The sequence below is a fragment of the Phoenix dactylifera genome, chromosome 4 (genome assembly GCF_009389715.1).
Source record: "Phoenix dactylifera cultivar Barhee BC4 chromosome 4, palm_55x_up_171113_PBpolish2nd_filt_p, whole genome shotgun sequence".
Taxonomy (NCBI): domain Eukaryota; kingdom Viridiplantae; phylum Streptophyta; class Magnoliopsida; order Arecales; family Arecaceae; genus Phoenix; species Phoenix dactylifera.
The window spans coordinates 25,660,586-25,732,674 of NC_052395.1; the positions used below are offsets into that span (position 1 = coordinate 25,660,586).

At 37.5% G+C, this 72,089-nt stretch overlaps 3 protein-coding genes across 3 annotated transcripts in view; 1 reads left to right on the forward strand and 2 right to left on the reverse strand.

The window, feature by feature from the left end:
- The first annotated feature begins 19,956 nt into the window (after positions 1 to 19,956).
- Positions 19,957 to 27,964, forward strand: LOC103711638 (DEAD-box ATP-dependent RNA helicase 32). The gene is made up of 8 exons (XM_008797874.4): positions 19,957 to 20,461; positions 21,332 to 21,607; positions 21,694 to 22,017; positions 25,219 to 25,407; positions 25,478 to 25,639; positions 26,158 to 26,552; positions 26,674 to 26,831; positions 27,036 to 27,964. Exons 1-8 carry the CDS (start codon positions 20,093 to 20,095, stop codon positions 27,368 to 27,370), a joined length of 2,208 nt encoding a protein of 735 aa, XP_008796096.2. The 5' UTR covers positions 19,957 to 20,092; the 3' UTR covers positions 27,371 to 27,964.
- A 9,437-nt stretch (positions 27,965 to 37,401) lies between these two features.
- On the reverse strand, positions 37,402 to 46,132 carry LOC103711639 (polyadenylate-binding protein RBP45). Its single transcript, XM_008797875.4, has 7 exons — positions 45,606 to 46,132; positions 43,242 to 43,713; positions 39,346 to 39,401; positions 39,137 to 39,267; positions 38,952 to 39,048; positions 38,670 to 38,840; positions 37,402 to 37,810 (listed from the first exon to the last, which is right to left on the reverse strand). The coding sequence occupies exons 1-7, from the start codon at positions 45,930 to 45,932 to the stop codon at positions 37,808 to 37,810; spliced, it is 1,257 nt and encodes a 418-aa protein (XP_008796097.2). The 5' UTR covers positions 45,933 to 46,132; the 3' UTR covers positions 37,402 to 37,807.
- Positions 46,133 to 67,993: 21,861 nt separating this feature from the next.
- The window catches only part of LOC103723490 (protein DETOXIFICATION 40), a 6,233-nt gene continuing 2,137 nt past the window's right edge, over positions 67,994 to 72,089 (reverse strand). Inside the window, exons 3-7 of the mRNA XM_008814417.4 lie at positions 71,795 to 71,851; positions 70,756 to 70,994; positions 69,391 to 69,509; positions 68,970 to 69,056; positions 67,994 to 68,302 (exon numbers count right to left, since the gene is read on the reverse strand). Coding sequence (XP_008812639.1) covers positions 68,231 to 68,302; positions 68,970 to 69,056; positions 69,391 to 69,509; positions 70,756 to 70,994; positions 71,795 to 71,851 — 574 coding nt within the window. The 3' untranslated portion in view covers positions 67,994 to 68,230. The remainder of the gene's footprint in view (positions 68,303 to 68,969; positions 69,057 to 69,390; positions 69,510 to 70,755; positions 70,995 to 71,794; positions 71,852 to 72,089) is intronic.

The window sequence follows — 72,089 nt, forward strand, 5'->3', positions numbered from 1 at the left end:
GAACACATAGGAAAGAGATTTCAAAGAGATTTTAAGAGAAACCTCCCAAAAGCACAAAAGGGCCATTCAAAGCAAAAGAGAGAGAAGAAGAGCATCTGAGTGAATCCCAAGGCTTCCTCTCCAACTGTGTGCTGCCTCAGTGATCCTCTACCTCGTGCGAAATCAGAAGAGGGTCAAGTAAAGAAGAAGCCGAGTTCCTTCATCTACAAATCTTGTTTGAGGGCTTCTTCTTTTTACTCTATTTATTTATATTTGTTATATCTGCCTGTTTGAGAAGCTTGTATTTGTTTTGAACTCCTATTCTGACATCTTGTAACTTGATTCAATCAAGGAATTGAATCAAGGGGCTAAGGGTTGTTGGTGAGCCAGTGAAAACCAACGTTGTAGGTTGTAGTTGGTAATCCGGAAAAAACCAACTGGGTTGGATTGTGAACCCGTAAAAACAGTCGGATCGGTTTTAGTCGGTGAGCCTGTGAAAACCGATCGAGTTCGTTGTGATCTTATGAAAACAACAAGTTAGGTTGTGAGCTTGTAAAACAACCGGCTATAATCTGAGGGATTATAGTGAAATTCTCAGGAGATCTTGGAAAGTGGATGTAGGTGCTGGGGTGCACCGAACCACTATACATCTTTGTGTTTGTGATGCCTTATCTCTTGTGTTTAATGCTTTACATTTATACTTGATTGTGTAATATCTTTAGCTTTGTTTCCTATTGATTTATAAGGAATTGTTTAGAACTTGTTTAGCTTCCACTCCATTTCTACCATTCACATAGATTAAAATTGATCATACAACTATAAGTTAATTTTAGATTAATTGCACCCTAAAGCCATAGTATAATTGCTCTAGCTTAATTTTCCACTGCTTTACTTGTAATTGCCTAGAGCTTAAGTAAATAATATCTTATCATTCCGCTGCATTCAATTCAAAGTAAATTAGGGAACATAATTTTTAGAAAACCCAATTCACCCCCCTCTTGGGTTGTCACCTTGGGCAACAAGTGTTATCAGAGCAGGTGCTCTAAGGTTAATTATTGATCTCACGATCAAGAGCCAAAGATCATGACAACTCAAATAGATAGTTTTCTAGGAGAGGAGCAATTAATTAATAAACCTCCACTATTTAATGGTATAAAATACATACATTAGAAAATATGCATGCGCATTTTCATTCAAGCACATGATTATGATTTATGGAGTATCATAGTCAATGGTCCGCACACAAACACTAATTATGATAAGAAAATGACTCAGCAAAATTCAAAAGCCATGAATATACTATATTGTGCATTAGATGATAGTGAACTTAATAGCATATCTTTTTGCATAATTGCTAAGGAAATCTACAATATGCTTGAAGTTAAATATGAATGCACTAACATTTTTAGTTAATCTGAAACTAGCTCTGAAGAAGAAAAACAGCAAACTGAAATTGAAAATCTTTGCTTTGTGGGATATGAAGATGAGGTATGTACTAGAACACAAAGTGATTTCTTATTCAAAGATGAAGTACAGGCCGAAACTCAATCTGATTTTACATTTGATGAACTTCATGATGCCTTTTCTGATTTGTATTTAGAATATAAGAAACTTATTTGTAAGAACAAGAACTTGAAGAATGAAAATCAAATCCTAATAGATGAAAAACTGAAACTAACTAATAAAACTGAAATCTTAATTGAGAAAAATAAAGAACTAAATCAGAAAAGCCAACTTCTCATTGAAAGCCATGATAAACTTAAAAAAAACAATGAATTGCTTTCAGAAGATAACAGAAGATTAACTAAAGAAGTTGACAAATTAAAACTTGTTGTTGAAAGATTTACTTTGAGCTATGAAAAGTTGAACCTAATGATAAATAATCAAAGAGCTGAATTTGATAAAGTTAGACTGGGATATCAACCTTGGTACACCCAAAAATCCTTCAACAATATGTTTGTTAAAACAGTTTCTAATTATTTTAAAATAGATTCTTATAATACTGATAAACAGGAATAAAAGCTAAGTAAAATCTCTTCTGTTGTTCCTAAATCTGTACATTACAAATTTGATGAACCTAAAAAGCAAAAACAGAAAACTGAAAGTTTATCTACTACTTATGTTAAATCTATGTTTATTAAATTCAACAAGAGGATGCAGAAATATATTCATTGTAATCCTAAATTCTGCAAATTTATGGACAAAATATCTATTAAGAAAATATGGGTTCCAAAAAGAACAATTATAGCTAACCTACAAGGACCCAAAAGAGCTTGGGTTCCTAGGTTGAAAATCTAAAATATTTTTTGTAGGAGTGTCTAGCACTCAAGGCTCTAACAAAAGATGTTAATTTGGACAGTGGGTGCTCTAGATACATATTAAAGAATGAAACTTAAAATATACTTAAGAAAAGTAATTAAAAAATAATAATAATAAAATTAGTAATTCTTGCATCTCATTATTCTCTTTGTTTTAGTATTTGATTAAAACATGAATTGCAGGTATTAATCAATTTAGTGATATAGAAAATATTTTTATAAATATATTCAAAACACTTCATTTTATAGTATGCTTTACTTACTGTTGGATAAGTTGCTAAATGATTAATCAATTTTATAAGAATAACTCTATGAATTCTCCATATGCTTGATTGAGAGTTTTTATATCCATGGCATTATCTTTTATTGATCTTAGGCATAAGAATGTGTACTTGGTATATTTTTAAATATATGCATTATGAATATCAAGATTAAAGAAACTAGTTTTAGCATATAAAATCAACTCATACTAGTATGAACTTAATCTCAAAAGACCTTGTCCTTGGTTTACTTAGATTAATTTCTGCAAGGTCAAAGTTTCTATGCATGTCATCTAGAAAAACAAACTAGAATCATTTCTAAATTTGAAAACATTGTTTCCACCTCATAGTCCTTGAAAATTCTCCACAAGAACTTATTTGGATCTCTAGAATTGTGAACCTAGGAGATAAGTTTCTTGATTTTGTAATTGTGGATGATTTTTCAAAGCTAACGTTGGTTTTGTTCTTGGCACTTAAATTGAAATATTTTCTGCTTTGGCGCAAACTTACAAAAGGTTTCAAATGAAAAAGGTTTGCAAATTGTGAAAATTTATGGCACAGCTTTGAAAACCAATTTGTTGATAAGTTTTGTACATAAAATGGTATTGAATACAATTATTCTTGCACCAAGAACACTATTGCATATAGGGGTTATAAAAACATAAAAATAGAACCCTTAAAAAAATTTTATGTAATAACAATGCTTTGTGATAGTAACTTGCTTAATTGATTTTAATTAATGCTATCATCATAGCTTGTCATATTATAAGGTTTCTATTAGATCTATTTTTGAAGAAAACCTCTTGTGAACTCAAAAAAAGGGAAAATTAAATGTTGCACACTTTTATGTTTTTCAGTTGTACATATTATGTTCTCAACAATGAAAGATATGCCAAATCTGATAAAACAAGTGTTTCTTTGGATATTACTCTTCAAACAATGCATATAGAATATTCAATGAAAAGATACTAGTTGTAGAAATATCAATTCATACTATTCTTATTAAAACTAGATCTTTTATTGAGAATATAGTTTATCATTTCGATTCTATATAACAATCTGAATTTTGATAGAAACAACTGTTTAAGATAATTTGATTAAAACTTAGCTAGCATGTTTTATTGATAATTATCTTAAGCAAATAGAATCTAAGCTAAATTGATTTTGAAAACAAGAAATTGATTTGACCTTGATTAATCTTCCTATTGCCTCACATGCTTGTCCTTGAACCATCTTGGTTAATGAAACTATCTCTTTAGTTCAAGTGACATGTACCTGCTTATATTTAGGCAATCTCTTGAGTAAAGTGACTCAATATTCAATTATTGTCATATCTTATATTGAGTCATCTAGTTAAGAAATATGTTGTATGAATGTTTTGTATCTTGAAGAAACTAATGACTTTCCTTCAAGAAAGAAAAAGATTTTGTTAATAATGCAGGATCCTTAAGCAAGAAAATGAGAGATTTCAACTTGAAGGACACCTCCACGTAAGATACAATAAACATTCACATGCAAATAAGAAAGAGAACCTTCTTCAGCCAAAAGTTTATACATAAGAAATCTAGTAGGTATTTGACTTGAAGAATACAGAATGAATCGGTAATTTTAGATACCTCTCTCATAAATTAGCCGAGCAAAGTCAATAACTTAAATCTCATTGTGGCATGATTAAAGTCTTTAATTATTAATTTCTTGATATCATGTCTATATATGTATTGATTGACTTATGCTTGTAGAAATTGTTTCATGGTTTGCCCAAACTAAAATATATCTTTGCCTATGTCATAACCATGAAATACACAAGTTTATGCTTAAAATTTTGATTTAAAATAACTTGTGAGAAGCTATGAATCCTTGAGCATAATGAAAATGTCGTTTGCATGATATACATCTATATGATATATTAGATTATTTCTTTATTCTGCTCTTTCATGTAAATTACTTGAGAATAACAAAAAGAGAGAGAGACAAAGAAAAGAAAATGAATATTATTCAAGGAAAGTAAAATCTAAGTAAAGGCAAATACTCTAATCTTAAGGAAAAGCAAAACAAGCATAATATATTCGGCACATTTGTGAGACTTGTGTGAGCATTCTTTTGTAAGAGATAAAATCCGTAATTAATTACACTTAAACAGGGGAGTTTGAAGTGAACATTTTAACCTTTCTATATTGCTCATCATAGGGATGGTGCCAATGGGGAGGCTAGTGGTGGTACCCGGCACTATTTGACCCAACTATTCGGTGTAGGGTATATTAGGGACGGCACAAGAGGGAGGCTAGTGGTAATACCTCGTGCCCCTTCCAACTCTATCGGATATGGAGCAAATAGAGTATAGAGCATAAGAAAGTAAAAACGAAAAACAAAATCAAAATGTTCATTAATTGGTTAAGGAAAGAAATTCAAAAAAAAAAAAGAGGAAATGAATGACAAAGTAAATGAAAATATATAAGAAGAATTAAGTCAAGTTTTAATCACTTGAAAACACACCTTAAGGATGAAATCAGTGCATAATTATATAAGAAAAGTTTATTTGAAAAGAATTAATTTTGATCCATGACATGCTTGTTATGTTTTGCATACTTTGAATTATATGTTTTCAATATTCAGTTTGAAATGCTCCATGCTTGAATAATTTGATTGAAATATGTTTCTACTAATAGCAAATTTATTTTTCTTTTTATGATACTCATAATTTGAAATAGGCTTTAACTTTGTACACAAGTCTTTGCTTCACCTTTGATTTCGAAATAACTTGTGTTCCAAAGCCTAATGAAAATTGTTTTTACTTGCATTCCATACTCATCAATGATATTTTGGATTTCTCTTGTACTCTTTTGATCAAAATTTTTTTTCTTATTAAATCAGTTCCAATGCTTGAATATTTGAAAAATTACATAAGAATTTTTCTAAAAATATTTTTGAAAGAAATTTTAGAATGTCATTCATGATCACCTTTGAAATCTGAAAGTTGAATATATTTACAAAAAAAAGAAGAAAAGGATACTTCTATTTTAATGAATATCTTCTGAAAAAATAAAAGAAAAGGATAATCTGAATTTGCAAATTAGGCAGAATAAATTGATTATAATTTATCTTTCAACTTGCCTAATATTGGCATATAATGTCCTAATACTTGTTAAAATATCCTTCATTTTATACTGAAACTCAATATTAAATACAAAGATTCTGAATGTGCTCTAATATGTTTGAAATATGTGTTTTCAATCTTAATAACTTAAGATGAGCTGCAATGTAGAAGATGCATATCTCAAATTATAATCCTGAAAGCTTCCTTGAAAATTCTTTATGAAGTTCAGAATCCGATTTTGTATAAAAGCTTAAACTTAATTTAAAAATGCTTATATCGTTACATCTTTGTAACCTTAGTTATATGCTTCAAAGATCGCATCATTCAGGAGAATAACTCAATATGATGGAACTACCACTCAAACTAGATCGGATGGCAATCAAAGGCACTAATGTAAAGACTTGAAAATGAACTTGCTTTTGTTAAGGGGCCTGATGGATTGGCCTTTTGAGTATGAATTGGGTTTCCGATCTGCGAGCACCCTGCACACTGGATCGTAGGCAGCAGTGGCCGACTAGTAGGTCTTTTGGGCATTCGGATTCGGAAGTTAGAGACTCAAGGGGTTGCGATTCCTAAATAAAAATTTTAACTTAAAAAAAATAGAATTAATTTTGATGCCTTGGTTGATTGCTCCGATACACATCTAAAACATATCATTTCTTATCTTTAAAGTGTACTAAAATTAGTCTAAATAATGTATTTTTCAATGATCTTGATTGCGAATAAATGTTTATAAATATATGATTTTATTTTGATATTAAAAAGATTCATTGTGTTTCATGTATACATTGCTGTGAATCTATGAGTAAGAAATTAAATTCTATAACGATTCACTTGAATGATCTTCTATATCGCTTTCTGCATGATTGTTGCTTCCATCACTAAAAGAAAAAGCTATTTTTAAAAGAGAGTGAATGCTCCTAAAGCTAGAAATATTTTAACTCACTCAAATAATTTTTAAAAGAAAGAAAATATAATTGCTTTTGAAAGAAATTGAGCTTGAAAAGAATTATTTTCTAATTAATATTTCAGTACATTTTCTCAAAGATTAAGAGGAAGCATAACTTGTTCTTGAAAGATGAAAAAGATTGATTGCTATAAATTTTGAAAAACTTTAGATCACTTTACATTCTTGATATCATAGAATTTCAGTTTTATTCACGCTTATCGTTAAAATCTGAAATTCAACAAAAAGAAAAAAATGATTAAAGAAGAATGCATCTTTTGAGGGGGAGCTTTAGACATATCAATCTCTCTAGATTTTGCATCTTATTCAAAAGTCACCATCATATCATGCATACCTTGAATATTTTATGAATTGATTTTGATGAACCTCCTTGTGTTGCCATTACTTGTCTTAGTTATATATAGCCTGAGTTTAATTCTATAGAACGTTTATTATCTCAAATGAATATGATTTGATACTTGCAAATATGCTCTCAATGGGTTAAGATTGAAAATATGCTGAAATTTGTAAAAAACATATTTTCAAGATTAACAATTTGAATGTTTTATTGAAAATTATCTTCAAATTCTAAACTCTTAAATGGAATGCTCAATTAAGGGAAAGAAAGAAAATTTCAGGGGGAGAGATCATATGGAACTTAATCGCATAAATTCATAACTAAAGGAGAGAGAAAGAATACTAAATGAGAAGTGATCCTAATACTCTCCAATATGTATCATCTGAAATTTAAATCTGAAAATCTTTATGATACACCTTGAGGCTTGTTATTTAGTTAGTATATCTTATGCATCAATCATGAACCAAATTGCAATTCAAACAATTGATCTTAAGAGCCTCTAGTTTAATGAAAGAGGGGGAGAATAATGTGTTGAGCTAAATTTTCTTCAGTATCTCTTATGAACACAAATTTAAAATAACTACTACATGTGATAGATTTATATATTTTAAAATGCACCTAATTGGCAAATCAGCTGTTTTGAAAATTATTTAAAAAATGAATTCCATCTGTCTCTATTAGAAAATCTATTTTGGAATTCACTAATGAGTTCTTATTGGCTTGCACTTTAGAGTTTCTATCCTGTGCCAATTCTTTTTAATTGATTTTGATGTTATTCTCTTTAACGGAGCAAAAGAAAGTCTTTAAAAGAGCTCTAAAAGAACTTTTGAAGCTTTGCATTTTATGTATGCTCTAAGATATATCATAAATTGCATGAATTCATGTTTTGGTATTTGTGCCACAATGTTTTTATATCATAAAAGAACTTTGAAGTCATTAAGAATTAATGATCCAACATGATGTTATATTTTTCGAGTATATAAGTTTTGATATTATATTCTAAAAAATTGATTAGATTGCTCTCATATTGCTATATATTTAATATATTGGGCAAAAGATTTTAAATGAATAAGCCTTCATAATTGTTATTAAAGATCTTTCAAAAAAAGAGGAAGGTTGGATTTCCATTCGTGCTTTCTTTGAATATCATTCTTGACACTCCTTGAATTAACTTGAGAAAGATTTCACCTGCATTTGATTTGAAATCTATCTTTGGAATCTATATTTAAAGGTCTCTTTTGGTTCGTATCTCAGATGTATTATTCTCAAAGCCAAACTTTTCATTCTTGATTCTGATGACATTCTTAAAGCCAAATAATTGAGTTTATTCTTTTTGAAAGAGGGGTAAAAGAACTTTAAAAAAGAATGTTAAAATTATCAAATTCAATGTGATCTCATTTAAATTTGCTCTGAAATCATTTTAATTGGCTCTGATACATGCTCATTAATCTTGTTCTGACATTATTGCCTTGAGTTATATCATTCATATTCCTGCAATAATTTGATATGCATTGACTGAAAATCAGAGTACAATAAGGGAGAGAAATATCTAAGTTTAGTTTATTACTCTGCGCTTAATGTTTCATTATTTTGCAACCTTTTTGATGTTGTCAAAAAGGGGAAGAAATATCTGAGTATATGCTCATAATGTTTTATGTGTTGATTATGTTAAGTTGATTAAATCTAAAACATTATTATGAAGTATGTTTTAAATATGCATGTTTTCTACTTTATGCAACTTAGCCATGCATTAGTTCTAGAACACAATCTATTTTATATTGCATATACTCCAAGTTTTGTCATCATCAAAAAGGGGAAGATTGCTGATCCAAAGATTGATTTTGATGATCACAAAACTTTGAAGTATAATTACTAATGTTTGCATTGCAAGAAGAAAAATAATTTGTTTTGCAAGGAACATAGCAAGTTGGAAAAATACAAGAAGGCCTCAAAAGCTCTCAAGAAAAGTTGGAAGAAAGCCACACTTCATTAGCCCAAGGTTCAAGTTCAAAGGATTCAAGTTGGAAGAGCAAACTCCAAAAAAATTTCAAAAGAACAGTCCTCGAGTCGACTCCTGAAAGTTCAGAGTCGACTCTGGCACTCTAGAGTTTCAAGGAACAGTGCTCGAGTCGACTTTTACTGTTCACGAGCCGACTCTCGCAGAAAAAGACAGAGTTGATTTTCAGCGCTACAGTACTCGAGCCAACTCCTATTATTCACGAGCCGACTCCAGCTACAGTGCCGAGTCGACTCCTACTTCATTCGAGCCGTCTCTCTCAGTCAGGACAGAAAGTAGTTTTCAGCGCTACAGTTCTCGAGTCGACTCCAGCTACAGTCGAGTCAACTCCCAGCTACAGTGCCGGGCACACTCCTATTCACGAGTCGACTCCTGCTTCAGCCGACTCGAGCATGCTGGGAGGCATAACGGCTAGTTTTTTCTCAACTTCAATGGCTCTATTCTTGTCTCTAATGGCTAGATCTTTGCTCCCACGCCATCCAAAGCTATAAAATCAAGAGGAGAGCAAGGGGAGAAGGTCGCAAGAGGGAGAGAATACATAGGGAAGAGATTTCAAAGAGATTTTAAGAGAAACCTCCCAAAAGCACAAAAGGGCCATTCAAAGCAAAAGAGAGAGAAGAAGAGCATCTGAGTGAATCCCAAGGCTTCCTCTCCAACTGTGTGCTGCCTCAGTGATCCTCTACCTCGTGCGAAATCAGAAGAGGGTCAAGTAAAGAAGAAGCCGAGTTTCTTCATCTACAAATCTTGTTTGAGGGCTTCTTCTTTTTACTCTATTTGTTTATATTTGTTATATCTGCTTGTTTGAGAAGCTTGTATTTGTTTTAAACTCCTATTCTGACATCTTGTAACTTGATTCAATCAAGGAATTGAATCAAGGGGTTAAGGATTGTTGGTGAGCCAGCGAAAACCAACGTTGTAGGTTGTAGTTGGTAATCCGGGAAAAACCAACTGGGTTGGATTGTGAACCCGTGAAAACAGTCGGATTGGTTTTAGTCGGTGAGCCCATGAAAACCGACCGAGTTCGTTGTGATCTCGTGAAAACAACAAGTTAGGTTGTGAGCTTGTAAAACAATCGGCTGTAATCTGAGGGATTATAGTAAAATTCCCAAGAGGTCTTGAGGAGTGGATGTAGGTGCTGGGGTGCACCGAACCACTATACATCTTTGTGTTTGTGATGCCTTTCTCTTGTGTTTCATGCCTTACATTCATACTTGATTGTGTAATATCTCTAGCTTTGTTTTCTATTGATTTATAAGGAATTATTTAGAACTTGTTTAGCTTCCACTCCATTTCTACCATTCACATAGATTAAAATTGATCATACAACTACAAGTTAATTTTAGATCAATTGCACCCTAAAGCCATAGTATAATTGCTCTAGCTTAATTTTCCACTGCTTTACTTGTAATTGCCTAGAGCTTAAGTAAATAACATCTTATCATTCCGCTGCATTCAATTCAAAGTAAATTAGGGAACATAATTTTTAGAAAACCCAATTCACCCCCCTCTTGGGTTGTCACCTTGGGCAACAGAAGAGCATATGGAATGCGACATCTCGGTCCACGCATCAGAAAATATGGACCGCAGCATCGCGGTCCAGGCTCAAGGGTGGACCAACTCCCTCCTCGTTTGATCTCGCGGTCCATGGTGGACTTTTGAGATCAATTGTGTTACAGAGAGAGAATCTATTTGTTTTAGAGAGAGGATCTCTCTCCGTTACAGAGAGAGGGTTTTCTCTCCGTTACACTTTGTAACACAGAGACAGAGAGCGTTCTCTCTCGGTTACAGAGAGGGTCTCTCTGTAACACAGAGATAGAGAGAGGATATGGCCATGCCCTACTTTGTCGGCTCTATAGTATTTACTAGTAAAATTATTCAGTTATTAGGAAACAATCAATATACATGTCGAATCAAGATATTATTTATTTCTGTTTATGCATGGATTGCATTGCTAGATTTTTCTTATTATCATACTTGATTAAGAAAAAATTGGAGCTTGGTTATTGACCGTAGTCATACAACTATTTGACATATAATATGTGTTTTGTGAATTAAACAATAACATCTTATTTATAGGTGTAGATTCTTGGTTCATCCACAAGGAGTAATATGACTAATATATGAATATATAGGATTCTAGGGGTCTATATGTTAAAAAGAGTTTAAACGAAAATGAAAAGTAAGTTATATATGTACGTAATCTATATGTATGTAAGTTGTATGTATTTAGATATGCTTTACAAGGTGATTTATGATTATAGATGAAATCATGACTTATGATTGACAAAATGTTTCATGTCTTTTTTGTTGTATTGTAAGAAGAACAGATGTTTAAGAAGAGCCAACATACTCTTGCTGGTCCATCAACCCAAGATGAGAAGAAGAGGAAGGCCATTTGGAATGACAAATTGATGGAGGAGTTTATCAATATATGTGTTGGTAAAGTTGAAGCTAGTAATCGCCCAGGAACACATTTCAATAGGGTAGGGTGACCCAATATAATTAAAAAAATCAGTGAGAAGATTGGAATCCCACCTAGAAGATATCCTCACATGTCACGATATATGGGCCCTTACAAAGGAGAGAGGTATATTTTCTAGATTTTTGACTTGGAAGTCAACCAAGGGGTATGCATGAAATCTTTAATCATGCACATTCCTCCATGAGATGCACTATTTAGAGGATATTCGGATGCTGAAAAAGTAGATGAAGAATGCTGAGTACCATGCCCAACTTTTCTTATCATAAATAAGTCCAAATTGTGGTGGCTTCCGTGGCTATTCATAATTTTATTAGAAATCAAGCAATCAAAGATTTGGAGTTTCAGCCTTATAATGATAATAAGGACTTTTTCCTTCTGATTGTTTAGAGATTAATGAACCACAGGAAGAACTGAGTGTAGAGCAAAGCCAAATATTGGATAACTGTGAGATGGATATTCTATGTGATCATATTACTTTTCAACTTATAGCTTGTTGACTTCTTTTTTTTTATGAAATTGTTAAGGAGCTGGTTGTTTTATTTTGTAATTTAGCAAACATGAATGTTGCTTCTGGTATTTTTGTTGCTACTGCATCAATAATGTAAAAAAGTATGAACAAGGTAAAGTTTAGGTAGGATATTAACTGTGTGCAAGCCTTGATTAATGTGTATCAAGATATATTATGTGTACTAGGCTAGATTAACTATGTTCAATCCTTATTTAACTGTGTACCAAGCTTACTTAACTGTCTATCAGAAAAACTTAACTATGTGTCAGAAAGACTAAACTGTATGCCAGGCTATATGAAGTGTATTCCAAGCTTTATTAAATTGTGTATATAGAACATGCTAAACAGTTTCTCACTTGTGTGATTCTCATCTGAAAATTTAGTAATTATTTAATCAATTTTATCACCTAGCTAGAAAATTTGTTAGAGAGATAAATGGTCATCCGAAGGGTGAAAAATTAATTTACACTAATAATTATAATATTTTATACCTTTATTATTATATTATACTATAAATATAATATTATATTACATTATATCATAATACATTAATGTTATGTTAAATAATTTAATATTATGTTATATTATGGAAAATTAATTTATGCAAATAATTATAATATTTTATACCTTTATTATTATATTATACTATAAATATAATATTATATTACATTATAATAATATATTGATATATTATATTAAATAATTTAATATTATATTAAATTATTATCCTATAATATACAATGTATAGTGCTATATTATAATAATATTATATTACATTACAGTAATATTATACTATATGATATATTTATGTATTAATATATATTATATTTTATTATGCTCTATTGTATAATACTATGCAATATCTTTTATAGTTATTTTGTCATACCAAAAGTATTTTCTCAGTTTGTTTACCAATCACATATTAAAGTGCAACAATACTTTAAAAATATAGTTATCAAACAGCAAACAGCTTTTATAAAAGCTTTACTTCAGAAAGCTTTACTTTCTACAGCTCTACTTCCAAAAGCTCTACTGCCAATAGCTCCCCCAAACAGGGTCGGCCCAATTTGGGGGAGTTTTTGGAGGGTCAAAAAGTCCTCCAAAAATACTTTAGATGAAATAATACTTTCTCACTTGTTTGGTAAAAATTTTGGAAAGCTGTTTTAGTTTTTCTAGAAAGTTAAAAACAGCTCTATTTTAGAGCTCTTCGAAAAAGCACTTTCAGGCTCCGTCGGAGAGCTGTTTTTGACCAAAATATCCGTGATAAAATATAACAATTACACAAAATATTTCTTGATAATTCTGAAAATCTGTAGGAGGGTTGAAAATTAATTTACACTAATAATTATAATATTTTATATCTTAATTATTATATTGTACTATAAATGTAATGTTATATATCATTATATCATTATACATTAATATGTTATGTTAAAGAATTTAATATTATGTTATACTATGAAAAATTAATTTACGTCAATAACTATAATATTTTATATCTTTGTTATTATATTATACTATAAATATAATATTATATTACATTATAGTAATATTATACTATATTATATATTTATGTATTAATATATATTATATTTTATTACGCTTTATTGTATAATACTTTGCAATGCCCTTCATGGTCATTTTGTCATACCAAAAGTACTTTCTCAATTAGTTTATCAAACACATGTTAAAGTTCCACATCATTTTAAAAATGTAGTTACCAAATAGCAAACAGCTTTTTATAAAAGCTCTACTTCTAAGACCCGTTTGGGGGAGCTTTTGGAGGGTCAAAAAGTACTTTCTGGCCCTCCAAAAGTACTTTTGGATGAAAAAAGGTGTTTGGTAAAAATTTCGGAAAGCTGTTTTAGCTTTTCCAGAAAGCTGAAAATAGCTTTTCGGAAGAAGCTCCATTTTGGAGCTTTCCGAAAACGCTGTTTTCAGGTTTGTCGGAAAGTTATTTTTTTGACCAAAATATTCCTATTTAAAAGATCCTTTTTTCTTCCAAAACCCTCCATCCCACTGCCTCTTCCTCTCTCACGCTTCCCTCTCTCTCCCCCTCTTTATCTCCTCTTCTTCTCAACGCCGCAACCCCCTGTTACTTTTTTTTCTTTGTTTTGCAGCCACCACGCCGGCCACCACCCATGGCCGGCGACCCCTTCGCTGGTGTGCTAGCCTGTGGAGTGGCCGGGCTCGGCCGTGGGGTGGCCGGGCCTCTGCCAGCCGTGGGACCGCGGCGTCCCAACCACGGATCGGGGAGCTGTGGGGCGAGCCGCTTCAGCTCCCTTCCGTCGAGCCCGGCCGCAGCGTCCCAGCTGTAGGAAGCCCCCATGGCAGTGGAGGTGTGGGGCGGTGATGTCCGCCTGTGGTGGCGGCGGCAGGCGAGCCGCCTCCGCTCCCTTCCGCCGGGCCCCCTCCCACGGCCGCGGTGGCCCGGCCCCCTTCCAGCGCCGCCGGCCTCGTTGGAGGAGACGAAATGAGAAGAAGGGAAGAGAGGAAGGAACGAGAAGAAGAGAAGAAAAAAGAAAAGAAAAAGAAAAGAAAAGAAAAGGAAGAAAAGAAAAGAAAAAAAGAAAATAAATAAATAAATAAATACATAAATAAATATGTATATAAATGAATGAATAAATAAATACATAAATAAGATAATAAATATATATATTTCAATAAAATAAAATAATAAATAAATAAATAAACAAATAAATAAAATAAAAAGGAAAATAATGAGTGAGTGGCAAATAATCTGATCTAAATAAATAAGTAAATAAAAATAAATATTAGTAATTATTTAATTAATTTTATCACTTAGCTAGAAAATTTGTTAGAGAGATAAATGGTCATCAAAAAAGTGAAAAATTAATTTGCACTAATAATTAAAATATTTTATATATTTATTATTGTATTATACTATAAATATAACATTATATTACATTATATCATAATACATTGATATGTTATATTAAATTACCCTTTAGTATACAATGTTATAGTACTATATTATAATAATATTATATTACATTACATTAATATTATACTATATCATATATTTATGTATTAATATATATTATATTTTATTATGCTCTATTGTATAATACTAGTAATGTCTTTTATGATCATTTTGTCACACAAAAGTACTTTCTCAGTTTGTTTACCAAACATATGTTAAAGTGCCACGGCACTTTAGAAATGTAGTTACCAAATAGCAAACAGCTTTTTATAAAAGCTCTACTTCAGACAATTCTACTTCGGTCCTGTTTGGGGGAGCTGTTAGTAGTAGAGCTTTTAGAAGTGGAGTTGTTGGAAGTAAAGTTGTTTGAAGCAGAACATTTATAAAAAGCTGTTTGCTGTTTGATAACTATATTTTTAAAGTGCTGTGGCACTTTAACATGTGTTTGGTAAACAAACTGAGAAATTACTTTTGTGTGACAAAATGACTATAAAGGACATTACCAGTATTATATAATAGAGCATAATAAAATATAATATGTATTAATACATAAATATATGATATAGTATAATATTAATGTAATGTAATATAATATTATTATAATATAGTACTATAACATTATGTATTATAGAATAATAATTTAATATAATATTAAATTATTTAACATAACATATCAATGTATTATGATATAATATTATATTATATTATATTTATAGTATAATACAATAATAAATATATAAAATATTATAATTATTAATGTAAATTAATTTTTTATCATTCTAATGACCATTTATCTCTCTAACAAATAGAGAGAAAGGAAGAAGAAGATTGAGAGGAAAAGGGAGAAAAGAAGAGGCTTCGAATAAGGATTTTGGAGGAAAAAAGTATGATTTAAATAGAGGTATTTTGGTCCAAAAAATAGCTTCCCGACAAAGCTGAAAACAACATTTTCGGAAAGCTCCAAATTGGAGCTTCTCCCCAAAAGCTGTTTTCAGCTTTCCGTAAAAGCTGAAACAGCTTTCCAAAAATTTTACCAAACACCATTTTTTATCTAAAAGTACTTTTGGAGGGCCAGAAAGTACTTTTTGGCCCTCTAAACAGGGCCAGGGCCAAAAAGCTTTACTTCCAATAGCTATACTTCCAAAAGCTCTACTGCTAACAGCTCCCTCAAACAGGGCCTAAAAGCTTTACTTCAAAAAGCTCTACTGCCAACAATTCCTCCAAATGGAGCATGAAAGTCGATTGTTAGTAGTAGTTAAAAACATTATTTGATTGTTATATTTGTGTATGACATGTTAGAGTATTATCAATCGTGATTGTTTTCTTCTTGATATAAGAGACTTGTAAGCAATGAGTAACAACAAAATAGGCTTTATACCGGCACCATACTATTGCTTGGATCATACATTTTTTAAAAAAAATGCTTGAAAAATCCTTTGTATTAATGAAATAAATCTGATCTAACCAACACAAATAGGAAATACATTCCATTTTTCGACTAAAGTGATGCGTGGAGATGTATGTGATTCGTTGCCATTTTTGTTTTCATTTCCTAATGCTTCCCTATCGCCCCCCCAACTCCCAGGTTGTTGGCTCCCAACCATTTCGATCCCCGTCGCCAATCCACCAACTTCCTCTCCACTGATGAAAAGAGTTGCACCACCTTCTTGTGGGCAGGGGCGGTCGAATGCATTTGAGAGCCTAAGGCGAACTCACTAAAGAAGACCTTTTTTTTTAAATGATAATTTTTTTAATAAGTATAAAATATTTTAAAAATTTATTTAAGAATAATTTGTCTAGCTTTTTGAGATGTAAAATTACTAATTAAACTTTTGTACTCAAAGTTTTCAACACAAAGTTTTTCTTCACTATCACGAAGAAATGAATATTTTCTCCAAACTATTTTTATAAAAAAAACCCTAACAAAACTATTTTTTCTTAAAAAGAAAATCTATTTTTTTTAAAAAAAGAATTATTAAATCCCTAACTTCTCCAAACTAGATAAAGAATAAACAAGAAGAAAAGTCGAACTAGTGACTCTAAATTGAAAGATTCATACAACTCCAATCAAATTTCTTAGTTTTTCCTCTTATTCGCCTCCAAAAGACTTAAAACCCCAGGAACAGATACTCATGAGTCCTCTTAGGACTCAAAAGCCAAGCAAACCCTTCAAAATCTCTCTTTTGTCCAATAAAATGGTAACTTTAGATTTTAGAAGGGGAGGAAAAAAAAGGCAACCTACAAACTGCTCTGTTCTTACTAAAATTCCACAAAAAAATTGACATATGGCTTTATAAAACTAACAGAAAAAGAAAAGAAAAGAAAGAACAGAATTATTAAAATTAAAAAGAGGCAAAGTTCTTCGCTTTCTAAAATGAATTTTCTTGGCAAAGATCCCCCCAGGAGGATCTGGTGGGATCACTTCTTGAGAGCCTTAAGAGAGACGTGGTGGCAGCGCTTCTGGTACTCGCGGAGGTTGCCAGGGTTGCAGACCTCGGTGATGAAGTTGAGGGTGCTGCGCTCGGAGTCCATCCACGCTCAATACAATGCAATGATGTTTTCGTACCGGAGCTCTCGGAGGAGCTGGAACTCGGCGAAGAGCCAGTCCAGCATCTCTTGATCCTCGCTGAAGCTCTGGAACCACACCTGGTTCCACGACACATGATCCCCTCTTCCTCGTCAAACACCTTGTACACTTTCTTCACCGCCCCGACATCAAGAAGGTTGTTGTACCGCCCATCCCTCCCCATCGGGTCCACCTCTAGGAACGACTCCGCATCCTTGTCCGCCGTCGTCGAATCCGTCGCGGCGTCGCCTCCACGCACAGCATCCTCACTATCGATCTGATTCTCCAACTGATGAAATCAAATCAAAATCCTAGTTTTTTTCCCTAATAAAGAACATCGGATCAGAAAACTCGAGCTTGGAGCGCCAATCTTGAGATCGGGGAAGCAAGATAGGGCGAAGAATACCTCGAAATCTGGTAGAGATCTTGTAGAAACCCTAGATCGATCCACCAAACTCTATAAAACAAAAGAAGGTGATGAAAAACAAGAAAAAAAAGCAAAAATAAACAAGAAAATGACCGCTGCCTCCAATAAGAAAACGAACTACGGTGCGCGTGGGCCTTTCTTTAGGCCAAGAACTTAGGCGACCGCCTAGGTCGCCAAAGGGTTGGGCTGGCCCTGCTTATGGGTTTCTCCAATGGATCGCTCATCACCGTCAACTGGTTCGCAAACATCCACCTCCGAACGCGCTCACTGGCGCGGAATTCCAACTCCCTTCGATCACTACCTTCCCCATTGTCAAGCCTGTCATCATCGATGCCCAGAACCTCGGCCGCATCGCTGGCCTCTACCACCTTTTTAACATGCATTCGGAGTGTTTGGGTTGTATCTTTCGTGCGAAAGAATGATTTTGTGACGTCCTTCGGATCTCACTCTGCACAAATGCCAAAGCTCTTCCCACAGCCACCTACGCAGATCTCAAAGGATTATTGTGCAATGTAACAGGGTTCGGATTGTATCTTTCGCACGAAAGAATGACTGTTCCTCTTTTGCAAAATCGATCATCGAATCACATCATGCAAAAATCCCAAGGCACCCGAAGTCAATAGTGGATTTTTGTGCATAGATCTCAAAGCGATTTTTGTGCGATTCAATAGTAGATTCGTTCGAAGAAAGATGGTCCTTCACATGAAAGCTACAATTTGTGCTCTTGTGTGAAAAGTACGATCCATATCCACATTTATATTTTTTTGCTAAACGTGCTACGTAACTTTTTCTTTCACGATGCCATAGTAGTTTTAGTGAATTCATTCGTTGCCTACCTTTAGCGGTTGTTATACTAATCACTGCCATCGTCATTATTGCTGCAACCTGGGCCATTGTTAAAATCAAGGACAACTACTGGACTATACTAACGATGTTGGAAAAGCTCTAGTTTTATGATGTCATCTACTACGATAATCTCCTATATGGCACAACCAACCATGGGATAGTTGCCATTTCCAAGATCTCCAAAGCCACCTCACGACCATCATTCCCGAGCTTGTTACATAGATAATGAACTATATCTAGTGGAGTCATCCACTAACCTGTTGCTGGTCTGGAGATGCATCTCGATCGAGACCTCCACGATGGATGGTGAAATATTCGATCTTTAGAATGGATCGACGTAAAATGACTTTGAGAAAGATGACTTGGGTGGCCTCTTGCTCTTCATAGGTCGCAATAAGTCAGTCTCTTTTTCTACACACGGTTTTTTGGAGTTGGAGGCGATTTCTGTTTATTTCAATAATGGCTTTTAAGGTGGCAATCATCAACTATCATTACAAAATTCATAGCAAAGAGGAACATGTTAACATTATTTTTCTTAAAAAACAAAACATATCAATGTTAGAGTGACATCTACTAATTTTACTGGCCTTCTGTGACACCGTATTTTACTTAGAAAAAGAAGCAGTATGTTTTGGTAAATAGTCGAAGTACTCACTACATTTAGAGGTTCATAACTAAATGAAAGCTGCATCACTATATATTTTTAATTTATTAGAAAAAAAACACCACTATTATAATAACCTAACTAGCATATAACCCATGCAGTGTATAGGGTGCAGTTTTTTCTTCTCATTTAACCAACTCTTGAAATACAATATATAATAATATAATAAAATAAATAATAGAATTAAAATTTATATTAATAGTACCTTTGAAGCTCATCACAAGGTGAGTCTCAATTATATATGTGTGTGTGTATATATATATATATATATATATATATATATATATATATATATATATATATATATATATATATATATATATAATAGGTATAAGAGCTCATTTATAATCTAAAATAAATGATCGATACGATGTCCTGGTGGTGAGGAGGCATTTCGGTGGAGCCCTATTTTAAGTTATATATAATAGATGAGAAAAAGAAAATACACGTCATCTAAGCACGTGCTAGGCACATGCCGAGAGTGGAGGCGAGCCGCCTTCCTAGTCGGCGACTCGATATAGCAGTCGAATTAGGTTTCGGGCCCCAGCCGGCTTCCGCGTTTCGCTACGCCTCGCGACTCTGTCCTTCCTCATCGGATCGTTCGCTAAAAACCCTAGCGATCCTTTCAAACCCTCTCGAGTTCGATTTCCGCTCCCCCCCACCATCGAAAACCCTAAACCCTAATGCAGCGCTCCAAATTTAAGAAATCGCTCCCCAGGAAGCAGCGGCGGCTCTCTGAGGCTCGCGAGATCGAGCTTTTGGACTCACGGATCGAGGCCATGAAACCCGACTCCGGCACCAACCCCCTCTCCATCCCTCCGCCGCCCCCCACCGCACCCGTCGGCCGGATCCCCGGCGGCTTCTCGCCGTACGCCGGGTGCAAGCTCTTCCGCCAGCTTCCTATCTCCCAGAAGACCAAGGACGGGCTGGCGCCCAAGTACACCGAGATGAGCGAGATCCAGCGCGCGTCGCTGCCCCACTCGCTGTGTGGTCGCGACATCCTCGGAGCCGCCAAGACCGGCTCTGGAAAAACACTAGCTTTCATCATCCCTGTACGTCATTTCAAATATTAAGCAGTCAAGATTTCTTATTTAGTGATACTTCAAGTTGGTGAAGGACATTTGATGATCTTCTATGTGTCTGAAGTGTTTTTTTAGTATTATAATGCATGATGATGACGAGATTGGTTCAAGCAGAGTAGTCGTGGACGTTTTGCTTGTATAATTTTTTGGATGGTATCAAGTTAATTTTAGCATAATTGTAGTGATTACTGTAATTTTTTTCCAATCAAACACAGGCTCTGTACATAATATGCAGGATTCTTTTTTCTTATTGGTTTGCGTTATTTTGGTCTGGAGTTCAGCTGGTATGGGTCTGAAAGCTGTTACAGTGATTTGTTTTGTTGGTTGATGGCATATTAGCTATTTGAGGCTTTATTTGAACATTTTGTTGCACGGTGATGGTGGTTTCTAGCTCATGTACTTTCAAGATGATATAATCTATTTTCCATTTAGTGGATCTTTTATCGTTTAATATAGAAGGTGGTCTCTCATTCTTGTCTGTTTGATGAATAATCTAGGGTTTGGTTATATGTTTTGATCATATGCTAATTTATATGCTAATATCAGTATGTTATGACAATTCCATCTTTTTAATCATGTGCTCTACCTCAAGTTCCTGTGAACTGTACATTGAAGCCTTCCAACCTTTTTCTGTATTTTAGCCTCAAAAAGTGCTAGTTTAATTCCCAATATAGTACTGTTTAAGTGATTTTCGCATTTGACGGATTCCTACTTTAGAGACTTATCCATGCTTTGCAACTTGCATCTGCATTTTTCAAGGGTGTTTCAATTCCTTTTTTCCAAGTATTTCTCAGTTCTCATCTCTGATTGAAATGAATAACAATATTATTTGTTGTACAGATTATAGAGAAGTTATACAGAGCAAGATGGGGTCCTGAAGATGGTGTTGGGAGCATCATAATATCACCTACAAAAGAATTGGCTGGACAACTTTTCGAGGAGTTGAAAACTGTAGGGAAACACCACGGTCTGAGTGCAGGTCTTTTAATTGGTGGCCGTAAAGATGTTGATGAAGAGAAACAACGTGTTAATAGTCTAAACATTTTGGTGTGTACCCCTGGTCGACTCCTCCAGCACATGGACGAGACCCCAAATTTTGAATGTTCGCAGCTCCAGGTCAATATATAAATAGTTCTTGTATTCATCATAAAGGATTAAAAAAAAATTGTAGATCATGTTTTATTTTCCTGGCCAGGAGACAGGTTTTGGTTCTTGATGAGGCAGATCGTATTCTTGATGCGGGTTTTAAGAAGGAACTTGATGCAATCATCTCTCAACTTCCCAAACAAAGGCAAACCTTGCTTTTCTCTGCAACCCAAACAAAGTCTGTTAAAGACTTGGCAAGGCTCAGTTTAAAAGACCCAGAGTATATCAGTGTGCATGCAGAATCCATGACAGCAACACCTGAGCGACTAAAACAGATAGCTATGATAGTTCCACTTGACCAGAAGTTAAATATGCTCTGGAGCTTCATCAAAGCAAATGTTCACTCAAAGATACTTGTCTTTCTTTCGAGCTGCAAGCAGGTAATACACTATGTTTATTTATACCTCTTATTTTAAAATGCATGTAAATTTGGTTCTCGAGCTGCAAGCAGGTAATACACTATGTTTATTTATACCCCTTATTTTAAAATGCATGTAAATTTGGTTTTCGTATTAATAATTATGCAAGTTTTGGTATGCTGCATCTTGCAATAGTGAAATGAATCTGCTATCTTCCTGGAACCTGTGCTTCCATGGTGTGGTATGCGCTATGCAGTTTTATTAAATCTCATGGGCCCTAATTCTTTTAACCCTTACCATGCTTAAAACTCATGGCAAAATATAAACCTAGAGTTTGAGACTTCCTATGTAGCTCATCAGATATGAAGCAAAGAGTATATACAGAATTGGCATATTTGTGTTGAGGATTGTCTACTTGAAAAACTTACATTTTTATGGAAAAATGGACCAAGAGAAGAAAGGACAACTTACAAATTCAGTAACAATGCTTGCCAGGCCCCATATTTGGTCTCTCAGAGGTAGAACAAAGTGCAATATCTTGCTTCTTGCCTTTGTAGATGAGCTAAATACTCAAGCTATAAGAGCAATTAGACTTTTTTTCAAAATAATGCACATAAGAATGGTTAATGGTAGTATTTTTTGGTTTTTTTCTTTTTTTATGAGATTTGCACTTCCATGGAGTGCATTATGCATTTTTACTGAATCATGCATACATCTTTTAATCCTTCCTATTCTTAACTCATGGCAAGTTATAAGCCCAGAGTTTGAGACTTCCTATGCAGCTCATTGATTCTGAACCAAAAGAGTGTATACAAAATTGACGTCATTATGTTGAACATTGTCGTCTATTTGAGCAGCACTTGCATTTTGATGGAACGATGGACCAAGAGAATGGAAACATGCAAACTCAATTACAATGTTTGCCAAGCCTCATATGTGGTCTCAAAGGTTGAACAAGGCACAATGTCTTGCTTCTTGACTTTGTAAGAGGAGCTAAATACTCAAAGAAGTTGTAAGAGCAATTAGTGGACCACCAGTTAATGTTTAACACTAGCTATTTAACTTGTCTTATGAAGTTAGAGTTCTAACAAGGAGGCAAAATAGAACAGATGGAATTTACTGATGATCCTTTGAAGGTATTGGTGATTGGAATGGGTGGAGAAGTAATGTGTACTAAATTATGAACATCGAGAAACAAATTGACCACATAAAGAGTGGTGTTGGATCAACAGATGTTTTAAGTAAACCCGACTTTTGCAACTAATTGTTGTAACACGGATCTTTGTGTTGGAAAGTATACACATTCGGAAACTCAAGCTGAATCATTGTAAAGAAATGGCTTTATCTGATTATTTGAAATTAGACTGGAACATGTAATGGACTTAGCCCAAGAACTTAAGCTGTTGGGAGGACCAGCCTAGACTAATAAACCCATGTAGCACCCCTATAATTAATCAATGTGGGACTATGACAGTCTCCTCCACCCAATCTTATGACTCTCTCATCATGGTTTGCTCCTACTGCGACCCTGATATCTCCAATGAGGGGCCTGCATGAATAATAAGAGTTATGCCACATATTGGGCCTGCCTTTGTTACCACCTGTCACGTGCTCACAGCTCAAAAACTTAAGTTGCTGGGGGGAGGACTGGCTAGGCTAATAAGCCCATGTGGAACTCCTTTAATTAGTCAATGTGGGACTATGGCCAGCTGCTGGTAATATAGATAGCAAAAGAAGAAATAAGAAAAAGGGAAGAAGCAGGATAAGAATATGGGGAGATTACTAATAAGCCCTTTTCTACTTTTTGTCCTAAGTCAATAATGTCAAAATCCCATCTCCTGTTAGATTACTAAGCTTATTTTTATACTTGGTGGGGGTGCTATGCTCGGCTCACCCTTGCCCTCTGCTCCTGTTAGTTATCAACAGTTGGTTTTGTCTCCATCCTAGGTTTGGATCCAAGATCAGATACAACCTAGTGATATCTTCCTGACATGACCTGCACTTGAACTGACTAGACTTGACCTCTCCTGACATGTTGATGGTTCAAAAGATGCTGATTCGGCTTCTTGTTGTTGAGTGGGAAGGTTCAGGAAAATTGCAACGTGTATCCAATAGAAAAGCACAAACTGCCTTAGTCTTCTATGGTGTTTTCTTGGGAGATGTGTCAAAGTAACATATCTTGCTTAGGAGCTTGGGGGAGTGTGTCCCTGCTGGCTAGACACAATTATAGCGAAGCCAATAGGGTGGTGGACTGGATTGCCTATTACGTTGCACAGCACTTTGGTGAAGTTTTGTGGACCGATGCGTCTTCCATCTTGCTACCACTTCATGATATTTTATTTTCCGATTTTGCTGGATGTATTCATACCAGATATGTATGATCCTTCTATCTCTTTAAAAAAAAGTGACATGTCTTGGGAACAATCACCATTTCCAAGACAAAGATTCTGATGGTTCTGCTCGGATTTTGTTGGTTATATTGTAGCTTGAAATGAACCATGCATCATATGCTAGGCATGCTTTTATGTAACAAGCACTTTTATAAAGAGAAGGCAACACTGGAGCGGAAAAAGAAAGTGGTGAAATGGTGCTCAGTTTAAAACTTTAAATTAATGCTAGGGTCGTTCCTTTGCTGTAGTTCTTATATCTTCTACATATGTGGCAGTGTGGCAATGTCGTAGTGAGCGTCAAATGAAGAGATGAAAGAGTCTCAGTGATGGTGGCGTCAAGAATTATCTACTGTAGTTCATTTTATCAACTGTGCAATATTGTCTACTTATCTAGTAGTATGGCGGTGTTGTGAGTGTCAAATGAAGAGATGGGGATAGAGTCTCAGTGATGGTAGTGTCAAGAGTTTTGTGATGGAATAGTTAAAGAGATGCATAATGCTTCATTGTTCCGTGATGATTCAATGTGACACAATATAGGTAGAAGTAAATACTAGGAGGGGTTACCTGTCAACTTGTTGGAGAACATCTATGGTGAAGCACTCCATATGAATAGAATGGCAACCATAACATGAACCACGTGAACCAAGGTTTTGTAGGCTATCCACTGATTGATCCATTTTAACGTATGATACTGCTTTGCTGGTGTTAACATATGCATAATTCTGATGATTCTGACTTACATGGCTAATGTATCTTTTTATAGTTATTGTTTCTTGAAAACTCCCTTTTATCAATTGACTTTCTCATGTGCTGCTTTGTTTGATCTCAATAGGTTAAATTTGTCTACGAAGCATTCAAGAAGCTTCGCCCTGGAATCCCTTTGAAATGTCTGCATGGACGGATGAAGCAAAATGTAAGGATGGCAATATATTTAGAGTTTTGTGAAAAAACCTCCGTTCTCTTTTCCACTGATGTGGCATCTAGAGGACTCGATTTCCCAGCAGTCAATTGGGTTGTCCAGGTGAGTAGCAAGATTTTTGGCTTTGTCTGCTATAAGAGAATTGTCTTGTAATTGCTTTATGTACTTTCAGGTTGACTGCCCGGAAGACATTCCAGCATACATTCACAGAGTTGGCCGCACTGCCCGCTTTACCAGTGAGGGAAAGTCAGTATTATTCCTCTTGCCATCAGAAAAGGAAATGTTCACAAAGTTACAAGCAGTTGAACCTAAAATACCAATTCAACTGAAAAAGGTTAATAGTCGTGTTCTAGTCAGTTTCAATTTTATTGGGCTAATATGCATTTTAGTGTCTGGAGTCTGAAGCATTGCATGATTGGTCTAAAAGGCTTTGCATTACCAAATTACGCACCAATATCCTAAACAACCATAGGCAACTTATGCAAGGATTTTACATTACAATTATTTTATATATGATGGAAAATACTTAAACCAATACCTCGAATGGCCATATCTCAACTACTTGCAGTTATTTACATGTTTCAGCTTACATGCTAAGCATTAATACATGAGAGATTCTTCAGTATAAATTCATTTACATGTTGGAAGATCAACATCCAGGATTTCTGGGTGGGGGAAGTACAAGTGATCCCTGGAGTCAGATCATGATACTCCTTATTAATTTGTTTACATGTTCTCTTGCAATCTTAAGTTTACTGCATTTACTATAGCTAATTCTTTAATAAAGAAAATGGAAAGGCTCATAACTTAAAAGGAGGGACTAAGTTTTTTTTTTTTTTTTGTCCTTTTCAGCCAAAAACAGAAAAATTACAATCAATATCTGAACTATTGTCATCATTGCTGGTTAAGTATCCTGATATGCAACATCTAGCAAAAAGGACATTTATCACATACCTGAAGTCTATACATTTGCAACGGGACAAAGAGGTCTTTGATGTGTCCAAATTGCCTATAGAAGAGTTTGCTGCATCTTTGGGTCTACCCATGACCCCAAAGATCCGCTTCATAAGTCAGAAACAGACAAAGCAAAAACCATCCGTAGAAACCATTCATGAACAAGAGAATGGATCCAAGGTTGTGAACAGAGAAATGCAAAGTATTGATAGATCAAATATGGAAATAGAAGATGATGTCCTTTTGCCAAAGGAAACCTCCTTGATAGATGCGGAGGGAAACAAACCAGCAGAGTATGTTGATCCCCCCCCCCCCCCCCCTCTTTCTTGATGCTGAAGCTTAATGATTTTCAATTTTGCATCTGGGTTTTGATGTAACTGTCACCAATGCTGATTGATTTGCTTCTTATTACAGTTTAGCCACCAGGGTCTTGAAAAAGAAGAAGCTGAAGATCAATGTGCATAGGCCACTTGGAACGAGGGTCAAATATGATGAGGAGGGAAATGTAATCCCCCCACTAGCTGTCTTGGCTGATATGGATAGTGGAGATGGGGCCCTTCACCCTGATAAAGGTGTGTTCACTTGCTTCATATTTTTAGAAGTCTCAAGCATTGTTTTTTAGATGCAATTGAGCACGAATTCTTATGTTCATAAGAATTTAAATGCTAAATCTAGTACTAGCTCGGTTTTCGATATACTGTAACACATAATTTGGTTGAGTGGGTCATGATTTATCACATGCGGCTAGTACTTAGAATTTTCATATGGGATTGCAGTTAAAGAGCGATACGCAAAGTTGAGAGAAGAAATGAAAGTGCGGGACAAAGAGGACAAACTTCTGCACCAGCAGCGTCTGCGTGATAGACGAACAAAGGAGAAGATAAAGCTGAAGAGATGGAGGGAAGGTGAAGAAGAGGACATGGAAGATGGTCAGTCAGAATCAGATGATACTGAAAAAAGAAAGCCCAAGAGATCAAAGATATATTTTGATAGTGATGATGATGGTGGTGGGAAGAAGGGAAAAGAGAATGTGGGTGTCGGTGCAGATTCTATATCGCTAGCAGAGCAGGAAGCCCTGGCACTCAAGCTGTTGAGTTCCATGCATTCCTAACCAAGTGTCACTTAAATCGAATCTGCTGCTTTGTAGCATTATCTACTTTTAAAATGATGAAGAGGACACAAAGGATGGTCAGTGAGGATCAGATGATACTGAAAAGGGAAAGCCCAAGAGATCAAAGATATATTTTGGTAGTGATGATGATGGTGGTGGGAAGGAGGGAAAAGAGAATATTGGTGTCACTGCAGATTCTATATCTATAGCAGAGCAGGAAGCCCTGGCACTCAAGCTGTTGAGTTCCATGCATTCCTAACCAAGTGTTACTTAAATCGAGTATGCTGCTTCGTAGCATTATTTTCTTTTAAATTGAGGAGTGGAATTCCATCTTTCTGCTGCTTGAAAATTTTCTGGTGATCATTATTTATTTGAGCTAGGTTTTTGAACTTTTGCTCACTTGCATGCTCACCAGCCGAAAGGAATTTCCTCGAAAAGTTGTTTTAAGGTACTTGAAACTACTTGCTTCAGTATAGGTTGGAGAGTGCGGCCATCAAAGCAGCTTTAAATGTTTTGCTTTTCAATGAAACATCAGCTCAATTGTGGATCTGTTCATATCTATGTGTATACCATAGGATGTGATTTGAACTTTTAGATTCGTAGCCTCTTTTTCATTAAGCTGGGTCATGAAAATGCTGCCTCTCAAGACATGGTTGCTGACCTCCAACCTCTAAATGGTAGTGTGCAGGTGGAGTATGTCTGTTGCAGTCCACCAAAGGAATTACATATGCTCTGCGTTGTAGGACTCTTGCTGAGGAATTTATATAGCCTTCACCAATCCAATATGTTTGAATGTTACAATTTCCTTGATGAATTGCTGTCTTGATGATATGGCATGTTCCGATCTCATTTGCAAACTTTCATACTTCATTGCATGAACAACTATATGGACATATGACCAGGGTTACTCGTACTATTTAAACGATTATATTGAAGGCGCTTGGGCGGGGATTTCCTTTTTAGGATTTGGAAGCTTGTCTAGAAACAAGACAAGGAATTTGAGGATAATTTGTTATTCCTAGCTCTAGCTGGTTCCGGAAGAAATTGGAATAAGTGGAATAATACAATATTCGTATTTAAAGTAGTAATTATATATATATATATATATATATATATATATATATATATATATATATATATATATATATATATATATATATATATATATATATATATATATATATATATATATATATATATATATATATATATATATATAGATTTGATTACTATCTAATGTTACCGTATAATGATAGCCTTTTATCGGTATATTAGAAGATCAAGTGGGTTTTATTTAAAAAAAAATCAAGTGGAGTTGAAATGCTAGAGAAACTCTGAAAGCCAAAGAAACTGCTGATTCCTGAATTAACGGAATTGTCGAAGATCAACAATTCTGCCATGCAATTTCATCTGCCTGATATTTATTCCGGAAACTAGGCAAAGACAAATGTCTCCTGTTTCCAAACTAGAATTTTGAAGCAGCCTTCTTTTGTAAATTGGCCTCAGAAGTGATGGCATACAGCAACACACCATTGTTCACTCTCAACACCCGCAGGTTAAATATTTCAAGTTCTTCCCAACTAGAATTTTAAAGCAGCCTTCCAACTCGAGGAACTAACTACATTGCCTTGAACAATCTAATGGGTTTAAATATTTGAAATTCTTCCATGAGCTGGTGGTGTCTTAAAGTTACAGGATATTCCAATTTCTTGTGCAAAGTGCATACTTTCTTGTGTATTTTCATCTATAAACATGTACAACGACATGCACAGTCCCCGGCGCGGAGCTGAGGGTTGCCTAGGCGGGCTTTTGACATACACGGCGAGTGCTACAAGCCAGCTTAGTCATTTTGGAGGGTGACTCGGCCATGGTGATTAGTTAGATCCAAGAGGGCTCGAGGAGTGTTGGCATGGACCGCTCCTTACTTCGGAATATTTGGGTGATGGTTAGAGATAAAGGGGCCTTTCAGGTCAGGCATGTATTTAGAGAGGCTAATGGGGCTGTGGATTGAGTGGCTATCCATGTGGCCAACCATTTCGTGAGTACCATGTGGGCCGGGGAGGGGGAGTTATCCCAGGCACTCCGCGATCTTTTGTTTTCTAATTTTATTGTGTGTATTCGTACACGTACTGTATGAAATACCTGCTTTAGCCAAAAAAAAAAAAACATGTTCAGCAACCTCTGACTAGGGCTCCAAAATCTGACAACCATGGGAAACTTTAGGCGCCCTTCTCGATGCTCGATAGGCTGTCTATGGAATGAAATATCAATGAACCAGTAGAACACTAGCCTGCAAAAAATTCAAATGTTTCATATTTTTTCCGATGTTTGATGCGATAGAACTAAACAAAGTTACAGAAAGCCATAAACAACCCTGTGAACACCGATGGTCCATCAACTGCACTTAGCAGAAGGTCCATGCTACTTACATGCAGGATTGTCAGGCCGACCAGTTATAATGTTAGAGACTTCCACTAGCGCTCGGTTGCCTACCAAGACCACTTCCAAGCAGCCCTAGAGGGCCGCCGCAAGTCGCTGATGCTGTTGGCTAGAGAAAATCAGGAGGTAGGCTTCGATCAGATCGGTGGAGAATACGTGATGGAATTTGCCATTGGCACCCCTCCAGTGCGGGTGACAGGGATGCTAGATGTTCCGGGCGACTTCATCTGGACTTAGTGCGTGCCGTGCCCCTACTGCAACCCGTCTTCAGGCCCGCTCTATGACCCCTCCAAGTCCTCGACACACAGCACCTTCTCTTGCTCGTCGATGGAATGTATTAGTCTCGAGAAGCATATATGAATGCGGTGGCAACGATACTTGCGAGTACATCCGCTCCTATGCGAACGACGTCCCGACCAGCGGTGTCCTCACCTCCGACGTGTTCACGATCAACGGTGTCGCCTACAATAAGTATTGATTGTTGAGGAGCCTAATTTTAAGGAGCCTTTTTCCCATCAATAAGTATTGATTGTTGAGGGATGGGCGCCGTTGGCCCGGAGAATCTGAACCTCACCGGGAAGTTGTTGGGTGGCAATTGTTCGACTGTCTTCGTCTCGTCGACGCCTCTAACCTTCTTGAGGAAGCCGCTGTTCAATCTGGTGGCGCCCAAGGTGGGGAAACATGCGCGCATCGCGGAGGCTCCGCACCGTCTTAATGACTCTTGGGACTTGTATTTCAACTAAATGTTGGCAGTCTCTTTTGATTGTGAATTAGCGCTACCCTTGGTAAAGTCCCAACTAAATGTTGAGGTGGATCATGGGAGGACCTACCTTCTCATAGCACCACCGATGGCGTTAACATGATCGGGACCTACTTTCAGATGAACAGTAATATTGGATATGATTTTCTTGGTCCCGACTATTGGCTGTATTTTGACCTTGATCAGTGCAACTGATGATTTCAAGTGCATGCATGTATCTCATTGGTAGATATATGCATGCAATTTATCTGCAGATTTAGATATAGATTGTAAAGATCTTAGTATGCATTGTTATATAATTAGTTGAAAACTAGTTGGATCGTTCATGTTTTTAACACAAAGTCATATATAGTATCACTAGTGTTCGATCCCCTGTTATCTATCTATATACGTGCTTGCGATAATATCGTACGTGATTTTTATTATTCTACACCCTGCACCAATATTATTACGGATCCACCCGTCCGCATCGATCCGCTTTCACTCATTGATGAAAAGAAACACATACTTGAATAGCAAGAATAAATCGAAAAAACCCAAACCCATTGACCCCTCATACGGTGTTTTTCTAACATACATACATGGAAGAGCCCTAAATCTTTGAACAAAAAGATCCAACCAACTGAATACACCGTCCATTGATTGAACTGTGTCAAGATTGGCATCTCATAGACAGCCTACAAGACGCAACTCTCATAAACCCTCGAGAGAGAGAGAGAGAACCAACTTAAGGATCACAAGAACATAAAACGGAAGCAAACTAGGAACCCCATCATTCAAAAAGAATGCAGCCTGTCCTGTTTCATAGGCTCCCGTCCCAACATCCAGTTGCAAAGCTCCTCCAGATTGCCTTCATCCTCTCCTTCTTTCGCTTCTTTCTTGATCTTGGCTTCTCTTCCCTGGGTTTCTCCATTGATAACATGAAGGAGATCTTGTCCAAGAAATTCCTCGGCTGTTTGGGTGAAGAAAAAGCCATCATCGCCATCTTCTTCCCCTTTCTTCCCTCCTTCTTTCCTCCCTCCCAGCACTCCTCTTTTCTCTTCTTTCTCTTGGTCTCCAACTTTGACGGCTCGTTGGAGGTCAAAGCCGAACCGCTCCCAGGGAGTTTGAGTGAAGAAAGAGAAAGAGTTGATCTCTCGTCCCCACTTGTGAACCTCCATGGCCTTCCTTTAATTTCTTCTCTATCAAGATTCTGAGCGAAGAAGAGTTCAAGAAGACTTGTGCTTTATCCTACTGGCTGTCGTTGGAGCCGAACTGCTCTCAGGTAGTCAGAGGGAAGAAAGAGAAAGACTTGATCTCTCGTCTCCACTTGCGAACCTCCTTGGCCTTCCTTTAATATTTATAGCTTTTACTATTAGAAGTTCGTTGAAATCGTGCTAAGATAAACCTCTTGCCAACTCTAACGCCCCGTAACTGACGCGGCCAGTGAGAGAATCTCAGAATCGGTTTAAAAAATAACGTCGTTAGAGCTTTATCTAACGACGTTAAAAAATTAACGATTTGACTAAAATATCTTTAATGGATAGACATGCAGTTAGATCGCGATTCCGATAGCAGAGAAATAAAAGAACAATAATATAATTTTAAAATTTTATTTTATTATTAATTAATATAAACATGATTTTTCTTAATACCGTTAGAACAACCATTATATTATGGGCATTTGTATAATAACAGAGTTTTACGAGGGTATACATGCAAATATTAATTTTGGAAGGGTATTTATGCAAAATTTGATATTTTGAAGGGTATCCATATAAAAAACCCTCTTTTTTTTCTAACTTAAGTCATAAAAATCAGGATGCAACTTTGATTAACTAATCATAGAAATTCGTGTTAGATGGCTCACGATAGAGATTTTGATGGTTTTGGGTTACCCAAATCTCAACTTAAAACTAGTCCAACCTAACATTGGGTTTAGGTTTTTCAATCCATGCTACAAAAGATGGGGGATTTAGCAATAGCTAAAACCGCTGGAAAAAAAGTACCAAAAGCTATTAGAAAAATTTCTCTGAATGGTCCTTGGCTGAATCACATTTGATGAAACTATCATGGTTCCAATACTTACAAATCACAAGGCTTCCAACAATTGACTACTTGCAGGCATGTTGCCTTTCATGCCAATTATACCATAACTGACTAAGAGCCGAATTCTGTGCTCTTCAGCTGGCCTGTTTATGTAATAGGCCCAGGTTAGGTTCAATACCCAACTTCTTGGTCTCGGTTCACTTAATTCGATCATTCGAGTCGACCGCGGTTGTACCCAGATTTGTGATTCAAATATCCGGTTCGAGCCGAAGTAGTTGCGATCGGACCGTTGCGTCCACCCGGACCCAACCCTCTTAGGGCCCTTTCCATAGAAGGCTGATAGGACTCCAAGCCAAACCGACCCAGGCCTTCCCGATATGATTAAGAAACAAATGAAAAGAAACAGTAGATCAAAAATAAATTTATGAACAAGGCACTGAAAATATAATTAGCAAACATGATGGAAAGAGAGAGCCAAGAGAACAAGACAATGTCCTCTACCGTTACTCTTCTGCACCTCTGTATTGAATTTCTACATGAACATATACATGAACCTACGACCAGCACTCCTATCATCTGAAGAACAGATCGGAGTGTGGTTGCACCCAGCTAATGCATTTCAAGTTCTGGTGTCCTTGTAAACACAATAATATAGGATTCCAAATTTTAAGTTATCCCAATTGTCATCATTGCGTAAGAATGTTTAATTTAGTAAAATAAAGGACATTTAGTCCATAATATTGCTTGAAAGCCAATCTGTTGGACTACTAGGCTCCCTATTCCTTTGGAGAACAATCATGCATCCCGATGCTAATTATAATTCTTCACTCAGATTTCCCTGCTACAGTGAGAGATGCTCATGCTAAATGCTAATTATTAGAATACTTCGGTCAAACCCCTTATAAAACATACTAAATGCTAAACTAATTATTAGATTTCCCTGATAGAGTGATGAAACATACTCCATTATAAAAAATAAAAAACATTTTTTCCCTCTCAGGCAATTCATATGACAACTGCAAAACAATTGGTCCAAGAAGAGAGCATTTACAGCAGCAAAAATTCAGCACTCACATAAACAGCACAGAGGCAATGTCCAAAATCTAACAACCCAGGGAACTGATTTAGCCTTCTTGATGCAGTATAGGCTGCATATGGAATGAAATGTTGCTGAACGACCAGCCTGCATAATTTTCAGATGTTTAAACAGAGTTTAAGAAAGCCAAGAACAACCATGTAAATACCCAAGGTCCAAGCAACTTATATGCAGGACTAACCAGTTATAACATTGACAGAAAAAGAGTTGGAAAAAAAGAAATGTCACACCGACCATATTTCATTGAATATCCATCAAGCGTAGCATACTATTATCTATAATTCAAGCAAAATACTCTAGGCTGCATATGGACTGAAATGTCAATGAGCCAGTAGATTAGACCAGCCTGCAAAAATGTCAGAGTTTCATATTTTTCCAATGTTTGATGCAAGAGAACTAAACAAAGTCACAGAAAGCCATAAACAACCATGTGAACACTGGAATCAACAGCACTAAGATAATTAAAAAGCCAGAACTACTGAAAATAAAAAGCTCCCCAACCACCACCAGCTGCACCTCCGAGGTCCATGAAGCATTACAGAGTTACACGACAAACTGTGAACCTAAAAGATTTGGACAAGATCCAAGGCGAAGAAAGCCCTTTTTCCATAGATGCAGAGCCAAAACTCTCAGGTCCAAACACAGGTTCAAAAACTAGGATTACTAGACCGTGCATCTCCAACCTCCAAAGTTCCTTGTCTCATCAAAATATCATTGCACAATGAATGATTAAATCAGTCTTCTAGGCACAGACAGGAAGTTGGATCAGACAAAAACATATCTAGTTTGAGCAATCGATATCACTAGTCATACTCTACAATATTCAATGCATATGCAAAGCAGGAAAAAATCTTTAGCCCTCATGACAAGGTATCAAGTCAATACAACTTGAAAACTCAAATATATAACTAGAAAATGAACAAAACTTTACAGAATTTGAAACTGACAAACTTTTGCAAATTTGTGTTTAAAATGGATCAATAATGACTAAGACCAACAATGTGGATTATAGGTTTAGATTGAGTATTGTATATTTTCAACATTAGGGAAACAAAAATATTAGTTATGGGTTGGGTTGATTGGGAGGCTGGGGGAATGGGGACACATGTGGCTACACACATATGCATACATATACAAAAATATTTGAAAATAGTTGCAAATATTTCTAATGCACATAAAGATGTAAGGGCAGGTATTTGTATTATGCACAACCAAATATTCGTTTTGACATATGCATGCACACACAAACAGCTCATATTTATAGAACATTCTTTGCTCTAAAGATCATGAATTGAGTCCGAATAGGGGAGAAATAGAAATTTGGGTAGAATAATGTAACTTGAGGTCTCAGTTCTCGATATGGTTATTTAAGAATCAATAATGGGCTAAAACCTCCGCAAGCAATGCATTGATGCAACTCAGAGTATCAAAAGGAATGGAAAAGATATGCAAAGGATTATAAAGAAAACTGAACAAAAGATGATTATGCAAACAGCAGACTTGCAGTGCTATAGAGGAACTAAGCACCTAAACAAACCAAATAAGAATGCATCTAATTAGAGGCTGAACAACGAGTAGGAATCACTATTTCAGGCAACTTGAAGGCAAAAATCAAGAAAAACAAATGAAAAGGATAACCAGAAACATACACTCAAGTTTCATGGCAGAATATACTACAAAAACAGATTCATTTACAACCATGCAAAAATAAAGCAAAGAATTTAGTCTACAATATACACCAAATAGTGCCTTTTAGAACAATCAAAACTAAAAACTTTAAGAGAGTTGAAAAGGAAAGAAAATTTAATTTGACAAATAGGTATTTAAATCTACAAATCCGTAGGAATTTATACTGAGAGAAAGCAGATAGATCTTTTATTCTGAGGAACCAAAGGAAGCAAATTGAGAATATAGACATCTTTTTTAATTTAAAAATTCAATATCTAAAATAAAAACTTAACATATATTGCCACATAAAAAAAATGCTTAGAACCAAATTATTCCCAAACGACAAATAAACCAACAAACAAGCTAGTCCATTGGAAAATCAGATGTAAAAAAGAGCGTGAAAAAGTTCAGCAGCAACAACAACAAAATATATATCAGCACCTGATTCTTCAACTAATGTTTCAAGTAAACCATCATTTTCTTTGTGGGAGTGGCTAAAGCAGGCATTTCTTGCCTTCTCAGAACATGGACTAAAAATTCCGTTATTCTTGTAGCTGTGTACTGAAGCAATCCAATGGCAGCAATTTGCGGAACTTCAGTTCAAGAAATGCTTTATCCTATGGGGAGTTTGAAGTTCAAAAGCAACCGCAGACATTAATGGTACCTGAAATCCTCTTGGATACGCTGCTTGCAACTATGCACATCAAAGCTTGAATTTCAGCTCTCGAGGTGTCTCGAGAAACTCTAGCTACTGGTGAAATTTCTTCGAGAAAACAAGAGAGAGTGATAACAACATTGTCATCGACTCTGTCACTTGTTCATTCCATGAGTCAAATTTGGTGTAAGATTGGGGTTTCTGAGTTATTTTCAGCCTCACAGTTATAACCAAAATCGTTTTAATCTTCGAGTTGCAACTGACACTTCATCGAGACGTCATTCAGAATAATGCTGGAAATTACAATAGTATCATACAGGGGGTGAGCAGGTCATGCCGTGTTCAGAACATGGACAGCGTGCACCTTCTGCAAGAGACAAATGACAAAAGCAAAAAGAAAGGAACCAGTCCGCCTCCGTTTTAATTACAGATGATAAATAGTAAGTCGAAAATCCAACAAAAGCATTTGCCAGTAACATCTCTGGGGAAACAGCTCCACGGATATATGAAACAAGGATTAGAGTACATACTTTTGGTGGAGAATTTGGCATTCTCCTTACCATATTGTGAACCACAGAGGAGGTGGCCAATTTAATTGTTTGTCATAAAAATCATAGGGCTCCATTCTTTTTATCTTCTAAATGATACAGCCCCATATTGCGGTATACTTCCGGATCAAAGGCAAGTTCCGGAATATGGTTATCCATGAAGTAGATACAAGTAAGCTTCAACACCCGAAAGTCGAACATGGACAAAGACATCGACTCGTCGAAAAGACGTTTCCAGCATCGGCACCCGCGTGAACTAGGGCACCGTGGCATAGGACGTGGCCGAAGCTCATATCAGCCTCCACGATGATCTGGGCGCTGTCGAGAGGGTTCAGAAGGTGGATGTCGTAACTTCGGCGGATCATAACGAGCCAACCGTGAGGGGAGCCGCAGCCGAACCGACGGTGGAAATCCCCGACGGGCAGCAGTGGGAGAGTGGCTGTTGGGGTTCCTAATGATAATGCTATAACTGCAATCTCGCGTGCAAACTTTTTTTCGTATGTGATTACAAGAACATTTATATGGAACAACGACCCAAGCTCCCATCTCAGTTGAAGTAGTTTGGTTGGACCAGTTTATTTCAAATTCCTGGTGTCCAATTAGTCAAGCTTGATTAGGGCCATATACCATGATTTTTTATCTTACCGCATATCGATGCATATCTGTGGCCAGAGTGCATGTTTGATGCGACACAATCAAACAGAACCGGCAAAAACCAACAATCCACCTGCGCCTATAGCAAAACAGGAAAAGATAATTCAAACAAGATACCTGTTGTAATTTTTTTTAGTAAGACTGTACGACTAAATGCAACCATAAGCACCTGAGAGATCCTAATTATAAGAAACTGGCCAAATATAAATTTTCACAGCAAAAGACATGAATTGTCACATCAACCAAGTTTCTTATACTAACCATCCAGCATAGCATGCTATTAAATATAATTCAAACAAAATACTCCCAATAAAACTAAGATAAGTTAAAAAGCTAGAACTACTAAAAAAAACAGAAAAAGAAACTCTCCAATCACCACCACCAGCTGCAGCTCTGAGGTCCCTGCAGCATTACAAAGTTGCACTATAAAGAGCAATCCTGCAAGGATCTGGACAAGATACAAGGCAGGTCACTTCAACAAGGAAGACTACTCTTATCAATAGACACAACAGCTCAGGAGTAAACACAGGTTCAGAAACTAGCATTACTAGAACCACGCATGTCTGTAGCCCCTCATGTCATCAAAATATCACTGCACAATGAAATGATTAAATCAGTCTTCTATACACACTTAGAAGGATTACATTCAATCAAACCCCAAGCGATTAAAAAATAAATATAAAGAAAACATAGATGAAAAAAAAGATAGTGAAAATTTAGGCAGAACCTCAGTTCCTTCTCTATCCAGGGGAAATAATGCATGAAAATTTAGCTGATGTTCCAAATTCTTCCTAATGCATGGGTTGGGAATGGGGTCGATAGCCAGCAATCACAAAATTTGTGATAAAATAATCTAATTTTAAAATCCCCGAAATGTTTCCTTACTTTTAAGTTCGAAATTTACAGTAGAGAAGCATTGTCTGCTCATGCTTATCTATTGTCTTTAGAACAGTTTTCAAACTCTCAGACACATGACCATAGTCTTCTTTTACAGAGCATCCGCAACAAACCTAAGACATTAAAAGAGGTCCAATTAACAAGACTCAAGCAAATCAGGCTAATAGCACTCGAAGCTTAGGCAGAACCTCAGTTCCTTCTGTATCCAGGGGAAAGACCAGCTCCCAAAAGAGAGGGCAGGTGATGTTGGGATGGCTAAGCAGAGGCAACAACAAATCTGAGGTCATTAAGAACGATCATACTTGCCCAGATTAATGACCAAAGCAAAGGATTTAACATGGGCACAACCCAATAGGTCCAGAATCAGGAACCTTTTGGGTCAAATGTCATTGTCCATACAACCCCATGTTGCCTTAAAAGACATGTTCCAACAACACGCAACTTGGTTTATTACAATACAATTCACAAATAGAATTATCAATTTCAAACCTCATACTTAAAACATGAAAGCTATAGAAATGAAAAAACAAAGTAGAATCAACAGAAACACTAACCTGCTGCTGCGGTGGCTGCTGCTGCTGCTGCTGCTGCGGATAGTTCCCATATCCTGGATATGATGCATATGCATACATGTTGGGATCTTGAGGAGGAGCATATCCATATGTATCATAGCCCTGGGTGTACCCATAATAGCTACCATTCCATTGGGTAGAATCCTGCTGTGGCTGAAAAGATTAAACAGGCACCTTCAGTGCTTCTTCAATTTAATAAAACAACAGAAAGTTACTTGTCACTTAGAAGATTAATAATGCTCAAATATCATTCAATTCCTGAACCTGTTTATTTGCTGGACTACGACCCCATGAAAGCCGTATGTTCTGCCCCCCAAGTTGGGTTCCATTTAACATCTGCAGGGCCTCCTCAGCACATGACCTGAGAATCATTTAGTTTTTTTAAAAAAAAGTTCACCAAAATGAAGTTCAAAGTATAACCCACAAGAACGGAGCACAGAAGTGCGAACCTGACTGCAAATTGAACAAACCCACATCGCTTGCCTACAGGTATCTTTACATAGACCAACTCACCATATTGGCTAAAAACTTGTCTCAGATGTTCCTCAGTGACAATTGGATCAAGCCCACCAACAAATATCTGCAGACCAGTATCAGATATCTCAGAACCAAAACGCACAAATGACATCCAACATTTAAAGCAGAACAAACTACCCACAGTGGTATTATTTGGATCATTCTCGGACTCAGCTCCTGGTGCAGTCTGGTAAGAAGCTGCAAAAACAATACAGGTGAAAATCTACTTCATAGCTGAGAATTATTAACTTACCAGCATTAATGCCATTAATAATCCAATGCTAGCCATATAAGACTCCAAGGTAATACTAGAAAATTCTAGAAATATACCATAAATGGGCATGCAGTTCTGTTCAATCAGAGTAACTTCTGAGCCAAACAACTTACCAACAGAGGAAGCATAGAATCTGCAACAAAAATACCATAGAATGCACAAAATATATTGATCGCGTATGGAAGCCTGGATTGTTATGCTAAAGTAATTCATCAGCAAGTGATTGTCAAAGTCATCCACTGAGAATAAAATATCTTGCACAGTAACAATCAGTATTAACATGAGAACTGATAATAAATTATGGGAAAATGGGGAATTTTGTTTGTGTTGATATGAAGGAAGGTAGCTGCATTAATGTCAATCCAGGAGCCATTTTGCATTCTTTAAATTCTAACAAGAAGGAGATCATGGATCTTGCAATCACCAATGCAGACACTGAAAGAGCACAAATAACTAATTCAGAAAAAATAATAAGAAGTGAGAACACTCAAAAAAAGGGCTGCTTAAGCTGTTTAAAGCAGGCAGTGTTTTCCCATTCATTTAACAGACGAGGTAGAACGCGACAAAAGCTATACCTGACATGCTGTCACCTATAAATATAAAGCATGGAAAGTATTTCCAGTACCAAAAAATGGATAGGATTAGAAGGCTCTCATTGATATGGGGAGAATCAAAAGAAATGCTAAAACTTAAAAGTCATATTCTCATATAAAATGTGAGAAATCTTCTGCTGGACAGGTTCCTTCCCCTTTCCCTCCCTCCTTGCCTTCATCTAGAAGATCTATCCATCTAATAATGATTTCCTTCTTAACTTAACATCACAATGAATCCTCTACTTTAGACCAATGTTGATGAATATCTATCTTGTCAATCCTGATAGCTATTCATCTTCATTATCCCCTAACTTCAAAACCACCTTCTCTCTTACCATTAAAAAGCCTAACCAAATCTAATAGGTGAAAGCCCTTTGGTGCATCCATCCATCCACTCACCCCATAACCATCCATATAATCATCAACAAACACATGAACATTTAGGACAACCTTACAAGTACACCTTTGCACATCATAAATAGTCAAGAAGATATCCTTTACAGTTAGCCTTCCATGACCTCTGATCGACCCTTTTTCATGCAAGTCTTTGTCAACTTTCTTATGGCACACTCACATGATTGTGGCACAACTTCATACCATCTCCACCAATTCCCTGCCAAACTCTGGTGAGCAACTCCTATAATATTCTATTTCAAACACAACATTGATAGCAATCAGTTTATGAAACTAGTTACCAATTGCCAACTGACTACAGTACGATTTCTGCATTAGATAAGAACTATGGAAAAAAGTTTGCTTCATTAAAGATGAATTAGAAATGCACCGTTTCTAGCATCTTTTGTAACACATCACTTATCTTTGCTGCCAAGTTCTTTTTCTCCCACTACTGTTCATAGTCTATACCCACCATAGAAATCAAGCCTTATACCGACTATTCAGGTTTGCTTTGTGCATCCATATTCACCAAACATTCCTATTGAAGATTGGTCATAACTTGAACTCCACTATATCCAAAAAGTGTCGAAATGTGATTCATAATTACTCATTAGAAAGAAGTTGAACTCGACATACAAAGACATGGCTAGCCACCTTTAAACCACATAACTAATCTCATTCTGCCTGATGAGGAAATGTATGCTACGTCATCTAGCTCAAGCAATCTACACCACTAGTTGTACTTTGTAATATTCAATGTTATTTAAAAATGTTCTGAAGTCTCCATAAAAAGGTTTCAAAAAAATGCAACTTGCAAACTGAAATATAACCATGGGACATGTTTAAAATTATGACAAATTTGAACAAGCTAAAATTTTCCACATTTGTATGGAGTGGATTGGTGATGACCAAGAACAAGAATGTTACTTCTAGATCTACATTGTCTACCATGTGTTTTCCACAGCAGGGGAACAAAAAACATAAAGTACAGGTTAAGCAGGTGGGTTAGCTGCAGAGGTGATTGGTTGTGCGTGCCTACACATATTTATAGATAGAAATAGAATAAAATCCTATAAATACTTGTCCAGATTTCTAATGCAGATACAGATATACACGTAGGCATTTTTATCACATGCACATTCATGCCAACATACACATAGTTGCAGAGGTGATTGGTTTGTAACACATTGATTGCTATAGAGAGAATGAAACGAGTTCGATTAAGGGAGGGCTAGAAATTGAACTTAGGGTTTCAGTTCTTGACATCGTTATTTAAGAATACAGATTGAATTGCAAAGTGAAACTCAGAAAATCAAAAGAAAAAAAGAAAACAAAGAAACAAAGGAACAAACAGAGATCACATGGTACGAAGCTATGTTCTCTACTGTTCTTTAGAGGCAAGCACAAAGAAAAATAAATAAATAATAATAAATAGAAAAGGTGCATAAGTCACAAAAATATATCAGAAAGAAAACAGATAATTCATGGCATTTTTTTGCAACTTCTAACATTGATTTGGAATAGCAAACAATGTTTTCATCTGCTGCTCACATCATGACATCACAGGGCATCCCCATGAGATTTATTCAGACCTCCAAAATAGGTTCTAAAACAACTGCTGCTTAGATAATGAAATTACTGCTATTAACAATGCTACCACCAATAATATCCACCCTCAAAAAGTTTAGATTACTTTTGAGTATCAAATTATGTGATAGCTCAGCACTTTGGTTAAAGAAGCAATCATTTTTAAGTTACAATTTGTCATGAAAAGTGAGATATGATGATACATAGCAGGAGAGTTATAATGATATGAAGGCATTAAACCACCCAAGCTGGACAAAGAAGGATGCATCTAGGAGGCTGAATAATGACTGGAAACATTATTTCAGGCAATCTGAAGATGATAATCAAGATAATCAATACCAAAGAGAACTGCTTTTACCCATGAAAAGATAATCCAAAACATAAATCCGAATTTCATTTCAGAAAAAATAATATGAAAATAGATTCATGCACAGCTATGCAAAAAAGATAAAGCAAAACTTTTTGATCGACAAAGTGACTAGAATAGTGCCATTTAGAATGATCCAACTAAAAACATAAAGAGTCGAAAGGCGATGGAAATCTAATTGGACTGATGGGTGTTCAAATATGAGATATTGAAGGATTTATATAGCGGGAATGCAGATAGATTTCTTGCTTTGAGGAACTAGAAGTAAATTGTGAATATAGACAGCTTTTGTAATTTAAAAACTGAAGAGATAGAACGAAAATGTAGCATATAATGCCACATAAAACACTTGGGAGCCAAATTATCACGAAATTAAAAACACTGACCTAACTGAGGCCACCCATTATAGGAGATATGCATCTCAGCTGAAGTCAATTCCGGGCCCTAAATGAAGATAGCATGGCATCCTGCTTCGAGACAACATGAATTTTTATAAGATTTTATTACTTAAAGCTACGCGTAAATGAGCCACACTTCACAAAGGAAAGTGCTAGGAAGGAAATGACTTTTGTACATCTATCGAAGCAATGCCACCTATCTTCAAGTGAATGACTGGGAAATAAAACATGCTAAGGATAACATTTAGCGGATTCCACTACCACGCTATGCATTCAGCTGATGTAAATACAGAATATTTCAGAATGAAATATACATATCAAGAGATCATCTTTGTCCCTGCAAATCTCTCTATAAGCAATGCAAAACAGAGGTTGACCATAACAGTAAGGACAAAAATAAATCACTGTTGTATTGCTACCTACCGTTTGAAGAATACTGTTGAGCACCAGCTTTCTTGCTGGCAGCTGCACCAATCCGCATAGGCCTTGATGAACAGTAAACTCCATTCATTTCATTCATAGCACGTGTTTGTTCATTTGAATCTGAAAACCTAACAAAGCCATAGCCTTTGGATCGCCCAGTAAGTCTATCTGAGACAACTTTTGCCCCCTTAACTGATGGGTAGCGAGTTTTGAATGTCTCTTGTAACAAGTAATCTGTGACATCAGAGGCCAAATCCCCGACAAATATTGTATAATCAGGGCTATCATCACGTCTCTCACCCGATCCACAGGTAGCCCAATTTAGTCTGAAAGTTTGCTCAATATTAGGCATCATTTGGCCATTAAAAGCCTGAAGAACTCTTTCTGCAGCTGCTCGAGTTGCAAACTCAATAAAACCATAACCCTCTGATTGCCCAGTCTGCTTATTCCGGATCATTTTCACAGAAAGAACCTGCAATCATGAACAACATGAAGATGAATGACCCAAATAATTCCGATGCTCGATATGATTGAAACCATCACAAAATAAACGAAAATAATACTTTTATCCCCTTGCATCTTCAATTGGTACGGAAAAAAACATGTCCAATCAAATTTCAACATCTTAGTCCATTTTGGTTTCATAAACCCAATAGCAACTAAGATTTTGTATTTCCATGATTTCAACTTGAAGTATCACAGCATCTACACAATCTAGCAACAGCATCACATGGATCATATAAATTAGGAACATTAAGATGGTGCAGATCATATGGATTAGGTCAAAGTCAAACTTGCCAACACAATGTCTATTTTTCTAGTGCACCATATTTTGAAGCTGAAAGTCCTACCAAGAGGGCAAATTAGTTATGAATTTATGATTATGAATTATGTAACTATTGCATCCCAGAGAATTTTCAAAACTTCTATTGATAGCAAAGAGTAAGATACCAGCAAGCAGAACCTATGAGTGCAAGACATGCAGATGAGCGTTCTTGCATACTCAAGAGAAAAGTGAGGCCCAAAACGAGTGTATCATGTGGAGGGGTCATCTAATACAGTACAAATATGTGTGACAACCTTGGCAAAGTGGCCATTTAGAACAGAAAGGAACCAAAGAAGACTTGAATAGCAGTAGTGAGATATCACATTAGCATGCCTCTCAGGTTGGAGTACTTACATTGGATAACAGCAACCAAAGGATGGTAAAGTAAGGCTTTGCATTGATGTAATGTAAGCTCATCTAGGTTGTGCTGTTGTTCCTAACCTAATGTTTTCAACAACAGAGAATATTAAGAACCCAGGGGAATCATCCATGGTTACAAATGGGACAAGCTTCGGAACCAGCTTTATTCTTCTAGCACCTCACAAACCAAGACTGGAAACCACTTTCCTTCCACATCAGAATAATTCTACAGTAAATAAAAAAATGTAGTTGGGATATACCTCAGAAATAAATTATTACCATTGACATATCATCCCAAATCGCAGATCACAGTATTTCAAGCAGCAAATTATAATATGGCAAAAACCTAACCCCTCCCGACAGTTCTACTGTAACCATTAGAACTATGTCCTGAGGTAGTTACCCAAATCCTGAGCAAACACAATGCCAAATTAATAATTTCAAGTACAACCAATTACATGTATAAATCACAGCCATCCCTCCTTCGCTGTCTCATTTTCAGGTTTTCATAATTCAATCAATTGGGTAGGCTTTTTCTTCTGATGCTTATCTTCCTAACACTGACAATTATAATTTAAATCTAGAAGGACATATATATATATATATATATATACATACTTATTCAATTAAATCAATTAGGTACTCTTTATCTTCATATGCCTATCTCTCTATTATTGCAATTATAATTTACGACCTAGAAGGTATAAATCTATACTTTTACTTATTCAATTAATTTTAACTATGACAAACAATAACTGGAAAATCAAAAAAGACAACCAACAGTAGCTCTCTTACCTTAGGAAACCTCCTGTATTTAATTATACCGTAACCTATGACAATGCATCTTTCACTGTTTCTACATGATGAGGCAAGAGAAACCCTAATTCTCAATAATTACATGGAATTGGACCCTAAACTTAATTGATTGACATTAAACAAACAAATTCAAGACCATACTACGGATCCCAGCTTAGCGAACAAGCTACTAAACAAAAGGAATATAGAAATTAAAAGCATAAAAAAAATACATTAATCACGATCCAACTAATGAAAATCGCCAAGAAAGCAATAAAAGACCATTCATATAAAGGAAATCAAAACAAGTAGACCGACTAAGACTGACTAAGAAGCATTGTTTCAAGAAGTGTTTCAAAGAATAAAAGTAGAAATGCTATAACCTCTCCAGTCGAGGCGAAGCACCCGAAAAGATAGTTCTCGTCCATCCAATACTGCAAGTCCCCGACCCAGAGCGTCCGGATCTCGTCGGCCGAGGCCGGCTGTGGGCCCGGGTATTGCGGCTGGGGCTGCTGCGGGAGCTGCTGCACCGGCTGGGGCACCGGCGGCGGGATCTGGGACGGCTGCTGGTTCCACATCGGCGCCTGGTAATACTGCGGCTGCGGCTGAGGGGGCATCATCGTCCACTGCTGCGGCTGCGTCTGCTGATGCTGTTCCATCGGAGGGGGAGCCATCTGTGGCTGCACCATCCCGCCGGCTGGCTGCATCATCTTCGGAATAATAGAATAAGAACCAACCCTAACCACAGAGAACGGAAGGGGAACCCTAACCCTAGACGAGATAAACACCCTAAACCTAAGAAAGGAAGGGGAAGATTGGCGGTGGCCAGAGAAAGGGGTGGGGTGGGTTAGAAGAAACCCTAACCCTAGCGAGAGAGCGAGAGAGCGCGTAAGAGAGAGGAGGGGCCACGGGCTCGCAGCGGATTGATATTAAAAAGGCCGAGGAAAGGACAGTAGTGGGATTTGGGCACCGCACGGGTCGCACGACCGGTGCGCGGTGCCGCACGGGAATCCCGTGCGGGGCACCGACAGCTGTAGTCAGCTCATATGCTTACGTGTGCAGAATGGCCCTCGCGACGGACCCGCCGCAGTGCCCATCAAGCAAATGTCTGGTTTGTAGATCGGGGTTGCACCGTTCGCACAAACGAAGGATTCGCTTTGTTCGCGCGAATCCACCGTTGAATCATCTACTGATTGCTCTAAGAGCTGTACGAAAGATGAAGACGCTGTTTGGAGCGCTTTAGGAACTGTGCGGAGAGTGATCGAACGGTGGATTCTTGCGAAGGAAGGTGAATCCTTCTTTCGCGCTAAAGATACACCCCCGGACCCTAGGTTCATATATGGAGAACAAGCGGGCACACGGAATTTTTCATGTATTGTCGGCCATTTGTCATCAAGATTCGCACACACATGCATGAGGGTCATGGGTAGCTTAGAGTGCACATCCTGGTGCTAGTGACTAACAAATTGGCGACCACAAAAGACTTGTTTTGAGCTCCTTGGTGAGCAATAATAGATCTCCCTCGATCAAGAAAATTGCTACTTTGCTCGATGGTATACTCGCTAAAATTAGTTAATAATAATGATTCGAGACCATGACTGGCGCATTACTTGTTTTTTTTTAAAAAAAATGTGGTGTGGGTAAAAGTCATTGCCTTAGTTTAACCTTCTTTAGGCCTACCTCGAAATATCTATATGAAAGACAAATTCCAAGGCAGCCTACTCAAAATTTCAATCAACAAAGATTTCAAAACATGCAATCAAATCATGAAAGTTACAGTTATGGCCATTAGTCTTTGTTTCAGGAATTCGAAGTCGAGCTAATAACATCTACTTGCATACCAAACTTTGTCCTTTAGGAAACTTCTATTTATTCTACTAAGTGCCTTCCCCCTCTCTTCCATGGCTTGATGTAACTTCTCCATATAAGACAAGGCCTTTTAATATTGTCATTTGGTCAATATATTTGTATTTGGTCAATATATTTGTGATAACTTTTACTAGTTGAGTGTTTAAACCAATTTAATATCATTTCAAAGTAATTGTGCTGTAGAATTTAAAATTTTGCTTTGATGATTACAAATAAAAGATATTCTCTCTTGTTGCGGGTTTTCACCCTGGTAACAGCCCACACACCGGCCGAGCAGGGAAAGCAAATGCGTCCCTCCCGAGGTATTGTCCGTTCTGGGATTGCCGACGGTACGCCAGGGGGGCTGCGGAGGTACTGCTCCTGGACCGTACGGCGCGGGGTCCGCGGAGGCACTGCCCCTACCCTCACGGTTTTGCCCTTCAAAAGGTGCCTCGCGAGGAAAGATTTTAGGCCTCCTCATTATAAGGCACAAACCTTTCCGCTGATTAGCGGATGTGGGACTAAAGTTCGGAACCCCATCCCACAACACAGCCCCCCCAGCGGAAAGGTTTGTGCGCGGCCGGGGCCCTCCTTTTAGCACCATCTGTTGTGGGGTTTCACCCCGGCAACAGCCCGCATACCGGCCGAGCAGGGAAAGCGACTGCGTCCTTCACGATTTTGCCCTTCAAAAGGCGCCTCGCGAGGAAAGGTTTTAGGCCTCCTTATTATAAGGCACATACCTTTCCGCTGATTAGCCGATGTGGGACTACGGAACCCCATCCCACAACATCTCTCTCTCTCTCATGCATACAGACAGCTCTCTGTATCAAATAATTAACTTCTGCTTTAATTATCAAAAGAGATATTGCATATATTCATGAATCCAATTATATCTGGTGCAAAGCATGCCTAAATATCATGTCATTTGGTATAGATGCATATCTCAACAAGCAGGCCAAAGAGATTACAAATTGGAAGCTGGCCGATGGGAAGAAGGTGAAGCCAACGTCCCCTGGCACCGATGAGGCTGCGCCCACCGCCCCGGAGTCGAGGGACAGCAGATGGGTGCCGGAGGGGATGTTGATGTCGCTTCGGCCAGCGGAATTGGCCTTTCATGGCCGTCTTTCGGCCCAATATGGTGGGCCGAGGTGAGATTTTTTTATTTAACTGCTATTCTGGTTGGGGGATCCAAGTGTACCGATATTGGTGGTTCGTATGAGCATTTGTCATGGTTTACTGGACATAAGTGGTTCTTGGAAACTCTGGCATGGTTAGCGGGGGCACTATGGTCCCAGGACAAAGGTATCGGACAGGCAGAAGAATGTACTAGAGCATGCCACCGTATAATTATTAAGGGGAGAGTCATCTACAAGAGAAAGTTTTGATCCGGATAGTTTGCACTCGTAGATTGAAAAGTGGATCAATAATTGCCGTGCTTAGTCGATCTTTAGTAGGGGTAAGAATTTCTATACTTAGTTACCATTCTGTATATATATTCATATTTTTGATTTGCACTGTTGGATTTGCATATTTTTGATTTGCACGGCTGGATTTGCATATTTTTGATTTGTACTACTAGATTTGCATCGTGATTTACATTGATAAATTTGATTTGGTATATGATGGTATATTTTATATGATTTCCAGTATGAATATACTTGCATGATAGTATGTGTATCAGATACTAGAAACATATATATGTGAATAGAAATAAACCATATAAATAAAAATTGATTTGACAAGTTGATGCAGGACGGAAGTAGGGAAGGAGAGACAGAGGGGAAGAGAGGAAGAAGAGGGGGAAGAAGAAGAGAAGAGAGGAGGAGGAAGAAGAAAGGAGACTAATTTTCATTCATCGTTCATTAATTCTAAACAAATGCATGCATCATATATATATATATATATATATATATATATATATATATATATATATAAAGCCACAAAATAACAAATAGGTCCCTACAAAAAAAAAATCCGAAAAAAGGTCCTCAAATGACAATATGCAAATAAATCCAACCAACATAAAATAAAAATAACATAAATCTATCCAGCCACAACGAAAGTGGCTGGACCATCTTCCTGTGACGACCGTGATCCCGCAAAACAATCAGTCCGGTACTAGTGTCCGCACCAACTCCCTCCGGGTAAGAAGAAGTCGATCTCGACGAATGACTCTAGTAGTACTCCAAAAGATCTGGGTCAATGCGCTGGAACTCCTCATGTGTAATCCATGTAGAATCGAACTCCGGGCGTCCTTGCCAGCGAACCAAGAAATGCTGAATACCCCCATCACTGGTAGAAATAGTCTGCTCATCTAAAATGGCATCAATATGTTCTTTTTGTGCTGGTGGTGAGGGTAAATGGGTCGGAGATGGTATGGAATCAAGAATAGGAGTATCATCAAGCTCAAGGGATGGCTCAGTGAAAGGGTCAGTAGGAATGGAAGGGGACCCTTGTAAGCAACCAAATCCTCAATATTAATAGTGGAGCTAATACCAAAATCAGAGGAAAGATCAATGACATAGGCATTAGTGCCCACTCGTTGCAATACCCGAAAGGGCCCAGCACTACGAGCCTGCAGTTTCTTGACGGTTTCGGATGGAAACCGCTCAGGCCGAATACGTATCATAACATAATCCCCAGTTTGACATTGTTTATCCCGCTTATGAGAATCAGCCTGTAGCTTATATTGAGCATTACTCATATGAATGCGCTTGCTAATTTTCTGATGCAGAGTATGAATATGTTGTGCAAATGTATGTGCAGACTCAGAAATTTAAATATGTGGGGACATAGGAAGGAGGTCTGCAGGTTTTCTAGCTACCTCAAATGGACTTATACTGATAGATCTATTGACCGACAAATTATATGTAAATTGGGCGACATGCAGAATAGAATCCTAGTTACGATTGTGTTCACCTACTAGACGTAAAAGGTTACCTAGACTTCGGTTGACTACTTTGGTTTGGCCATCGGTTTGAGGGTGATAAGCAATAGAAAATTTAAGTTTGGTGCCAATCATATGCTACAAGGTTTTTCAAAAATAGCTCATGAAGCAGACATCCCTATAAGATACAATGGTTTTTGGTAAACCATATAATTTAACAATCTCATCATAGAAAATCTTGGCTACTCGAGAGGCATCGAAAGTTTTGGAACAAGAAAGGAAGTGGGCCATTTTAGAAAAACGATCCACAACTACAAAAATGGAATCATGTTTCCGAAAGGTACGAGGAAGGCCGAGCACGAAGTCTATACTAAGGTCAAGCCAAGGACGATCTGGGACAGATAACGGAGTGTAGAGGCCAGTATTTTGTTTTTTGTGCTTAGCGAGTTGACATGTGCGACACTAGCCCACAATCGGGGCAAGACAAGTAAGACAAGTAATCGTGCTTAAGTCTGTCAACCGGTGATGGAAACAGACATGGCGGACAATAGAGTTACTCGTCAACTTAGCGCATCAGCAGCTTTGTTCGCTGCACCTGACATATGCTTGAGAACAAAAGTGTAGTCCTGGAGGAATTGAACCCACTTAGCATGGCGATGATTAAGTTTTTTCTGAAAATTAAGAAAACGAAGTGCTTCATGGTCAGAATAGAGAACAAATTTATTTGGAAGGAGATAATGTCGCCAATACCGTAGGGCCTGGACTATTGTATAAAATTTCTTGTCATAGGTGGAATATCTCTGTCTAGCCTCATTCAACTTTTCACTACAATAGGCTATAGGATGACGTTTTTGACTAAGCACACCACCTATACCTAAACCAGATGCATTACATTCCACCTCAAAAACTTTGCTAAAATCAGGGAGTCGCATAACTGACGCTTCCGTCATTCTTTTCTTAATATTACTAAATGCTTTAGCAGCAATGCGTGTCCACTGAAAGTCACCCCGTTTAAGGCAATCTATGATAGGTGATATAAGTGTACTAAACTCCTTTACGAAACGACGGTAAAATGTGGCCAGGCCATGAAAACTACGGATGTCAATAATATTCTTAAGTTCAGGCCATTCGACAATTGTAGTGATTTTCGTAGGATCAGCAGATAAGCCCTCAGAGGAGACTATGTACTCTAAGAAGTTTACGTGAGAAGCGAAAAAGAATACTTCTTAAGGTTAGCATAGAGGCTCTCGTTGTGTAAAATCGTACAAACTTGCCTTAAACGGATTAAATATTGCTCCTTAGATTGGCTATCAATAAGGATATCGTCAAAGTACACGACTAAAAATTTACCCATGAAAGGTTGTAGTACTTGAGTCATCACTCGCATAAAGGTACTAGTAGCATTTGAGAGGCCAAAAGGCATTACCAGCCATTCATAGAGGCCATCTTTTGTCTTAAAGGCTGTCTTCCATTCATCTCTTGGGCGAATCCGGATTTGATGGTAGCCACTTTTTAAATCAATCTTGGAGAAAATTGTGGCACCTGCCATCATATCCAACATGTCGTCGAGCCGAGAATAGAAAAATGGTACTTGATCGTGATTCTGTTAATGACCCGACTGTCTACACATATTCTCCAAGTTCCGTCTTTCTTTGAAGTAAGAAGCGCAGGTACGATGCAAGGACTTAGACTGTCCTGAATAAATCCCTTTCGTAGGAGCTCTGCATGCTCAGAAGGGTTCATCCGATAATGGGGTAAGTTAGGAAGAGTAGCTCCCGGGACTAGATCAATGGCGTGCTGAATATCACGCAAAGGGGGTAAATGATCCGGGAGATCTTCAGGAAAAACTTCTTTGAACTCCTCAAGGATAGCGAGTGCTTCAGCCGGTAATGTGCTTTGAAGATGTGGGTGAAGTTCTTTAACTAGTAGAGCAAACTCTGGAGAGTCATTAAATACGTTCCTCTCAAATTTCGTGGGGCTAAGGATATGAAGTTCCTTCCTCTTTGATTTACTCTTGTTCGTACTTTTATCTAGTGTTTTGGGCCATAAAGGATTAAGCTTAATCATTTTGCCCTGGAATACAAAAGAACAAGAGTTAGTTCGACCGTAGATAGTGACATCGAGGTCGAACAACCAAGGTCCTAATATCAGATGACCTACGTCCATTGGGAGTACGTCACACCAGACAATGTCTTTGTAAGAAAGGATTTGAATAGGTACAAAACACCTTTCCTTAATTTGAATGGATGATGTGTCAATCTAGGAGACCTTATATGGTTGAGGTTGGGAAATTGGAGTCAGACCCAAGCGGAAGACAATGCTGGAAGATATCGCATTAATGCAGCTCCCGCTATCAATAATAACTTTACAATATTTTTCTCTGCACTTAATGTAAGTGTGAAAGATTGAGGTTCGTCTCCAGTCATCAGTCCCCTTAGGCTAGGTAATTGCACACCTTACTATAATCATAGTGAGTTGGTCGGATTCGTGGGCAATTATCTGGAGTGTAGTTCTGATATAGCCTAAAGTGTGTGATTCTTCTTCAGGTTCGTCTTCAACATCCTGAATATCCTCTAAACTGGGCTCATAAATTTGTTCCTCCAAACTATCTATGTCATCCTCCTGTTCTTGTGTATCAATAACAAGGGTCTAATTTGCACATTGGGAGACAACATGATCAAACCCTTGGCATTTAAAACATTGAATTCTTGAGTTTGTCTTTGGAGGTTCACCTAAAACTCCTTTGCCTTTAATATCTCGGTTTTGGATAGGTGTAGAAGAAAAGGGCTTAGATGGAACAGACCCGATTGGGGGTCTGGGTCCAGATGGTTGGGCACTAGTGGGAGCCCGTCTGGTGTCAGGGTGCCTAACAAACATGGATTTGGAGAATTGCTCATAGTTTTGCACAAATGTATAGGCTTGGTCTAAGGTGGCCACTTCATGAAGGATAAGTTCTTTCCTAAGCTTATCATTTAGGCCTCGTCGAAACCGGCTTAGGATCATACGTTCATCTTCAGCTACATTACTTCGTATCAGAAATTCATCAAATTGAGCGATGTAGGCTACTTTGTCTTAAATTATTCCATCGATCTAGGAGGTCAGCTTGATAGCTTAATAGAAGGTATTTTTCTTTTAGTTTTTCTTTCACTTCTACCCAATCAGTAATAGCAGGTTGATGTCTCCTAGCTAACAGTTGTTCAGTGGTTTGCCAAAACAGCTTAGCTCGACCAAGAAGTTTCATTCTAGCGAATCAGACTTTTTTTTTCTCAGACGGATTGTACCACTCAAAGAAGTGGTCCATTTTGTGTAACCAGTCTGAGAAGACTTTCGAGTCAAGACAACCGTTAAAAGTGGGGGCTTCAACCCTAATGCCTCTCATTACATCTTCATCAGGGTCACGAGGTTCTCTGGGTTCTACGTTATGTCGGTAACCTCTATCAATATTAGGAAAGGGACCAGGTTCTCTAGGAAGAGGGTAGGCATGATGGTGACCTGGAACAGATCTATTATCAAAATTGTCCTAACGAACAGAGATTTGTTATTCTAGAATTTGTTCTAGGGGGTCATCCCCTTCAAGACCCAGTAAATGGGAGGTACTAGCTTTCTTGGATTCAATAACCCTCTGAAGTGAAGCCTCAATTGAATCAAATCGACATTAACCTGGGTGGACATTGTGGTTAGGTCATGAATTTGGGCATTGTTGGCTTGGACTTGGGTATTGGTGTTTTGGACTTGAGCATTAGTATTTTGGAGTTGAGCATTAGTGTCTTGGATAGCTTTTAATAGAGCTTCAATTTTGGAATCCATGTCTAATTGGGACTTAGAATGAGATGCGACATAACCATTACGTAGATGCATAAAATGAACGAAGATATGTATGATCCTACCAATTATAGAGGTTCCTAAGTAGACCTAATGCATGAAAGTAATTCGAAATTGCAAAGTATAAGCCCAATATAAGCTAAAACTACTTTCTAGCAAATAATTATTACAAACTGAAAAATAATATGAGGCGCAGGCCAACAAGTAGCTGCAGTCAAGTAGTACTAGGTTCTCAGACTATGCAAGGTGTCACGGAGCCACGTAGGTCTCCTAGATATGATCTAGCTCTACAGTTAATATTAAAGAAATGCTACTACTAGGGTTTCTGTTTGTCTTGTGGATGTGTGTGGTTGCATGTGTTTTGAATTTGTGGAACGTATCACTAAGCACAAAAATACGATAATTAATGCCAAATTAAACGAACAAATTGTTGGAAATTGTGTCCCAAAGCCAATTTATAATTGTAAAAAATTGGTGTATGTATATGTTTTATTAAAATGAATAAAAATTTATTCTGATATTTTTCTATTCATCACAAGTGTTACATCTTCAAATTGAACTCCTGTGTATTGTGATGAAGTCCTTAGGACTAATTTAGTGGATAAATGAGGTTTTATCATTTAGTCCTTTAACCAGTTCACGACCAAATGATGAGCTGTCAATTGGACGATAGCTGTGTCAAGTATAGGTCGTTGTATGCCATTTAGTTGGTTGTCCTCTTAAACCAAGGAGTGTGGAGACACTGTATGGCATATAGGTGAGATGTAGGAGTACATCGTCACTGAACAGTGACTTACCTGCGTAGCACTCCACTGTCGGGAGTTAGCTCGCAAAGCATATGGGCATAAGTATCCCTTAGATCTGAGACTGTCACGGTGACTTGCAAACAACTTACTGTACTTAGGCACTGGACGACCTGAATTTCTAATTCAGGGATCGGAAAGATGCAGGGTGTAGTCAAGTACTCGCGAAGTCTGTGTATGAGTCAAGATGGGATTGACCGCTCCAGATTTTAGGAGTTGATGTCTCGCTGTATTTCAATTCCGTAAAATCTTGGCCAGGGTAAACCAAGTGATAGGTTACTTGATTTGATTGATTGAAATATACTATGGATGACCGGACTCAGAGTTCGACAGTCCACTGTGAGGCCATCCTGAGCATCGATGGTCATAGGAATGAATTATGAAATAACCATATGTCTAGGTTCTTGAATGTTGCTTTGCATATTCGACCTATTCGGACGTCTGGTATCATTGCTAGATGGTCACCTCGATTAGTACATGGAGTAGTCTATGTTCTACCGGCATAGTGATCGAACCTATCGGAGTCACGCACATTAGTCAAACTAAGTAGGAAGGCCTTGACCCAATTTGATTAAGAATTAAATTATGGGTCATTTGGAACTTGGTTCTGTCTATGTTCAGCTAGCACTGAGCATGAGGTACATGCTAAATTTCATGAATGAACAACTAATTAAGCATGTATTCCGGGTCAATCAAGTTTCAATTAATATAATTGAACTTGATCAGGACTCAATTATTGAGATTGGGTTTGATTGAGTCTCAATTAGTGTAATTGGGCTTGATTACGATTTAATTGGGATTTAATTTTGCATTTGTTCTGATCTAAGTCGGACTTGGATCGAGCTAAAACTGGACCCAATTGAATCTCCCATGAGTCGGACTCGTGTGGAATTTTTTCGGATCAAAAAATTCATTCCAATGGGCTATAAATTTGGTTTAGAACCAAATAGGCTAGCTTATGATCAAATTGGCTGACCCATTTGAATCAGAAGCTGACTTTTCCCATTTAAATTGGCTACTGACTGTTGTTATTACCCATAGACCCGTGGACCACTCCCCCCCTGTGGACCATTAATGTTTTTTCTGTGAGCCGCAACTCTCAGCTGGGACGCATGAAACAGAGAAGCTCTGTTTCACGCATCCGCGGCCCTTTGGACCGGCGATTGCGCAGCCGACCGGCCTCCGGCCCGACAGCTGACTGGACCGGAATGTGCGGTTTTGAACTGCCAACATTCCGGTTCAGTTTGATTTGTGAAATCCGACAGTAATTAGCATTAATCACTGTTTTTTTCACGGTTGTTTTTGAAACAATCGTTATCAAATTCATTCATATTAGATAATGAATGAATTCAATAACGCTCGGCCATTTACGCCTCTTAACTCCTCTCAGCGTTGGCCTATTTGTAGGCCACCGTTTCCTCTCGAAAGAACAAGAGAATTTTTCTTTGGAAGAAAATGTCAGACAGAGAGAGGTAGATTCAGTGAAGAAAAGGAAGAGAGAGGAAGAAGTTCTCTTTCTCTGGTGGTACCGAGTCAGGCCCAGATCCGGCGCTCTCTCCTGCATTCCCTCTTCCTTTGTGATCGGGATCAAACTCAGGCGTCACTGCTCTCGGGCGTGCCGTGAAGAAACGGGAGAGAAAGAAAAAGAAACAGTGATTTGTTATTAAGGGAAAAGGAAAAAGAAAGAGAAGTCTTTTCTTCTAGGGTCCCTTTTGCAAAAGATGTTTTGCACGAATATCAAAGTAATCCTACATTCCTATGAAGCTCGACGTGCGCGCGAAGTAGAGGGCCTGCAGATCCAGGCCTCTTGGAGCAACTTTCAAATATCCAGATTCAGATCCAGATCCCTTCTGCTGCGGGATCGAGGTATATTTTATATAATTGTTATGTTTAAAATATTTATAATTGTTATAAATAAAAATTTTAAAACTGATTTTCATGCCTGGCGTCCGATTTATCGGACAACTAGGGAAATTTTTTCTTCACAAATTGAACCTGCAGGGAAGGGGAAAATAGAGCTGACCCGGTCTGGAGAGAGGCCTCTGCTCGCGGAAGATGCTCAGGCTGAAACGGGACCGAGAAGGTGGTCAACGGTGTCGCAGGGTCATCACTATGACAGCTTCTGTGGAGGCGGTCGGAGCAGCTGATGGTGGCTACGGTTGGAGCGGTCTGTGGTGGTAGCTGTCAGAGATGACAATGGTGGCGCAGCAGCCGACGGCGGCGATGACAGCGTGGCGGCGCGGCGGTGACTAGCAGCAGTGAGCGGCGGCAAGGAAGAGCGGGGGCGAAGCGTGGCGCGGTGGTGCAAGCAGCAGAGGTGGCAGCGACGGTGGGGGAAAGATAGGGGGCGCTGATAGCAGTGGAAGGCAGAGTAGATGGCAGTGGTGGGGGTGCGTGGGAAGTGGTGGTGGGCACGGAAGGGCCGGCGAGCGTCCGGCGGAGTAGGAGCAACTGCGGCAGAGGGGAGAGGCGGGCAGCGCGGTGGTGTGAAGAAAAAAGAAAAAAAATGGTGGTGGCAATGGTGACAGTGGGCGGAAGCGGTGACGCCCGAGAGGAGACGGCGTGGGGTGGCAGAAGGCGGTGATCGAAGAAATTGAGGAAGAGGCAGTCGGGAAAAATAAGGAAGGAGGAAGAAGAAAACTCCCGCACGTGCGTGACTTACGCGTCACATGCGTGACTTATGCGTCACGTGCGGTGATTTAAATTTTGTTTTTTTTTTAACAACCCAAATGGACTCGGGTTATCGGATTAACAGACCCAACCCGTTAAGACAGTCCGATCCGCAATATTGAATTTTAAATTATTATTTTTTTTGAATTGGTTCGGGCTAATAGGTGTTGGGCTAATGGGTCTAGACCTTACCCGCACTGTAGATCATTTTCCACCTTCGACGATTCCGATGGATCACGCCTGATTTCGCGGCGGTGGTTAAGGGGAGGCGTCGCGCCGGTGGAGGAGAGTGCTGGGGCGGCGTTGAGTGGGGCGGCGGCATCCTTCTTCTGGTTCCGGCCACGGACGGTGGCAATAAAATGCGGCCGAAGCTTCCGGAGCGATGCGGTGGTTTCCGATGGCGAATCGGCGGCATTGCGAAGTGGAGGTGGTGGTTGGTGCATGCGCAGCGACGGCTGGAGGGGAAAACGACGAAGAGGGCGGCTTATTTGACTCCCGAGCCACTGTAGGGATAGCCGGCGATGGGGTTTTCCCTTTCTGTGCGGGAACCGAGAGAGAGGGGATAGGGAAGGGAGACGGAGGCAGCGGTGGTGGGGGACGCAGGCGACGACGGGATGTGGCGAGGAGGACCGGTGGAGTGCCGATGGGTGGGAAGCGACCGACAGGAGGGCTTTGCCCCTTTTCTCTGCACGGGAGATGAGGTGAGGGAGAGGGAAGAAAACAAAGAAGAAAGGGAACGCCCTTTCTTCTTCGGAATGCGTGTCGTGCAGCGATCTTCCATACAATCCGGCATCCGCGGTGCAATTATTCCAACAAAATGCAGATGAAGAAAAGGCCGAAAAGGAATCGGCGGGGGTCTGTCCATAAACTAGATCCTTTGACTTCAGCAACAGAGGCAAAGTCGGGCCTGCTCTGATACCAAAGCTGATGCTGGACGAAAGTAAGGAAGGAGAGACAGAGAGGAAGAGGGAAAGAAGAGGGGGAAGAAGAAGAGAAGAGAGAAGGAGGAAGAAGAAAGGAGATTAATTTTCATTCATCATTCATTAATTCTAAACAAATGCATGCCCCATATATATATAGGGCCACAAAATAACAAATAGGTTCCTATAAAGAAAACAATCCGAAAAAAGGTCCTCAAATGACAATATGCAAATAAATCCAACCAACATAAAATAAAAATAACATAAATCAATCCAGCCACAACGAAAGTAGCTGGACCGTCCTCCTGCGACGACCGTGATCCCGCAAAACAATCAGTCCGGTACTAGTGTCCGCACTACAAGTGTAACTTGTAAATCAGATCGATAACTTATGGTTTGGACTAACCTCATCATAGGATAGCCTCCATGGGCTTATGCATGAGATAGGCTCCATGGGCTTACACATAGGATAGCCTTCATAATCTCATATATGGGATAATGTCCACGGGCTTATGCATGAAATTTGTCAGTCTTAGACTAGGTCAAGATCCTGGTTAGTCCAAAGCTGCGAAAATAGTGCTATAAAAAACCTAAAAATCAAGTTAATGAGAAATAGATGATATGACAAAAGAAATTATTATTGAATAATTGGTTAAATTTGAGATATGTATATTATATGTATGCTTCTTTGATAAGATGAAAACGAGGGTTTATGTGTATGTTAATTATATGAGCTTTTCGAGCATTGATATAGTATTCATTTTACCAGGTATTATTTATTGGATTATTTTTCTATTACTTATGGTGTAACGGTTTAGGATTCTTACTGAGCTGGAAAAGCTCATATATTTTCTTTTATTATATTTAGAGTTGCAAGTTTGCAGTACTTGACTATGGTTGAGATCACAGGTGGAAGAAATGAATAGATAGAGCATCTTTATTTCCAGTAGGATAAATGAATCTAGAAATTATGTATAAGTTTGTTATTTGTTATGAACTAAGGTCACTATTATTCATAGTTATTGAAGTTGTGATAAATCTTTCGAGCCTTACATATTTTCTGGGGGCTTTATCTTAGAAAGTATGCGGTTGTGTCACGTGGCTGACTCGGGTGGCGGGTTTGGGGTGTCACACTTCTTATTTGATGAGGAAGAGGAAGGAAAAAGGAGGAAAAAGAGAGAGAGAACAACTAAAGCAATCATTTCATGCATCTCATTAATATATTGAAGGTAAGTTCTCATGAATGCCATAATACATTTCAGTGTAGTATAAACATGACCATATTAAATTCTCTCAACCAATACAACTGCTAGATGCTCATTCTAGCTGCAAAACATGGATTTGAGATAGTATTCAAGTTCAAACCAACATCCCAGCATAATTTTGAGAACCAGAATAACAATTAAGAGTGAAGTCCTGAAGAAATAACACTTAGAAGAGAGCCTCCTTGTTGCAAAGAACTTGTTTCAAATGCTTAAACTGCTTCACAACTTTCTGGCAAACCCCTACCCTAGTCCTACAAATAATGAACCTTAACCTCTTCAGCCTTATGCCAACCTTTATCTTTGGTTTGCACACTCTCCCCTTTGAAGAGGATCTCCTCCTCTCTGAATCAGCTTCTTCCAATACCTTGTAGATCAAAAACTGTGCTTTCCGGTGACGTAGCTCATCCGAGTCCTCCTTCTCAACCCTCGAGTAAGAATAGGCTGTCCTCAAGAAGATCATTTCTTTTGAGAGGAACAAAGGAGATAAAAGAGATGACACTAAAAACTATGTCTAAGGTGGGGGGGTCACAAATCTTCTGTCAGCTCTGTGCCAAAGGCTAGGAGAGTATAGGATTATATATAGAATCCTAAATCGGCATGCTAAGATGTCTTCATTATTATATACTGTCAACATGAAAGACCTTGGGGAGGTTCCTTGGCCCTTTATTAGTATCTTTAGCTGAACAGGCTGAGAACTAAGAAGTTGGTCTATTTGCTTATAGTTTACTATCTTATCAATGGGAGGGTGTTAATGCATGCTCGATGGTCCGATTAAGATCGGGCACTATCAGTAGATGCATGTTGATGATGGGATGCACAATCTATGCATTCAGATATTTATCAATTAATATGAAGTCAATGGATGAGACACATATGGTCATAGGATATACATTTTTTGGGCATGACTCTTTGAAGCATGCCTTCACCTATATGTTTCTAATGAAGTGAAAGTCAGATCAGTTTTATATAAAGGCTGTCCAAGTGATGCCTGCCGAGTTATGTCCATGCTTCGTTGTTCAAGAAGTTAGATCAGTTTTATTTCTGCAAGTTCATGACAGGCATGAAACCTGGGTTGCGGGCAAGGACATAAAAGAATAAGCTATACAATGATACCCTTTAAATTATGTCTAAAAAATGTCGACAAAATTATATATATGGAACAAGCTGATTTGGTTGATGACAACTTTTCTTATTATTATTTGGTAGTTTTGGGGGTCAGGATGTGATTTTTTTGGTTAGATGTGTCTGGTGTCATGTCTACATGGAGAACCAAGATGAGGGAAACAATATTATTATTTAAGGAAGCATGAGGACTTCATGGAAACAAGATAGAAGCATGCACGAATGCAGAGTAATTTTTAACTACACTATCCCAATAAATGATGATATCAAGAAGAACTCATCTGGCAGACAAATGGCAGCTGCAGATTAAACTTGATATTTGATGGATTTTCTTTTTTTAAAAAAATAATTTCTAAGGTAAAAGGATGGATTTTATAGAAATATTAAGGAAAGAAGATGATTGATTGATTGGGTTGTAATTCTGGATGCAGGGCAAATAGGACCTCAATTTATCGGTCCAGAATACAAACACAAGATGGAAATCTCTACAAACTCTGTAAGTCCTTGTTAATCATATACAGCTGACCAGGACCACTTCTTGGTATAATTGATTTCTAGAGCTTGAAACCAACCAATATGTGAATTGGTTGGGAAACCAGGGGAGAAATTCTCCCCACCATAAATGTTGAACTGGAGCAAGTTTGAGTTTACAGTGAGATAGATCTCATAGATGCGATCGTTTTTGCTGAATGAAATTCCACATAGCCGTTTCAATCTAAAGAAACAATTAGCAAAAAATCATAGTTTATATATCATAAAAGTCTATGTTTCAATGGTTAAAAGTATATATTGCTCAAATTAATTATTACAATTGAAAGGTTGACCCTGATATACATCAATCAGTTCCGAATGCCAAGTCTAGAGTTGATATGCTTTTAGTCTCTAGGCAACAATAAAATTCATCATCTGCCTATAATTTTTCATCTTATTGCAATAGCTGTCGCCTAAACTACAAACTTTCAGAGAGCTAAAGCCAAAACCAGCAAGTCAATCTTCATCAATATCTGTCATTAATCTTTTCTGCTAGACAAGTCTAGGCAATCAATTGTTGTGGTAGTAGCATCCATTATTCCCAACTTAAATCAATTTACTATGCTGCAGTATTACTTTAGCCAAAGCCATAACTCTTCTACAGCTCCAAGTTTGGAGGATTATAAAAATAACTACTTCAATTGGCTGGTCAGCAAGTAAGTGAACCATTGATTCCATGCGAGCGAGCGCGCGCATCTGTGAGAAGGAGAGAGAGGGGGAGAGACTCTTTTGCTGATGGAGAATTATACAAAAGGACTGCATTGTAGAGCAGTTGTATGCTGGCAAATTTTAATAAGCATTGCATGACAAGATAAGCTTGGCTGACAAAGGCTGTAAGCTGGCAATGGGCATTATTGATGTAATTGGTCTGATGGTAGCTAATTCAATAACCACATTATTATGTTTTTTTATTGATTTTGATTAGGTATGCTGCTACTGTTCTGATTGACCTCAACTTTGCTGAAAACCTTGTCTGAAGCGAATAAGTCTGATTCTTTTGCGTAACTCCAATATAAGTTATCCTGGGTCTTTACCTGCTAATATATTTTCCTTGGCTGAGAATTTGAGCATCAACTTATGTTAGGGCTTCTAAAAATTCTCATCACCCATGACTATGACATTCTAGTTAACAAAGACATCAATGAGCATATATCTGTGCTCTAAATATTTGCCCTATTCTTCTTGGCTTTACATCACTATCAGCACACATACATCAAATATCCATCTTCATGACATCTATGTTTTTGAACCTTTCATTTTGTTAGCATTCCAATCCAACACTGTTGCAGGTTTTAAGTTCGGAAATAAAAACCTTCTCTCGAAGTCCAATGGTCATCCAAAAGTTTCTCTCTTTTTTTTTTTTTTGATGGAATATGGAGGCTGTGAGAAACTCCCCCAAGATTTATTAGGATTCAGAAATAAAACGGAATAAGGTACATTGGAAGTAGTTAGGGAAGAGGAAAGAGCTCACATAGAGGAAAGACAATTGGATAAGGCATTGTGACTGTCCAAGGCTTTCATGGAGCATGAATTCCCCCCACGAAGAAAAAATGCAAAGCTTTATAGAGTACCGAGCCGAAGTTTTCCTTTTTCAAGAAAATTTTAGCATTTCTTTCGGCCAGATGTGAAGCATGATAACCATTGCTAATTGATCCCAACCCTTCCTGAAATTTGCCTTAACTTTGCCACTCCTCCGGGAAGTCCAAAACACCATTAAATTAGGAGGCAACCCTGATACTCAGGCAAGAAGAAATAGCCGACTAGTTAAACTTCTAAGAAAATTTAGATGATACAACATTGTTAAAATGCTTCTACGAGAAGGTTTTATTGAAAATATTCATTTCGAATTTCTATTTGATACTAATAAATATTAATATTGGTATTAGCTATTCGTCAATTGCAACCTAATAAATACATTGGGGATATATTGTTGCTAGGATTCATTTCGAATTTGGATGGTTGGCTTCATAACCGAGCTGGCTATTAATCTAGTTGGTTGGGTCAACTCTAGTTGGCCCTTTTACCTGACCCAACATATCCTAGCTATACCTCTCACATGCATGCAAAGGAGATGCAAATTGCATAAAGGAACCAATTACATTTTTATAAACTTTATGGATTGTATGTTTTTATAAAATACACAATTTAAAATATGGGGCTTATTCCCTATGTCCCGGCCCGTTATCTCATTCTTTCAATTCCTCCTTGATGGCTGAGGCCCTAAGGGTAGGATAGTGGGCCGACTGAGGCTTTTGTCTCTAGCGTAGAGCTAATCACGGCCTGAACCTCCAGCCTAAACTCTATTCTTTTTCAATCGGGCTTCGAGCTTGGTCTATTTAAAATCTGACCTTTTTTGTGCCCAAGCCCAACCCATGGTTAGCTATTAGTCTCGCCCTCTTCAACCATCTCCTTTGACCATGATACATCACCGCTAGCCGGTGTACAACATTGCATCCGCACAAAAATCTCACCACTAATACCAACTCCTCTAAAGCTGACTCCGGGTGATTTGGATTCATTTCCGACTAGCCTAACTCGCCTCAATATTCAGGCTAATAGCATTGTTTCTTTCCAAATTAAATAATAAAAACAAAATTCAATTATCTTATCCCATATGAATGATTGCTTAACTTAAATAGGCTAGGCAAACAACATTATCTCATTCCAGCTTAAATAATAAAAACAATGTTCAATTGCTTTAGGAAAATAGAGTTATGAAAAAAGGAACAATTCTCTTCTAATCTACTTTGGTGAGTAGATATGTGCAATCTTTTATAATATATCTGTACGGTCGTTTATAATAGTAATAGATGTAAGGATGGAAATATACACTAGTCGATTCCAAAAATTCTTCTAATTCAGGTTTGAATCCCAACAATCAATTAATTTCTAAAAATATGCTCCGGCAATCCCATGGTCGATCTTAAAGATTTACTTGATGCCATGAATTGTACTTTCTAAAAATATGTTTGGCAATCCATTTGTAAATAGTTATATGTTCTTGGAGATTTAATGGATGCCAAAAATTTTGCATTCTAAAAATATGATTAGGTAATTTTTAGATAAATGGCTGTTCCATCATAGAGATTTAGCAGATTGCAAGAGTTGTGCTTCTTAAAAATATAGTAATCTCTTTATGAATGGCTGTGTGATCTTGGAGATTTATTCGGGCAATAATCTCTTTATGTCACCAAGAATTTGATCCTTTACGACCTCAATAGGAAATTTCTGCAGCCAGATTGTATATGGCAAAGCATTCTCTCTGCAACTGGTCTGCATTCAATTCTTTTCTTCATCAAATGGTCTGCATGCAATTCACCAACAGGATAGTGTTAAATGGAAATAGAATCACACCAAAGAATCTTCCACAGTGATGCGATGACGACACTGAGACTAAATAGGCCATTCTCCATGCACGTCTCTTCTGCAAAAAAATCTTTTGCATTAATGCCATGACGACACAGAGACGATATAAGTACCAACATTCTTCTCCATTCCCCATCCATACCCAAAAATAAAAAAAGATGCAACTTTCTCTCTGCGCGCGCGCGGGCGCGTGCCATGAGAGAGAAGCGCTCCTATCAAGCAGCCGCTCTTACTCGAGGCTGGCGAAGGAGGATCCTGACGAAGCAAAACGGCGGAGGGCGCGGTTCTTAATCTACAAAGTCTTGAAGAAGTCGGAGCAACAGAGACGGCGATCACTTCTATCCAAGTCTAAGAAGAAAATAGGAGCGCAGCTGAAGAGGGCGAGGAAGATGGTGCACTTCATCTTTTATGCTAAGGCTTGACTTCGTATTTATGAGAAGGTCATGAAGCAACCAAGGCTTTGAAAGCAGGCACTTCATGTTGGGAATCAAAGATGCATTTAGATATTGCTATTTGTAATATGAAATAATAAATATCAATAAAACTCTTGTCTATAATTTTTTTATTAAAAATTAATTAGTGGAAAGCTCGTGTGGATTAAGACGTATGATGCACACTACCTTAAGAATATAGTTTGTTTTTGGGTCTGCGGCGATCTCGTCTCTAAAGAATAACAATCCGGCTTAGCTCGATCCTAGGTAGGCTTGATCCAAATAAATGATAAAGCTAAAAGACTTTACCATAGTGTGTAGAGTGTTCTACATCGTACTCTCTATATAGTCATTCAGTGTGGGAAGGATCCACATATATGCCGTTAATTCTTTTTTTTTTGAAAAGTTCTTTTTTCTTGAAGGAGACGTATGGGTTTTTGCCAATTTGATATTCTATAGGTGGCTATTACATGGAGTATAAGCGATTTGATAGGATCTATAGACATCTCTTTTCTACCATGAGAGCACTCCTCCTCATTGTACAAAGCCTCAATAGGATATATAGACATCTCTTTTCTAATGTAGTTGTGCAGCAAACAACATACAGAAATGATCCTACACATTGTCTTAATAGGGTACCAAGTATTGCTCCTAAGGATTGCCCATCGCATCTTTAATAGGCCAAAACATCTCTCAATTACATTCCTAGCTTTTGAGTGCCTCATGTTATAGAGCTCCTTTGGTGTAGTGGGTTGATGACCATGTCTCCACTCATTGAGGTGATATCTTTGACCTCTAAATGGAGTTAAGAAACCTTCAGAATTTGTGTACCCAGTATAGCACAGATAGTAATAGCCTACTCATTCAAAAACATATAAAAAAAGTAAAATCAGAAAAATTTATTTATCCTACTCATGCAAGTAAAAAATAGCTACAATATTAAACTTAAAATTACCTTGCGGGACTTTTAATCCATTTCTACAAGAAATGACATCCCTAAGGACTCTATTATCATGTGCTGACCCCTCCCATCCAGGTAGCACGTAAATAAACTGCATATCTTGTGAGCAAACACCAAGTACATTTATAGAAAAAAAACAGGGCAAGAAACCCTCCCGGCCTTTGCTTCCTTTTGGTCACGGTTAGACAAAAAATAGGGCAAGACCCCCCCCCCCCCCCCCCCCCCCCCCCAAAAAAAAAAGGAAAGAAAATCCCTAAAATCATGATATTCTTGCAAATCCTTCACGAACCTTAAATCAGGAATTCCACAAAACAAACAAAAAAAAAAAAAAACGGGAGATATTTATCAACCTACGACCATAAAGTCTGCAGAATCCTCCGAAATCAGGAGGAAAACATCGAATCGGAGAGATGAAACTCGACTATCATGAAAAATAGATTGCAGGAAAAAAAAAAAGTTGAAAGAAAATCAAAAATCTAACTCTGAAAAATAGATTGCATCATGCTTACCTCTTGGATTCAAGAGGAGACTGCTAGAACTTGAATTCCTCCCGAGATGAGCCCCAAGGTTTTCGTCGGAGCTAACACCCCCGAGATCGAGAGAGCGAAGTGGGAAAGAGGAAGATGAGCGGGCTTTTACGATGGAGGAGGGTTTGAGGAGAGGGATCGTGATGGTCGGTGATAGCTAAGGAGCTTTTTAGATAAAAAAAATATTTTGATTCATGCCTCACAAGAAAGTAGCTTTTCCATATTTCTCATGGGAAAGACTTTCCCATGAAACGTGGGATTACATTCCCCCGGGAATAGAACTTTCCCATCTCTCTCCTTTGAAAACTCCAACCAAAAAACGTGGGATTACATTCCCCCGGGAATAGAACTTTCCCATCTCTCTCCTTTGAAAACTCCAACCAAATAAGAGGTACCTATTTACTTTCCCGTTAACCATATTTTCCTCCCTTCTTTTCCTGCGAACCAAACGAGCCCATATCTTTTAATGATGATGGGGTTTGGATCACTATAATAAATGAATAGCTATGAGTAACAAAATTATGCATTAATGTTTGGGCAAGGGAAAAAAAAAAAACTAGGATAACGGTAAAATGTTCAAATATGGTTCCTTTTCTGGACCATCAAGTAACCTTTCTTCTGCAGAATCATGCCACATGGTAATCTGATTAAAATTCCATGATCAGACTCCTAAAGTTATGGCACAACTCATTTTGGTAGAATTTCTAAAAAGTAGAATGGACTGGAATCATGCAATCCAAAAACTTTGTTCTTTCATTCCGAGTGCTACCAGTTAAGCTGTTGCCATGCAGGTCCTCGAATTTACACTGCAGACCATGGTGATCAGAGTGGGTCCACATGTCCTCTCCAATCAACCTCACCTGTGACTAATAATTTTTTCATAGACTTCAAGATTCCACAATATAAAGGTGCCAAAGGCTTGTGGAATAATCCTTTTCTTTCCCTCTCATCTTTCTTTGCATTCTTGTTTCTGTATGCCCCAGCGACTCCTGGATTAGATTTGGCAAGATCTATAGACTCGTTTGGTTCATAAAAATAATTTTTTCCCATCAAAATATATTTTTTGAAAAATTGATATGATGTCTAAAAAAATAATTTTGACATTTTTAGTTGATCACAAGAAAATGGCTATTTCAAAATAATTAATATTTGGTTAAACATCTAATTTTCTAAAAAAATTATGCGAAATATATATTATAATCTTAATAAAAAAATGACCTTATTTATAGAATTTAATGACTTAAAGATAGTTTTGGAAAACAAAATCTAATTTCTAACTGACGGAAAAATAGCCTTTTCATGTTGTTCATAGATTTTTCTTTTCTATAAAAATACTATTTTCATATATCTCTTATTTAAAAACTCCAAACCAAATAAATATTTTTTTAATTATTTTTTTACTGACTATATATATATATATATATATATATATATATATATATTTGCAAACTAAATGAATCCTCTGACTTTTCAGTTCTTCCTTTTTTTCCGTAGGACTCTCTCACAATCATTGTATCCCTTTTTCTCACATCTATCCCCTTTTCTCACAATCATTGTATCTCTTCTTCTCACATCTATCCCTTTTCTGAGGAACGTCGGAAGCTTTTGTCACACTAGATTGGATAAAGCAAATTAACATTAAAAATTACAGATAAAAATTGCACAACTGTCTTTGCAGCTGCATTACACGGAAGTTCCCATGTACCATCCCATCCTCCCTCCATACTCCCTCCCATGTAAATATTGGAGATCACTGGCATCCTAGATCATGTGATCAGGATATAGATAATGCCAGAACATTGTGATGATGTATAGCTTAAGAGCTATACTGAACCAAGTCTCTAGCATCTGTTTCCTACTCCTGATCAGCTAGAAGGGGCTGCTTCTTGCCTTCCCACTTATTCAATCTTTTAATGGCTTGTTCCACCTGCATAAGATTGATAGAAGAAATTTAGGGAAACTAATTACGTAGCTATCAATTATGTGTCTGATATCGCCAATATCTTATGTTTTTTTGGAATCATTAGTGGTTGTACATGGGAAGTTGTGAAGTAATATATTCATATATGTTTTATTATATTGGGATTCCAGATTTTTTCGAGAGATGCAAAGCAAAAGCTAGTTCATATATTAGTTTAGGATGGTCACATGCTTTTGAAGTGAAATAGGCTTTTATCTACTCATTATTAAAATGATTTATGGAAAGGTCCATGATGAAATAGTCCAAAAACTTTACTTGCCACGCCTCCTTTGAATTGTCCATGTTGGTGACGCAACAAGGCTTGGTGGTTGTAGTTCTTTTATAAGATGTCTAAAAAAAATTTGTAAAATTTTTAGGGGTTGGCATCACTGATGTCAGTACCATGCTGAAATGAAGAAAGATTTGAGGGTGGGTATCAGCTGACATCGACATTGTTAAGAGCAGAAGAGGCCTAAGCAATCATCTGACTCAGTTTAGGGGTGGTTAGATATGGTTGAAATGAGGCTTGTTGCTCATGTTTATCTTGTCAAAACAGCATTAATGGATTAGTGATGATTTTTATTGGAAGGACACCAATCAACTAAGGCAAAAACAGGAAGGCAAATTAGGATACCTCTTTGTTCCAGTCAGTCCTGAAAGTGACCCACAGCAGGATAAGTGTCTGCATGAATGTTCCCCCAATCATACCAGACCATATTCCCTGCACATAAATATATATTCATGCAATGAGATTCTTGTTTGGTCGATGATATAAGCCATTAAGCATGCCATAAAACTATAGTTCGTGTGCCACACTAGCACAATATCGGTATGGTATAGTACAGAATTTTTTTGGCGTATCGAGTATCGGTACGCCACCCGTCCAGATATTGATACAGTACAGTACGCTCCATACCATCCGGTTTGGACCGGTATGATATGCCATGCATAAAACTATACTATCATAGATTATCGCTCGAAAAGAAAATATTGTGTTGGAAGTTTTGCAGTTGAGTTGAGATCAATTTTGATAGTGAGATTGCTAGAGATTTTACCTTTGCTCCCAAGTTAAACTTGAAGCCAAGAAGAACGCCAAGGGGGATGCCAACAATATAATAGCAGGCAACATTAACATACGCGACAAATGCTTGCCATCCACAGCCAACAGCAACACCTTTTTATCACATGAAGTCCAGCCTGGTTAGCATTTCTAAACAAAAGAAGGAAAAGAAAACAGAGTTTTGTTGGTCTTACTCAGATTAGTTGTTTGTTTTCTTGCGAAGTTTAGAGACTGTTAAAGCAGTAGGTTGGATTCTACAAATCTCATGCCGATATTATATCTTAGTCAAATCATTTTACTTCTCTGTAGTCTCTTTTCATATTAGAGTCTACTTTTGTAGGTTTCATGCAGATTCTATCTCCTAGGAAATAACGAAGACTATGTTAAGAATGAGAAGTGGTATCATATTAATATTACATACATCTACTCGCATATTCTGTTTTAAAATAACAATCTCTTAAAATCACTTGCTTCTGAATGTACCTTGTTCAAACTAAGGATAGGTAATTCAAAGGGTGTAAATTCCACTTCTTGATAATTTAAACTGTTTATTTGATTAACTCTTCATGATAATCCAAACTTAAAAAAGAAAAATCAAACTTTCATCTCCTCATTGGTTCCAAGAAAATCTCTAATGAATAAGGGCATATTGGTATCGAGTGAGGCCTAAGCGGCCGTTCCATTTTCATTTGTTATTATCATCCTTTAGATTAAAGCCTCAGGAGACAAAGTTGCATGCATTTGTTGTTAAAATCACCACTTATCCCAAAAGCTTAAACTTAAAATAGATTTATTTATATATTTTATATTTTCTTATATTTGTTTCCCAGTTTGACATCTCAAACTTACCCATGCAAAGAATCTGCTCTTGAACTACCTAATGCAAAGAAAATGACTGCTCGCTCTTATAGAAAAGAGATTGAGTTCGGTATTGTGCTACTTGTGAAAATTGTGGCATTTTGTTGATTGACCCCTAGAGAGCTTATACCTAATTGCATTTTGTGGGGATACAACCATGCTACCTTTCCTTAGTGATGCTTTACTCAAAAGTTTCTGTATCTAGAAAAGTTTTATGCACTATATAAGAAAATATAAAATATATAAATAATTCTATCTCATCCTATCAACTTAAGCTTTTAGAACAAGTGGTGATTTTAACATAGTATCAGAGCAGATCGAGGTTCCAAGTTCGAACTCTATCTCCACACTCTTTAACCTCATTATTCAGCTTAAGCTTTTAGGACAAATGATGATTTTAACACACTGTAGCCAAAAAAGAAAAAGAAAAAGAAAAGTTTCATGCATGCCTTAATTTAGCTTTGGTTTGATTGCTTGAATCTATAGGGATGGTTGTACTCACCAGATAAGACAGGTTGGATGCCATTGAGGATAAGGGTGAGGGCTAGCAAAGGGGTGAGTTCGGAAACAGCATGGGCCACCGTCTCTCCTTCTGTAAAGATATAGCTGAGGTAGTCACGAAGGCAGAGGATGACCACTGCTATTATCACTGTTAGTATAGAAGACACTGTCGTCACCACCACAACCGAGAATGCGGCCGACTTTGGATTGCCAGCTCCGAGCTCATTGCTCACTCGCACACTGTATGAGTTCCAAACTAAATCAGTCGTTTACCAAAAAGATAATTGAAGATCTGATTCTTTATGACAACCTCCTTTTTTCTATGTAATTAGTTTGCTGTCTAGTGATACAGTGTTTTCAATTATCGAGGTAAGGGGTGCCATCAAAGGCAGCTTCAGTAGGTTCACATTCTGCATTAATTTGATTTCAGTTCAGTTAATTTTTTTTTATATATATATAAAAAACTTCTGAAGTTAATGCAGAAACATTGCCAAAAAATGAGGGCAATGAATAATAAAAGAAGGGTAGTAAAATGGAATGGTTATTTACTGCAGATGAAAGTAGTAAAACATTTTTGAACCTTGATGTACATGTGTGAGCTATTTTACACGTAATCGCTGAATGATGAGACTAAGACTCGTAATTTGTTTACTTGTCAATTATGCTGGTATGACTATTAAACGGTCGACTTTCTCACAGGTGGAGGAACATAAGACAAAAAAAGACAAGCAATAGTTGGTGTCGCTAAGCGTAAAGTTGCTATCGACGTTATTTTCTTGTCTTATGGGTCAAAACGACATTGCAACCACGTTAATTCTACTGGTTAAAAGAAATAAATACATAATAGACCAAAAAACAAGTGGACAAATGTTAACGTTGGTCCCAATCGCATATCTTTGTTGAATACATATATGCATACATATTCATATATATATATATATATATATATATATATATATATATATAGAGAGAGAGAGAGAGAGAGAGAGAGAGAGAGAGAGAGAGAGAGAGAGAGAGAGAGAGAGAGAGAGAGATGTGACCTGGCTGCAGCATTGAACCCAACGGAGATCATGAACACCCACCCAGAGATTGTCATGCTGCATCCACAAATAAACAAACAGCTTAAAACGGAGCTCATTTACAATATAACACTTACAAATGGCATCAGTCAAGAGTTAACATCTCTTATTATATATACTATTAAGATGTGAGTTTTATTTTATTGCAAAGTCTTGAACTGCCACATGGTTGTTTGATTTGAACCCTGTCGTCCTCACAGCAGCCTTAAGATCCTTGGATCCCATAACTTGCTCAATGTGAAGGACAGGCACTGCT

Coding starts and splice junctions, on each gene's coding strand:
- LOC103711638 (XM_008797874.4), top strand. CDS start 20,093: ATGCAGCGCTCCAAATTTAAGAAATCGCTCCCCAGGAAGCAGCGGCGG. Junction 25,640..26,157: donor TACCAATTCAACTGAAAAAG/GTTAATAGTCGT, acceptor TGTCCTTTTCAG/CCAAAAACAGAAAAATTACA. Junction 26,832..27,035: donor GGCCCTTCACCCTGATAAAG/GTGTGTTCACTT, acceptor ATGGGATTGCAG/TTAAAGAGCGATACGCAAAG.
- LOC103711639 (XM_008797875.4), bottom strand. CDS start 45,932: ATGATGCAGCCAGCCGGCGGGATGGTGCAGCCACAGATGGCTCCCCCT. Junction 39,268..39,345: donor ATGATCCAAATAATACCACT/GTGGGTAGTTTG, acceptor ACTGGTCTGCAG/ATATTTGTTGGTGGGCTTGA. Junction 38,841..38,951: donor GTAGTCCAGCAAATAAACAG/GTTCAGGAATTG, acceptor TAATCTTTTCAG/CCACAGCAGGATTCTACCCA.